Source organism: Tinamus guttatus, unplaced genomic scaffold (genome assembly GCF_059628265.1).
Source record: "Tinamus guttatus ecotype Peru unplaced genomic scaffold, ASM5962826v1 Tinamus_guttatus_pri_ptg000307l, whole genome shotgun sequence".
Lineage (NCBI taxonomy): Eukaryota > Metazoa > Chordata > Aves > Tinamiformes > Tinamidae > Tinamus > Tinamus guttatus.
The window spans coordinates 2,337,623-2,409,711 of NW_028288841.1; the positions used below are offsets into that span (position 1 = coordinate 2,337,623).

Genomic DNA, 72,089 nt, shown 5'->3' on the forward strand with positions numbered 1-72,089 from the left:
AATTACTGGAAGAGGAGGAAAATGTTGCTTTTTCTGATGACTAAAGCAAGAGGGAGGTCATGAAATACCTTTAAACAACACATTTTACATCTTAAATACAACGTATCTGTGATAAGATGGCTTGGAATCAATTAAAGTATACAGTAAGCAAGGTAAAAAACAGATTTGAGTCATGTCATCATTTACAGATGAACACTGCAAAAGCTCTTTGACTTAATTTGTTCTCATACAGAACCTTTGAATATTGGAAATAAATTAGACAAACAAATAAATGTCTTAACCACAAGGAACATTTGTTATGTGATTTTCCACTGCACTACAACTTAATACAAAACTATAAAAATAAGACACATTATTTACAAACTATATTTGTTTACAAAACTATTGGTTAATTCAAGTTTTAAATTACATGATAAATTAAACAGCTCTGTCACACTTTACAAACAGTTAAAAGGCAAACATATTCTGAATACAAAATAATATCCTCCTGCTTTGGCTATGCCAGTTCATAGTACTTCCCAGTGTCTGGATCAAAGTAACAGTTCAGACATGGATCATACAAAAGAGTCAAGACTTCCTCATCTTCTTCAGCATTGCAGTCCTCATCACCTATGTGAATTATGAAAAGTAAAAATAAATCACACTTTTATTCTCTTAGACAATAACACAGAACCCTTCTGTCAGGTGTGACAGAATTTTTCTTTCAAGTGTACAGTATTTCAACTTCTAAATTACTACCTTCAAAGATAACAGGAATTCACATTCTGAAGATTTGTATTTAGTTGAAGTGAAATTATGGCATTCAGTGTTTGCTTAAAAACTGGGTTTTACAGATTCCAATGGAACAATAGTTCTCTAGAAGCATTTTTACTTATAATGGATCAAAGTATTCCTAAGGTGTATTTTTCTCGATCAACTGCTTAATCGAAAATGTTTCAATATGAGCACAGACGATCTGTTCTTAGTATCTGTAAAATGAAACTGCATATTATTAAAATATTCTGCACGAAAAATCCTGAAGTTAAAGAGCACAATAATCTTTATTTGAAGACTTTCTTGCTTATCATGTTTACCTCATATCAATTGTATTCATGATTGTTTACTGTGTCATTTCTATAACATTTTCATTATTCTAAGTTGTATAGGCATTACAAGTAGTTTATTCGGTGTATTTCATTAATTGCCCCTAGGCAGATAGAAGAAACAGTATGACAAATAACCAACTTGCAGCGAAGTCAGTACTGCTGCCAGTATTGAAAGAAGACAAAACAAACAAACAAAATCAAACCAAAACGAAAAGTAGAGCATTATTCTCAGATGTTTTTAGCTGGAAATCAGGTTTGATTCACACACTAAGTATGGCACTTCCAAGCAGGTGGATATCATAGTGAAAATAGCTTTATGGCATCAGAATTTCATGATGGTTTGATTGTAGAGAAAAAAAATATACCAGAGTATTTCCACATATATGAAAATTAAGACCAGAATGTGAAAACAGATCTCTCAGTTCAAGTTTGATACTGCCCTCAGGTACACTGGAGGTAATACACAGTGAGTAGATTCCTATTTTACATGATGGAAGTTTTCCCATGGATTTCACTCAGTCAATTTATCCACTGAGGAACAGGATAAAATTCCATATATGAAAATTGGCAGGGTTTCATGACAGTAAAAGGAAATAATATCCTTCAACAACTAGTAAAAAAAAAAAAAATCAGTCTTATTGCAGGCAAATAGCAAATCCCCATATGACTATATAACAACTTCTTGATTTTTGGATATTCTGTTATTTTTGAACCATTGGTGAAATTTTGCAATTTACAAGTCTCTCATTAACTGTTTTTATGACAGAAGAATAGTTAGGAACTCTATCTGCCTCTGCTTTACTTGCTACTTTACTTGCATACAAAAGTGACAAAACCAAGTGGCTAGTACTTTTAATAAAACATTCCCATTACTTTCAAACATTGTTGTTTACCTGTTTCTTGACAGTCAATTTGTAAATTAACTGTTAGAGTAAATTTCACACAGTTTTAATGTCTGAAACGTGATATGCCATCTAAATATCCAGTGTAGGTAAATCTGTACAAAAGAGCTTTAAATATCAACTAGGAAAACATACTATTAGACAATAAAGTCTAAATCTAGTTTGTCTAAAACTACATAAAATGCAAGAATGTTTTCAGGATGTGGAAACCAACTGTTAGACTAAAATGCATGAATAAAGACAGATTCATTTTGCCAATGCTTTATACACTGAAGCTCCTTTTTAAGCATGCCTTTCATATGTAAGTTACATAACCTTTTGATAGGAAACAATTCATGATTGGACACTCTTTGCATCTTGCATTTCATCATGAATGTTTGTCCTGTCCTCAAGCCCTCGGTGCAAACTGAAGGTTTTGTGTGCGCCAGTGCTGCATAATAAGCAATGGCTTGTTATCCTAAAAGCAGCCGTTTCACAACTCTCCAAATCTGGTTACAGTCAGGATGCCACAACAATATATAGGTTATACTATCTAGAGACCACGAACCAGGCTGGTGCACGCTGAAGAAGTGTGCAACTTATTGAATACATACAAAGCGTGCACCTTAGTGTTCCAGAAGTGATTTGATTTTCATTTTCTCAGCAGTATTAACAAATGCAGTCAAAAACAAAGTATTTGTTAATGCAACCAACAGTAAAACAACAAATCCGATCTGCTGTGCTCCTGCTGTTTGGATTTCATCAGGCCTGGGAAGCTAACTAAGGTTAGCTGGGATGCTTGGAGTGGACAGCTCCCAGGAACGTTAAAGCAGTGCAGAAAGAAGGGGTAGAACTGAACGTCTTCCTCCACGCTCAGCAGATCACAGCAGATAAGCATGGAATTCTTGCCTCATTCCCTCACACACTCCTACATATTCATCTGAAACCATTCTGTTATTTCCATTGTATCCTTCTCTTTTCATTATTTTTTGTTCTATTGTCTGTGCTTCTCTTTAAAATCTTACTTTATGCTGTTTTATTTCCTAAGCTTAAATCTCCTTCCCTCAGCCTCAGCACTAGGAATAAGAAGTTCTTCAGACTCATTAGGGGTCTATCTGCTTCCCTGTATACCTCAAATTCTTGCTAAATCAGAACAGATTGCATCCAAGACTAGCTGGATTTATACCTTTATAGTAACAGCTCCCTGCATGTTATTTCATGTGAAAGTGAACTTCTCTTTCTAGCTAAACCTTCTTTTTAAAGCAAGGCTGCTTCTTGTAGCAAAATATTCCATAATGCCTTCCAAAGCACTTCCAGATGTTACCACAAATTTCCAATGGCAGTCTGGATATTTAGTTTTATGAGAATTTTTTTTTTAAAAGTATTTTGTCAAATTCCTGTGTTAAAACTCCACTTCTGCATTATTGACTTAATATTCTGCATTATAAGGCTAAATTAAAGCATAGCAGCTGTGTAAAGGAACATCTTTCTACTTTCAAATCGTATATTCTAGGCAACCTGGCCATAGGTAGGAATTATGTTTCCATGGCAGAAGTAACTCATAAACTTTCTAAGGAAATTTCTAGAGCTTTTTATGGGCCTGAAGCTGCTTAGTATTGCATGAAACAGTTATGAAAAAAATGTGCCCTTTGGCAGTTTAATTTGAATACCACTGTGAAAGCAAAATCAAAGCTTTTCTTCTTAAAATATCTGTAAAATATCTTATCTTCTTAAAATATCTTTCTGTAACTGCTAAGGCTGGAGCATCATTGATTTTAAATAAAAGTTATCCACAAATCTGTGATACGCATTATAGAGGGATGAGTATTTTTTTCTTCTACTGAGCTGAAAGGGACTGAAGGTAGTTAGTACCTCTGTGTATTGTCATATTAAAGGAAATACTGTCCCACTGAAATTAGAGGAGCTCCAGTTGTTATAGAGGAAGGATTCTGTTCTGCATGTCTTAAATTGAATATCAAAGAATGGAGTCACGTAGCAGCTTTTTTAAACTCTTAAATAACTGTGTTATCTGGGTTATGTTAACACTAACTGTTTGCACAATCTGAAGACCTGAAATAAATAGGCTCCCTTTTCACAGAAGTAGATTTTCACTGTATTCTAGGTTTTAATACCAGAAAATGGCTTGTGGTAAAGTTCATCTTAAGATATATGGGTCGTATTCTGACCCCGAAGAAGGTAAATTAATCTGCAGTGGATCAACTGTTGGCAGAAAGCAGACTGAAAAGAACATTGTGAGAATCCTCTTCGAGAAGACCCTTGAACATTGAACCACGATGCTCAAATCTATGTTGTAATGATGTGCTGCAAAGTTACCAGATGAATGTTGTTCCCAGATGTACTCCCAGGAAGAAAACTATTCAGCTTTGTAATTCTTAAGTCTGTCTTATGTAATATTATTCTGTAAGGGAGATAAAATCTCTAGAATTTTATTTTACGATTGTGCATTTGTCATTTACTGCAAAAACTTTCTTTTGTATGAAAGATGCCATGTAGAATGAATTTGAGCATTCAATCAGTTGATCAACTCTGGAATTTAAGAGTAAGTAATAACTCATTTCTTTCATCACACAAACATAAATCACCTCTGTGAAATGATTAAGAAAATAACATTCCATGGTTATTCTGAAGTGCCAGAGACATATCACAGAATAAGACTTTTTTAGCATCTCTTTAAAAAATAATACTGCAAAACATTTAGTTGCCATGTTCTCATTGTTTGGTAAGGTTTTTCTTTAATCCAAGAGATCTAGAAATATGAATATAGTTTAAGGTTGGACAGGCACAATCTCATCTAGTCTGTATATTACAGGGCACTGTATTTCCCCAAATCTCCATTTCAAGTGAGAAATTTGTGTTTGAATAGATTGTACCTGTTAAAATATGGAAGCAAAATATGCAACTTGTGTGCACAGTTCAAGGACATTATTTTTCACAGACTGTAAATAGTCAGAAAGGGAGGTTTGCAGTTTGAGTTTGCAGTTTGCTTGAGGATGCTGTAAATTGCACAGGTAAGCCACTTTACCAATCATACCTCACCTTCCCAGGGCTGCTAAGATTATGGTGATTTTTCCCTGCTATTTTAATAAGGAAAAGGTGTCTATCAGTTTGGACAAAAACCCACAAGCACTGCAGGATGTGGAGGGAAGGCTCTGTGACTCTCATTTTCTTCAACTTCTTGGCGTAATGAAGCTCAATCCCCTCAAGCAGCATGGCAATTTTGGGGAGTATTTGGAGATAAAACAAGCAAAGATCTTGAAGAGTTTCTTTACAAAGTTAACAAAATCACGACTATGATACATATACGTGAATCAGAATATAGTTTGATTCAAGAAAAGTGCAAGAATAAAAAGCCAAAATAAAAAGCTAACAGTAATTAGAGACTTTTTGTTCTCCACATGTGTTAGCGTTATATCATGTAAAATATTTCGTGATAAAGGAAAATGCATTTAAGAACTATTCACGAGATATAGACATTTCAGCACGACTAACTGGAGAAATCCAACAAACTTCCAAGTACACTTCTTGTTGGCTTTCTGAGGATAATCACCCAATTTTTAAATTTATGGAAATTCCAGCCTTACTGCAGCAGCCCTTAGATTTCATAATACTAACACTAAAACATTCTCAGAGATTTATCACAAATTTATATCCAACATGTCTTTGACTCAAGGATTACTGTCCAATTCACTTTGGCTCACTTAGAACATTTAACACAGCATATTATTTGATTCCTTAAAGCAAGGTCCTCTTCTGACAGCAAAATTCTATTTTGCTGTCATAAACAATTACAAATACACATCTGTGAAAAGATTCATAATTTGAGGGGCATAATCTATTTTAGAGAGTACATCACAGAGACATCTTCATCCCTTGGGCAGCCAAAATATGCTGCTCAGATTTATGAGATTTCACACTTTATGCCTTAGACTTGAAGAAAAAAGTAGGTATTTGCCTTATTTCCCAACACAGCATATGAGAAAAAAGGGCCGTCATTTGTTCTGTTCTGTTGCTTTGTTCTATTCTGTTGCCGCTGACTTTCTAGTTACACAGCTACATTTTTTACCACTCTCCAAGCAATTACCACAATAAACAAAAACTTAGAACATTTTTGGTGGTGACTCAACAGTCTAATCAGAAAATCACGAAATTTCATGAAAGGCTAAATCTGAAGTTCCCTTTGTAAGAGGAGTTCCACTTAAATAAATGAAATTGTTCGGAATAGGAATCATTTCATGGACACAGTCTTTCTTTCATAGGTTTGCCATCTTCACTACCACCAACTCCTTATTTTAAAAGAGGAAGATGCATTTTTAAATAAGTTAATCCATACTGAACCAGAAATCAGGAAACTGCCACTGTGTAAGTTATCCTTCTAGCAGGATGGAAAACTCTGTTAGCATGAACTGAGAAGAGTGAAAAAGAGAACCTTGCCATCAAAACGTGGAAGTGCAGAAAATATCTACAAGGCAGCACCAACACTGGAGAAACAGCGTTTAGAGACATCTCAATAGAGACGTCCGCACTTTCTACACAGGTCTCACCTTCATAGATTCCTACCTGGAATACTCTGTTTTGCTGAAGATTGCTCTTCTAGATGTTGGCTTGCAGGAACGATGGGGGGACTGAACACATTCAACCAGTCTCTGAAAAACAAAAATCAAAACAAGGTCACTTCCATTTCTGCCACTTTGGGCCATAGCTTGTGCCACAGCTGACACAAGGACATCGTGCATGCGGATTTGTGCTGGGGTCACAAAGACTAGCCAGAGCTGTGAAAGTAAATTCTGTATCCATCGATTCCTCTAGAAAGGATGAATTTTCCCAAAGCTTGGAAGATTAATTAACTTGGTTTCTTTACATTGCCAGACTGTATGAACAGCTTGAGATACAGCCTACTTCCAGCACAAAGCAGGTAACATACTTCTACTTCCTGAAAAGACTTATGATCTCATATAAGATTTTTTTCCTGACTGAGAAACCCAGCAAGGCTAAGTCATGTCCTATAACCAGTCTTTCCCACTTTGATTTTTTTTTGTGATGTTGGTGGATTTGTTATTGATTCCACATAATCTGCTGCTGGTATGTACACCGAATCTGGGGTGAATCAGGGGACACCCACCTATCTGTTTTCAGGCAAAATGGAAAAAACTAATTTTCTGCCTCAGGAAACAGAACTGCTGGTGTAGAAATTCAGCAAGTAGAAGAGCAGATTTAAAGGGAGAAATATTGAATTTTCCATCATTTCAATATATAAAAAACATACTTTTTTTTTTTTTTAAAGTACTGCCATAGTATTTTCACATATACGGCCAACATCAACTTTACTGCTCCTCTGCTAATGCCAGTGAGAACTGGAACAACTGATCTGCACAGCAATATGTTTGCTTAGATATTTCATTATTAGCTCTCCCTGTCACTTGGTGCATTTGCATGCCCTAAAGAAAGCCAAAGATTCATTTAGAGCAAAGCTCCGAAAGTTTTCAAGGATGACAGCCAGGTTATGTGCATTATGATACCAAGTGGCATGGCAAAATATATTTCTATTTCTGCTACTTGCATGTGGCTTGTGCCACCTCATGATCGGTCCACACGAAGTCAAACACTAGGGTCTCATAGCCCAGAACTGTTGTCCCTTACCCAATTCCCCACAATTGCAGAGGACCCCCGTGTCACACAGGTAACCTCTTGGAAAAACTCCAGGGCTATTTCAAGATACAGTGATGTAAGCCCAAGGGAAAGAGAGCGCTTGCTGGTAGATGGAAAAACCTTAATTAGAGCAACAAATGTAGTTAGAAAAAGTAAATAGCCTTTGGAGCACATATGCCATTCTACAAGTCTGACGCAAAAAAAGAGTTTAAAGATGTGTTTTTCATATAAAATATGTATCATTTCTAAAAGAAAAGCCAGTTGATATGTGGAGAGCAGAGAGATATTATTAAGATGGAAAGAAAGATAATGCGGTGATTGCCTCCTATAAAAAAGAAAGAGACAAGTCATTTGGAAAACCTGGAGGGAGGGGATAAGCATGTGTCATTAGGCCAATGTCTCCATTGAATTCATGATTCTATTTACTCTGGAAATTTATGAATTTTAGTTTCTAATCTTGTCTCTGGACGGTATTTCCTCCTGAAAGGTCAATTCTGAGAAATCAGGAATGGGATAATCTGTGAGTAGTACTCTGATTTTGTCCTTTTTATTTTATCTTTCCAGTGTAGTGTTAAGGAGTTTTCGGCTTCATCTTTACAATTATTTTAAGGCACCTGCCTCACAGGACGAATTGTATTTCATTCTAGCAGATGCATGTGTAAAATTCAGGAACTTTGATGGTTCTAATGAGGTAGAAGATTGTGTATTTATGACAGAGGCAGCAGAAATGGGTCTGTACTTTTAATTTTTTAAAGCAAACAGTGTCTAGATTCAGTTCATGCTCTTTTTCTCAATGTCCAAGGAAAATTAGTAGTTTTGCTCTTCAAAACCCTTCCACCAAAAAGAAACACTAGATACTCATTGTTGACTAAATATTACTTCAAAGTTGAAGTATTCTACACAATGCACACAATTCAAAATATGCAGGACTTCCACATGTTCGTAACAATGTCCAAATCAAGCTTTCCCCAAAATCTCATAAACAAACCTTGTATGTGTGGAAATCTTCTTGGCCAAATTGTATCTGAGAATAAATATTTGCAGTTGATTAATAAACCTTTGAAAAGTGACTTTACTGTGGTAATGCTGATAGATGGTTTACTCTAGCAGCCAAGACACTTTTGGCATAACGAAATTTGCAATCTGCTTTTTGGAAGCATCTAAGATGGTATGTCTGTGTGAGACGAGAATGAGTACATCAATTGAAAAAGTATCCTAAAAAACCTTTTAGACCTTGCACGAAAATACAGAACCCAGCATGGAAACAACTGGCTATTAACTTTAGGAGAAAAAAAAATCTGCAGTCTGTGTTCCAATTTAACGTTTTCTTATATTGACTGAAAAAGAGTGTTTTTGGAGTGAGCTTCTGAAAGAAGCTAGTTTATCTCCTCAAAACAGAAAAACTAATCAAGCATTTTGATTAATTAAAGACACTATTTATGCTACTGATGCCTCAAGCTGTAATCAATATAATCAACCTGCGAGAAGTTATCTAGAGCTTTCCTGATACCAATGCTGAATGCCAAGTATTCCCTTTGACATTGTGAGTTGCACTGTGTGAAGGTGCAGAACGGACAGCTTCCATACACATTTGAGGCAAGCTTTATCTTTAATGCTTTCAATGAAATTCTTAATTATTCTGCAAGCTATTGTCCACACCAAGATACAATAAAATATATGTGATACAATCTTGCCACATCACGGTCTTTTAAAAAAAATAGTTTCAGGAAATGCTGCATGTTGAAAGATCACAATAGCTGAACTGTGGTAGAAAGTAAAACCAGTGCTTCGGAGTCCTGCAAACAGGCAGTTTTTTAGTTTTATGGCAGCATGTTAAATTTTGCAGAAAATGGCATCCATAATAAAACAGTGATGCTTTATTAACTAGCACATGAACAGACAGAACCCCATCAAAACTATTACCACAAGGAATAATTAAAACCATCATTAGAAAGCTAAAGGATCAGAGGATTCTGATTTAAATATTATGTTTGATGCTCTTATTTTTTAATAGATATTTAAGTTTTTTAGGCTATCCTAACGGCTCAAATGCGAAAATACTAAATCACACTGTAAATAGATTTTTTTTTTTACGTCCTATAAACATAAGCAGACTTGCTAAACTTTACACACAAATGCAATTTCATTGCCTTAAATCTGATTACTTATGCACACCTATTTGCCTTTTGCTTTGTAAGGTAGTATGTATGTATACAAAATGTAGTCGTTTTAGCAGTGAAGAGAGGACTTCTGAAGCCTATTAACAATAATGAGTCTGTGTTACGTACAGAATGCAACCATGAGTCTTCAAATTAAAATCAAAATAAATTTTCAGGTCTTATCACTATGTCCCTCTGTAATAACTGTGAAGTCATCTTAGCCTTAAATTGTCCATTATTGCATCTGCAACACTTTAAACATTTTTTTTAAAAACATGTTGTACATGTAGAAACATTTAATATTAATTTATAAATCAGTAACTGTTCAGTAGTCCTCAGCACCAGGTCTGAAAATAGTATTTCTATAAAAGAAAACTGAGTATTCAGATGTCCTACCAAAAGAGTATACAGTATATTTATACATAGAAAAGGAGGACTTCCAAGTGCACATTTTAATAACAATCTTGAAAAGTAACATAAATATACATCTATGGATGACTTTGCATGAATTAAAGTTGTGTTTTAAAACAAAATATTAGAAGTGTTTAAGGTCAATCTGGCAATATAATAATGATTAAAAAAGCAAGGCACCAGTTACATTGTATTACTTTACTAGACTGTTATTGTAGTTTCAAAATATCATTAAATCAGCACAAACCAACACTTATCATTTCCTCCACATTTTTCACAGTGAACTGCATTCTGACTATGAGTAATCTGTTAATCTGTTCTTTGCCTCATAATCCGTCAAAGTGACAGATTCATTCCATCCCTAATACATAATATCTTCATTTACAGTACGCCTTACTGGAACTTTCTTTTTTTGCTAGCATTGAGATTTGGAAAATCACAAATACATTTACAGAATGCCTTTCTCCTTGCTCTGCACCTCAGCCTCCAGCCTTCTAATAGAGGCAAAGAGGGTTCTGCTGAAACGAAATAATTTAATTTTTAGTGAATTAATAACCAAAAATATTACAAATACAAGTGAAACTTCACAATGAAGTTGAGTCTGCTCCACTTACAATACTACATCTGTAAATGAACTGTCTTATATGAGTGCTGGATCCGGTTCAAAGACAATAAAGAAAATCTGAATTCTACTTATTAAACCAGATGTTTACATAATACAAGTTGCTGCATTAAAATTATGTACAGGACAGTCATGCTGACCAATACAAGCTGAAAGCCTGGCCTAAAAATGCTATACCATATGTATTTCACTTATTAGTGTTCAAATGACAGATTTTTGCAGATTATTAAAAAAAATACACAGTCACCTACATCAGTCTAAGAACAGGTATTCCTTAATTTGAATTGTTAACAGCTTAGTAACTAGCATACTGTGCTACCTGGCCAACATTTCTTAGTTAAATATGTGAAGCTTCTATCATAGTTACTGTTAGATAGCAGCTATATTGCAATTTACTTAAAGACTAAACCTCTACTTCATTACAATGTCAACTAGATCACAGGTCTGATGCTCACTGCCAATACAAATGACACTAGAAGAGAAGAACAGTGTTTTATCATTTAATTTAAGGAAAACATTAGCCCTATATTCTTTTTTAGCTTTGATTCATCTGTTCATTAGAATACTAGCTATATAAACTGAGAATAATGAGTTTGCAAAGGTTGTGTACTGTGTATTAACATTCCTGCATATTAATCTATTCTTAATCAAGTAAATTCTAATAAAGCACAGCAGATATTCATTGATCAGTGAATCAATTGAACTGAATTCCCACATTTAATAAAGTGTTCATTAAGTAAGCTTTGCTGCACTTTTATATATATAACGATTATATAAACCACTCATTTTAAGAATTATATTTTAATGCTTCACCAATTCAGAAAACACCTGAAGCTAGAACCTAATGAGTCTTGGCCCAATTAAAATAAATTCTTTTCTCTGTCAGTCCCCGACAGCATTTTACTGTTCTGGACATCCTGGATATAGATTGCATCCCATTTAACTTTTAATGGATGACAAGAAGCCAGAGGGCTTTTACAAATCAATGAAGACAACGGGACTCTACAGTACACTTACTTTAATATTATCCACCTGTTAAAGGTGTTGCTGCTGAATGTTCTTATACCCTTAAAATTGCCTTTATTTTTTCCTAAGAAAGGGTGTCTTTGTTTTTTAAATCTAGAAAACTCTGACCTTTCTCTATATTAATGTAGTGAACACTACAGCATGAAGCTGGAACTTAATCATGACCACAAAATAAGAACTAGGTCACTTCAGTTTAATTCTTCAAAAACATCAAGCATCAAGCTTTCTCAACAACAATAAAATAACAACAATGAACCAAAAACAACACTCTGTTTGATGGATCAGAACAATTATACAAATTATACTGGAATGGCATGGAAGGCATGGGCATCTGTGCCCTCAGAAACTCTGTTAGTTTGACTCTGTAAGAAAATATTGTCTGTATAGGTGGTGCCAAGAGGCCTGATTTGTCTTTGAGCTTATTAAATGTATAATGTAAGTGTAGTAAGAGACTGAAAGGAAGATGTGCAGTGATCAGAGAGAGTGTCTGAAGAAGTGAAAGAGATGGTTCCACCAGCAACACAAACAGGCATTGCTATTCGATTCTTTTTTTCCGGTTGTGGGGGGGGTGATGTTTCCTTTCTCTTGTTCTGCACACAAATCAAGCAAGGCATTTTTGCACCAGAAAGGCTGCAACACCTTATTCTGAGTGCAGAAGACAACACGGATGCCTGGAGCCATGGAGTTCCAGGTCTTGTTATCAAAGACAACTGCAGAATCCCACTCACCAACCAGAGATGTGCATTAAAACAAGAGGCTTTCAACACTCATTATTCTATAAATTGCCCTAGAGGTCACCTCCTCTTCACATTTCACCTGTTTTTGAACAGTAGAAGTGCCTATTGTGAAGTATGAAAATTATTCCACACACAATCCTTTTTTGAAGGGTCTGGATCTTATAAAGGAAAGAAACCCAAGATCCCAATCCCAGTACATTTCCTATGCAAACGACTAATCCATTCGCTAGTGTAGCTGTTGTGAAGTCAGAATGTGAGTTACTCCAAGGAAAAAAAGAAGCCTTACCATTAAACCTCCTGAACAACCTCCTGATCTCCCATTTGCTGCAAAGATGCCTTTGGACTGCAGACAGCCACTTCTTACCAAAATGTTAACACTACTCTCTTCATTTGTTGTTTGCCAGAGAAGGTAGAAACAACAGCAGAGAATAGTAGACTTGTGCTGGCCTGTTTTCCATCTCTGCACATACGCAAGCATTAACAATTCAGTTCTAAGGTTGGACCAACAGAAAATACCCTAATTTCTGAAGCTACGAAGAGACAAAATATATGTAACGGCATGTCCAAAGGTATTTGATTTCATATTCAAATCCTTACTGAATATGCTGCTGTTTCTTTCATGTTCTCAGATTCCCAATCAAAGGAATGCCATTTCTGTGTGGATTGTTTTATGTTCTCAAAAATCTTTCTGCAGCTAAGTTTTTACTATCACGATAAAAAGCCCAAACTTGTTCAATTAGTTATTTCCTGTGACATTTGCTTCTTTTGACAGGTTCCTTTACATGCATATTATAGTCTGAAAAATGTAGCCAAATCCCACTAATTCAGATTAACGATTAGCAGATCAGTTGCAAATTACTGTATTTTGTGGCTCAGTAACATAACTGAATATGTACAATGAAACAGCAACATACATTTTGTGATATGTTGTCTCTGCTCACTTATTTTGACAACTGTTGTGTAATTTTATAATACTTCATAATATAATATTGCCTGCTTTACAAAAATGATTGAGTTATATGACTTTGATCTTGTAACAAATCATGAAAGTAAATATGCTTATTTGTTTGCAGAACTCAATATTTTAATTTCCATTTTCAGTTTTGAGTTATTCTGGTATTTAAGCCTTTTCCTGGATATTCTGGAGACAAAGATGTTTTGTGCCTGAATTTCACAGCACTTACATTAGAGAAGTTCTGCTGTAGTGCAAATGTTATAACTATAATTCTTCTTTCACTGCACTGTTTTATAGGTTACTTTAATCTTACTGAGTCCCTCAACAGTGTAACACATGCATCAGCTACTGGCATGTTTAGTTTTCATTTGGGATGAATGAGGATGCTTAAACACTAGTCCCTAAACTGAACATAAGTCTAGGATCTATATTTGAGAGTATAGAGTGGTTTGGGTTCTTGTGCTACGACTACTGAAAATTTTATGCAGATTTCAGGTGTTGTGATAATGACAGTATTGAACATTTATGGCAAAGATATTGGCAAAAAATACCTGTTTCTGTACCAGAAACTTTGCTAAAAATAATCTATTTGCTTAATTAAATCAGTAAAGAAGAGTGTAGTTGAAATAAGAATGATGATATCCTGATCAGTTTAATGTAACACATGTATGACAAGACAGCATATGCTTTAGTAAGCCTGTACCAAGCCAGTGTGAAGTGAGGTCAGTGACTATTAATCATCTGTCAGCGACTGCAGCCGTTATCAGGCAATTACAGATACAAGGAAGTTTATATCACACCCCCAACTGAAAGATTTAAATTGTAATACAGTGGTGACACTTCTTCTAGATAAAATATAAATCTTGACAAAATGCTAGCTGCATCACTATTTCCACTTGGCTATTTCAATAATCATTTTGCAGTATCGTTGGTTTTCCTTAAAGGTAAGGATCTAGAATGCTGCTTAGTTTTAAGAGGTTTTCTTTTTTAGTCATAACAAAACCACTGATGGACTCTAACTTAAACTCAAAAAAGCCATTAAAGCAGCAACTGACTTGTGGGGGGACACAGCAGATAAATTTAGCTTATTTAACAAGTTGGCTGTTTGGTGGCCTTGAGGCTTCTTACTGAATCCTCTAACTTCAAGGCTATTCTAACACTCATGCTTCCTCATAAAGCTTCTTAGTGATAACCATCTGCATGAAGGCAGGTTTGAAGGCCATGGAGAAGGACAAGACACTGAGAAGGAGAGGTGGGAACTGGTAAATGACATCTGATGGCTTTTTCAGAGTCTTGCTGGATTTTGGGGGGCGACAACCTACATCATCAGCTCTTAAGGTGGGCTCAATCCTGACACACAGAGCTCAGCAGGGAAGGAAGGCTGTATCCTAACACACATGCACACTTCCCCATGCCAGCAAGGCAAGCGAGAGCTTCCCACAGCCCAGAAGAACAAAACCAGAGCTGGAGCTAACAAACGACTACACTCTCTTTTCCTTCTGGACAGGTAACCCTAACCATGTCCACAGCAGAGGCAGGGAGAGTCCTTCACATTATCATTTTCATTATATGAATTTCAAGCATCTTAGGAAAAGCTGTTGTTGGTGAGAAGGATTTCAGGTGGGCTATGAGCTTTCCTACCTCTCAGTTCTACTGGGGTTATAAAAAGTAGATGTGCCCTTGTGTCTTTTGTCTGCACAGAGGAGTGATGATTGGTATTTGAATAGGAGCTATTTGAGAAAGGTTTAGCTCCCAAATTCTTGTCTTTCTACAACACTTGCTTGTGATTTTTTTTTCTTGCTTTCTTAAAAGATCAGACACCACATTTAGGAGCTGGTAAGATACGAAAACTTCCAGGTACTAAGAGGGACAACATCAGTTTAATAAATATTTTCACTTGCGAATGGAACATAACTTGATCACTCATGCTTTGCTCTGAGACCACTAACAGACTTTCCCACATACTGAGGCTTTTGTTTTATATGCTGATCCATAATCCAAAAGAGGTAGAAACTATCACTATCATCAAATATCTGTGCCCACAATTTTCTCAGAGAATATATATTCTTTTCACATGTGTAAAATCAATTACCTGGTTAACATCTAACTGAAAACTAGTCTGTGTGTGTTTTGTATAAAATAACTGAGGGAAAATACAATTCTTGTGATGGGATATGCCATGAAGTGTTGAAATATCTATGTCCTACCTTAGCACAGTTTCTGGGGAACAGCAGTTTGAACTTCAGAGAAGCAAATCTTATTTGGTAGGCTGGGGAGAGCCTGGAGTGATGCCAAGTGAGAATCTGGTGAGGCAATGCTTTATAGATTTCAATTTAAAAAAAGTTTTCAAAAATGGAAAAATGAGGTTTTATCAGAAAAAAATTAAGAAAACCATCTGTAGAAGTTCAGAAAAAAAAATATGTCTGCCTTAAGAGGCATTATTTAGGGAGCAGCTCCACATTTTAAAGCACAGAATGACTAGAATTGCTCTAGAAACCTTCTTTACTTCCACATTTACTTTAAAGAAACTTCCAAACCTTCTATGACACATAATATAGTATGTCAGAGGATAATCCTGCTCATGTGCTATTAAATAGATGCAAGGTACCTAGCAGTTTCCAACACATGCACTGGAGGGAGTAATACCACAGAATAAAAATAGAATTATTTGCATGGAAATGAGCAGTTCTGAAACTCAGCTGAAACAGCAAGCCTGTCTGTGGGAACTGCAGAGCTAAGGCTTGAAAACCCTGCACATTTTGCTCACCTGGCTCTACAGCCTCTCCAGGCAGCCCATCCTTCATTAACTGGTTCTGTGCCTTGCAAAGCAGCGTGTTGTAGGGACCATTTGTACGGCACTAGCAATATTCTGTGGCAGACTTATGACCATTACCCGTGGAACTAAGGCAAAATGAGTCTTGCTAGGACTTTTTATTGACTGCATTTCCATTATCTTCGCAGGTGCTTTCTTTTCTGGCTTGTTCTTTTATCTTAGGATGGACAGAAGTTACATTTTCTGGACAACAGTTCTCACATTGCTCTTCCCATTTCCCAGAAAGTATCAGTACTGCTTTTCCTTTTCTAAATTAGTTAAGACTTGCCAAATTCTCTATCACTTTCCACAACAAATTATCTGTTGTTTCAGTAATTATATGATCTAATTGCCTGAGTGTCATAGTATTTACATCCATTGATCTATAGTAGGAGGTACTGATTTTTCAAATATATTCCTCTGTTTTCCTCTACATAGATCTAGACATTTTCCAGTTGTCCATGTATTAATAGTTAAAATTGGCTTTAAAGAACAGCTCAGGAACTAAGTTACACCATTACCATTAACTCGACCTCTGTCTCACCCAGATAATACCCTCTGTGAAAAACAATATCCAGTTTTCTTTTTTAAATGAAATGTAATGATGTGAATTGCAGTATTCGAGTCACATCTTCTCCAGTTTAATATCATGATGCAAACTGACCTCATAATTTTGTCACCTGCTCTATTTACAGCCCAATAATGCTCTTCTGGCAGTTCACAAGGGCTACTGAATTTATGAGGTACTTGCAAGCCAGGTATTTTACGAATACTTTGATTGCCTGCATTTCTCGAAAACGATTTCCGTAGAGGTTTAAGTCTACTATGTGTACGGGATTAAAACAGCATAGGAACTAAGTAGTAATTTATAATATTTTGTTTTAAATTTTATTGTATAGAAGTACAAGTTTTTACTGTTGATCATATTAACTTGATATGCTGAAATGTTCTATTTTTACAGATAATAGTGTTTATTCTGTTTTTCAGTACATAAAATGTACTGAGTACCAAATTGCTTTAGTGCATGCACAAAAATAATGTAATAAAACCTGACTCAACCAAACTATGGGAAAAAAAAAGCCAACAAAGTAGCTCATACTAAAATACTGACAATTCTAACATTCTCAGAATAACAAAATCAACTATGGAACAGAGTCCCCACCAAAATGTGTCAAGCAAAAGATATATTTGACTTTAGTCAAATATTTCTGTCCACTTCATGCACTGTAACAGTTCATGAGACTAGAGATAGTTCCTTTGATAACTTGCACCCAGGCACAGAGGATGTACCTAGACCAACAAGAGCACTTTGATATAGATGTGAGATGGAATCCAGGACTGCACTTTAACTCCAGTAATCTACTGTCTGTGCTAAGAAACACAAGGCTGAATGTTGCAATAACTGATGCATCTGGGTGAATTTCCACAGCAAGTTTCCTAGTGTTCACTTCGTAAAATCTAAGAAGATAATAAAAGTATAGAAAGCAACACTGAAACAAGTGACTGAGAACATGTCTGCAAGGAAAAACGAGTATTATGCCATATAATCAACCAGCAGTACACTATCATAAAACACTTCAGATCGTTGATATCCTGAAAAAAATAAAGCAAAGTCTCTAAATAACTCAGTCCTAAATACCTCAAATATCTAAAATGTCCTCTCTTCCTAACCCTCCCAACACACATATATTGTCCGAAGACAAGTAAAATCATGTTAATTAGGCCTACTGAAAGTGAAACAAAATGTTTTTTGTTTTTAATAAGTACACCTCCTACTCAGACTGTATAAAAATGGCAAAGTGATGTTGTGGTTTCGCAGGTACACATCAATTCTGAAACAGAACAATTAATTTTGATTGCCTCAACTTCTCCCCATCTACCTTCTCCACCAGCCCCCAAATCTCTAACTTATTTCACATTAAAGCCACAGGGATTTTGTTACTGATGCCAAGTAAAACAGACCCAGATTAAAAAAAAAAAGACAGTCAAAATATGTTGCAGACAGGACACCTTTCAAATATCTCTCAGTGTTATAATATAATACTCACTCCTGCCTGTGCTCTCTATTGAAAAATCCTGCCTAACTAGGTAACATTAATTTAATTTGTAGAGAATGGATCCCCTGACACCTAGAGTCACCTACAGAATTTTAGCTCCAAGCCATAAAAGCAAAGAGAGAGACAGAGAAGGAAAGAAAGAGATGAGAGCGTGTGCATGTGTGGCAGATGAGAAAGGCTTGCTGAGTGGCACACTGAAGTGGGTGTGGGATCAAGGCCTGTGTCAGCTACTTTAAATACACCACAGTACATTCAAAACATGCAGAATTCTGCCCTGCATTCTGTGACAATGCAGACATACTGCAACCTGTAGACAATGCATAAAAAGAGCAATAGTAAAGCTCGTTGAGAGGAAGCTGCAATTGAAAAGAGATTTGAGATCAAATCAAAGAATGTCACATTTAATATTCAGAACATTTTAACTGAACTCTTATTGCCTGGGCTATAAATGGAATCTTACCGTGGGTTGGAATGAGAAAGTGGGCTCATTTCTTTCTGATAGTGATGCTCTTGACTGACAGGCTATGAGAAACAAAAAATAATAGTGAGAAAATAACTCTGCAAACATGCTTTCAGAACATTTAAAAGTATGTAATAGATCCTTTTCAGCATACACATTTGCAGCTCCTGATACTAGAATTTTATGGTCTGTCTTCCTGTGAAATTTAAAAGGGATATTCAGATCCCAATATCATCCAACGGAAGATTTTCCTCTAGGCAGAAGTACACAGCACATGTCTGGTATAGAAGTGTGGGGATAGAGTCGGGGAAAAGGAAGTGCGGCAAAGTCCTGTCTGGTAACAGGAATCCCGGAGGGTATGGATAGAGCACACACGGTGCAGGGAGACTTTGTAGGACGGGTGCAGAATCACCTCACTTATGGCTTGCCAGCCCTGACCTGGAGCTGATAGAGCTGCCAGGTTCCCTTTTGCACAAGCACCGTTACCCCAAATAAAGCCAGCCAAAATACGGATGCTTCTCTATGACCCTGCTAACTTGAAATTTGGATTAAGCTGTTAATGGATAACTGAGAGTGTACTATATGAATATTCATACAAAATAAATTTTTCATTAAGATTCTTCAAATCCTGCCTACCCATATAAGATTATGCCCCAATGGTTTTAAATTACATTATTTGACTTACTAAAAACAGTTATTTGCAAGAAACTGATACTTACATGCTACTATAAATATTCAAAAATTCTAAAATTCAGAAATATATGTAGTCTCAGTATATATTCACAGCTTTCAGAGAATAACTCCTACACATTATCACAAACATCAAAACCAGTTCTAAACATATCACTCAAGCAAACAGAGGAACAAATGAACATAGAAGCACATCCAAAACATTATATGTGCATAATTTAGTACATGAAATGCTAAAAATAAATATTAAGAATCATGAAAGGGATTAGGACATATACAGAAATCAATATAAAATATGAGTATATTCACATGCTTTCAGGAAGTGGGGATGGATGTGGCAAAATGTCTGCTAGGATGAATGACATCCTAATTACTGGCAGACATGAGTCACTGCCTAGGTAGTGGATGGTGCAATTCCCAAGTGATGGCTGGTCGAAGACAGCGGACAAGAGAGGAAGCGAGTTAGTCAGTCTATGAACCAGAATATCTGTCTCAATAATTTTTAGTCTCATTTCATAGCAAAGAGTAGTCTGCCTCAGTTTTGCAATTTGACTTGATGTGAATAGATCCCTCCAGGGGTTGTCAAATTGAGCTCTGAGTTGGAATAATTCTGGGTTTAAATATCACTCTTCCTGTCTGTCAGACTTCAAATCTGCCAGACCACTTTTGTGTCATGTGGCTCTTTTTTGTGAATCATCACAACGGAGGCCAAAAGACCTTCCACAAATTAGTATGAACCTGGAAGCACCCTTTCAAGTACTTCTCAGATCAAAGGCCCATTTGATTGAATTTATATTTAGGAAGAAGATGCTTGGGAACAAGTAATCTCACTTCTCTGCAAGTGCTTCTTACTTGAACGACCAATGAGACAATTTTTGAGCCTGATGATGGTGCATTACACCACTGTGAGCTTCCAGGATTCCTCAATGAACAATCCAGGAGTCTTCATTCTCCCCTCTCAGAATCAGGGAGTATATGGAAGAAAATGTCCTGAATTACTCTTATATATGACCTTACTTCAAAATGTTTGTATTATATGCATGTCATATAACACAAACTGAAACAAAATACATCACTGAAGTTGTCTGGAACTAGCTCATCAAGAAACTCAATGGGCCAAATCTCCAACCAGGGCAGGAAGCGGCTCTCTAGGACAGGGACGAGAGCAGAAATATTTCGTAACCTGCACAACATCCCTTGGGTAACGTGTGGGGTGTTCAAATTCACGAGATCCTCCACAGTACATAAAATTGTGTCTTTCATACTACCACTAGCTGTTGAAAAGCGAATGTGGGACATCATGTAGATCTTAGCATCTAAAAAATCGTTCAGGTAAGACACAGATAAATACTTTCTTTTTAAATATGTAGTTCTATATGTGCATATTAGTGAATAGGAACCTCGCCCTGTCTTGCACACAAATTTTATAAAGCTCTACAATTCACCTTCAAAGTAAAATACTTAAATAATCTTCTTCAAAAAATATTTTTATAGTTAATAGTTATGCTGGGTAATGAATAGTACTGAAAGCTATTTTATTCATTTTTGGCTTTCATCATTTACCGCAGCTGCTAAGCAACTTACATTTCAATAATTTATCCTCAGAGTTATGTATTAGTTCCTGGTAAACTATCATTGGCTATAAAATAGTTTTTAGTGTATCACTTTTATAGCTGCTTAAGGACATCTGTTCATCTGTTTAAAAGGCAACTTAGCAACAAGATCCCCATGCCTTTCATTCAGAAGGATTTCTGAACTTCATTAGAGTCAGGAATAGGCAAGAATCTTCAAGGAATCTACAAATCAGACTAACAGTGACAAGTGATGGAAAATTTAAACTCACTAAAAATGTGTTTTTTATATAAAATATTACTTTGATAAGTAAGTTTGTTATTTAATACAACTATATCCTGCACTGACTTACAAAATATCATACATATCCTAAACAGGAAAGACACTAAAAAATCTGCCTTCTGGTGGTGCTGTTGCCACAGATTCCACCGAGGGATAGAAAGGTTATATAAAATGAACAAATGTTTAGAATAAATATATTTCTTACTTATCTTTGAAGGACATAATAGAAAGGAATAGATATTATTGATTTAAATAATCAAGAAGTTATTACCTGGAATTACAAATAAACATGAAAAGTTAATCATGCCAGGAATTTCAAGTTGTCCTTAATTTTTTAAACTACAATGTGAGGATTATTTCTTTTCATGCACTGTACAGCTAAAATCCTTTGCTAAATACAACTGAAAGATGGTACAGATGCATAAAACATTTCCGTGGTTTGCAAGAGGGACTGCAGTAGGGATTCATCATTTGCAAATTTGCTGAACTGAGCTGGAATGGTAGTGATTGTCACTACTGAGTATCAGTGGACATAAAGTTCCTTTTATTATGCATATAAATATCTAGATATCATTTATATAAGGAATAAGTATACATAAGGAATAATTCTGAATAAAAACTGTAAATTGAAGAAATTACAGCTTTACTCGTTTTAGATCTTAGAGCATGACTGGATGTGCATGGCAGAAGACTGAAATTCAGGAAGAGCAACTTCTGAAAATGCTTTGGCCACTCCATGTATGTTGAATTCTGAGCTTTAAAGTTTGTAGATTAGCAATGTGTATAGCAACACCTTTATTGCACAGGTGAGACTACTAAAAGCTGAGAATGGCAACTACTAAATGTGGGAATTCAGACAGAATAGCTATATGGAATAATTTGAAAGATTTACAGATTTGAAAGCCAGAGGGAAAATTAGATCAACTAGAATGACCGTATGTATATGACAGGCCATTAAAATTTAGATCACCGATAAAAACATCGAACTTCAGGTCTAGAAGTGATAGAATGATGGAGCCCTGCTGGGTATACTCCACTCACGGATAATTCCCTGCAGACTGCTTTTGGTATTTGTCAGTTAGCCAGTTCTAAATTCATTTAAAGTGCACTTTATTGATATTGTACGCTGCACATTTTTCAAACAGAAAGTCAAAGGGTAAATAAATACTTACAACGATCTCTGCGTATTACATCTAAGCAGTTACCTTTATCAAAGTTGCAATTTTATCAATGAAATAGAATCTGTTAAACAAGACATATTTTATATAAAATGACTTTGGCTATTATTAAATGTTACCATCCTCTGAATATCTGTTAACTGAATCCCATCAGTTTTACCACTGTTTTAAAAATTATGTCAGGCTAACTGGCCTACACTGACTCTGTCCTTTCAACTTGTGTTTGAATACTGGCACAGTATCTCTTAGATATTTCTGAAATGTTGTAAGCATATCCAAAAATGCAAGCATTTAATAACAGGACATCAGAAATGTCCTCTACCTACTCTTGGAGACTCTTCTGGGTCACATAAGTGAAGACTTAATTAAATAATCACCGTTCCTGATAAATCTGTTGATAACCTGCTTAGAGACTAAAGGACCTGGAAATGAATCATCACTCTCCAGGGATTATTCTGTTTTTCCCCAAATATTTGAGCAGAATTACAAGAAACAGTGGTAAACTCAGCCCCAGACTTCAAAATCTACTACCTGCATTAGCAAGAGCTGGTGCTGTGGAAAACACATGTGAAAAATAGATACTGTATTGGTACAGAAAATCTCTTTTGAGTTCAGGCAGAGGAATTGGAAGCTCAACTGCAGCACTCTCTGCTGTAGAGAGGGTCTAAATAGTTAGTCCTTATCTGAGAAAGATTGCATTTGCTTTTTAAACTACTCCTTCCAACCTTCCCAAACCAAGGCTCTTGCCACTAAAACCACAATGTCCACCTTGCAAAATGCACAGCAGAAACTCGCACAGGGCTGTACAGATAAAACGTGCCAACATTTCAGTCCAGAGCAATTTGAAAAACTTGTCTCTCTCCAAGTCAAACATGGCTCTTACATAAAAATTGTTTTATGTAGGGAATTATTGCCCCCAAAGAGTATTATGAATAAGTATACCTGTATTAAATTCAAGTAACTTATTATATCTAAACACTTTAAACTGGAAATTTTAGCCTGATATGTAAAGAAGCTGATCAAAGCAGTGGGATCAAAGAACTGTCTTTGCAATCACATTGTGCTTCACTGAATTTTGCAGTCAGTGCAATTAGTACAATGTATTTTATTTTAAAAGTTCATTTTGTTTTAGTCACATAATTTGTACTAACCCAATCTGACATGTCTAAATACTCTTATCAATTTCCTGATAATTAAGGTGCTCAAAAGCTAATGAAACTGCTATTATCCTTATTTAATTCAGTCTAATTTGTCCAGTCTTAGAGATTTACTCCATATGCAAGTCTATCAAGTGAGTGCTAAGAAAATTCTTTGGCAATATGATGAAATCAATTAAATGAACAACACTAACATATCTTAGGTAGCTAAAATAAACTAGTATTTCTCTTATATTCCTCAAACTATTACTCTGTAAACCAAGTTCTTATTAGAATAATTACTCATCTATCAATAAATCTCTGCTAACTCCAAACTTCCATTTATTAGTATATCACAAAGCTCTAATTTTGCACTGATCATTGATTACAGAAGATTGCTACCACAGGCCTCTATTTTGAGCTCTATAAATTCCTGGAAAAAATTCTGCAGCCAACATTTTGAACCTACAGTAATTTATATTGGGGCAACACAGCAGTGCGTTACTCTTCTAAGGCTGGACCTGCCTCTTGACAGTTGTGTGGTGTTCTCTGCTTAGGCCACATTCATTGTTTATTATTGTTTGAGCTGTAATAAAATAAGAACTATGGAGCTTAGAGAAATGGACTATGAGGTTATTGAGTTTTACAGCAATGCTTGCACTACCTTTATATAGTTGCCAAAATGTTATTCTGTGATTTCATACATTCAATACTCTTCAGTGGAGTGCTAACAAATACGCCTCTGCTTCTAATAACAGCACTCTGTCACACAGGAGAGCTGTGTGCGGCTGTGCTACACCTCATACCAGGACAAATATTGATACAAGGAGCAGGACATAGAAGGTCACACACTAAGTGCTCAGATCCACCGCAGTGTCACTCTGCTGTGCTCCCCGTTCAGTCCTGGGAGCCATTAGCTGCACAGAAATGGAACCGTATCAATGCAGCAAGCAATTATTTTCCATTACTCGTACTGTAAGGCAGCTCCTGACCGGTGTATCTGGCTTTCATTCATTTTGAAGCTATTTTTAAGTACTGCAATACAAACATATAGGTTTTGCAACTGATATGACTACTTGGGGTTCTACACTAGAATATATAAAATAGGTTTTCTTGTTTTCCATGGGGGCAATGTGGAAGCTGCTGGTAGTGAGTTTGGTTGTGCATTTTATTGTGAGTTCTAAACATGTGAGGGTTGCCTTAAATTTCAAAGCTATTCTCAGAAATTTTACCCAAGACTACTTTACCCTACCAAGAGTTGGTAGCAACTACGTGATCATTCAAAGCATTTTGGAAAAAAAATACTGTAGGTTTAGACTTACTGGAGGGAAAGAAGAATGCCAGGTTGCTGTATCATCGCTGCTTGTGCTTATGCTAATGTTGCAGTCATCTATCTGGGACGCGCTTAAGCCGTGCGAGATCTCAGTATCCCCAAATTCTTCATGTTGTTGTCTTGTCATGCTAGCCAACATCTGCAGTTCAGATGTACTTAGTCTACTCGACTGGTAGTTTTTCCAATCATACTCCTATGAAAAAGGATGGAGAAGTTAACAATGCAGACAGGATCATGGAATAGAATATATGAATAAAGCAGAATATATGAATAAAGATCCCTTGGGGAATCCTCTGGGGAATCTTCAAGAAGCTTTGTTACTAAAAGAGAAACAAAATATCTACTAGAAAAGATTAGTTAACAGACTTCTGTTTAGCAAGAAGATCAAGGACATATATACATATATATAATCTCACAGGAAGGCAGCAAAACACAAACTGTCATGGACTGCAGAGCCGTTTGCATCCTGGGTGTTCAGTGAATTTGCCATTCTATTGAAAATAAAAAGAGAAGAAAACAAGCCTCCAAGGGTATGAAAATCTAGCAGCTAAAATGGCTTAAATATCAAATGCAAACCTTGAAATAAACACAAAATTACCACAGTTTCATAAACACCAGCAACATAAAATTCACTAATTTGTCAAACACATCACAAAACTTCTCTGGAAAGCTACATATGGCAGCCTGAAATTTTAAAAGATATTTCAGAAATTACATTTCAATTTGCATCTAGAGCATTTAGAATTTCACATACAAAGTACTCGCTTTCACTAGAAGGGTTACACAACATCAGCGCTCAACCAACAACTTACTTTGCAGGCATAAATAGGGCATTTTTCTGTTTTAGGCAGTTCCATATATCTTAATGAAATTGTATTTTCTGGGAATGGGAAATGCATTATTTTCCCTCCGCTCCCCTTCCTTCCTAGCTTTCTCTGTTCTTCAGATCAGAGCAAAGCCAGGTAACGAATGATTACAAGGGTAGTACATTACTTATTTCCCCTCCAGAAGAGAAACTGGAGATATGCCATGCATTCATTCACAGTGCTGTATTGCAAATATAGGATATGCAATACATTGCAGAATGGAACAGAATTTTACACTCAGAACAGATGGAGAAATGCTGTTTAGCAATACAAGCAACAGCACCATGCAGCAAACAGGATCTTGCCTACAACTCAAGCTCTAGAATAGTTAACTATTTACAAAAATATTTTTAGAATGAAAACATATATAAAAAAGTATATTTTTGTTTCTTCCCAGTTGCCATAAAAGAAACCAAAATTTATTATCTGTATAGTATGTAAGACAGTACTTGCTATTTTAAACCTAGGTAAAAAAAATAAATACCAGCCAATAAAGATTGCTGACAAAAACTAAATTTTGGGGAGTGACCAATATATCATTTATTTTTGACATGTTATGCATCTCATTCTAACTCCTATGGTAATAGATATTTCATCAAAAATCAGCTACAGAAAATAACCAATCAAAAAGAAAATTAGTATTGAAATAACAAAGTAAACCATCTTTGATGGGAAGCGTGCCTGCAAATTGACAATCAGCAGGTAAACGGTTCTTGTAAAATGAGATTTATGACTGAAGGGCTCTCCTATCAGTACACCTCTATGTGCAAATAGGCAAATGTTTGTGAAAATGACAATTCTAAAGCCCACTGCAAACATTTCCAAAGTTTTACTATGTATCTCAAACTTTTAGTCAAATATCTTTTCAAAAGCAGTTTACAGATTTTCCTACAGGTTCACCTCGAGCACGGGGAGAATGATTTCTTTTTAAGCACTAATGAATGTAGTGTGCCCTTTGCACTGGCATCGGAGCCTGCCGCTCAGTGCGAGGTGTGAGCACACACACACACACACACACACGGCTCCGGCTCTCTTGCTACGTGCCTGGCTCCTCTGCATGCCTGGAACTGCTTTCTGGAGCCCAGCACGGAAATTTATGGTGAATTTGAATTCCATTCCCGTTTTCAGAGTACTGAAAGGTTTTGAAATACTACAGTCAGGAGGTGGTATCTCTGAAATCTATGTAAAACTAGATATAGCTACCTTCATGAAGGGTGACTACCTTGGTTTCATAGTTCTGCAAAGAATTTAAAATAAATTTCTGCTATATTTCAGTGAAAAAAATAAACTGTACTAGCAAAGAAAAGCATCATCATATAAAACATGATACAATCATTTCTACACAAAACATTAATCCTAGTCCATTTTTCACCATCTGCTAATATTATTAGCAGAGGTGCCACCCTTTTTTACTTCTAACTTTTGAGGTCCAAGCTTTACTCCTGAATGCTGTGATGGTTACTAACATCTTTTATTTCTAAAATAGCACACATTTTCTCTAAACTTGTACTGAGCTTGTTTGTTCAATCATTATTAGTTCACTTTTTATCAAGCCTGCTGTGTTACATCTGGGAAGTTGGCTGTTTCTTTGCATCTGTGTTCCATCGGATCTATTACTGTTTTAACCTTTATTGATCTTACTGGAGCTGTTGCTTTCCTTTGGATTTTCCTATATCGGATCCCTCTGCATTTTATTTGTTTCATCAGTAAAAGAGAAGCTTCTTTCTTATTCATATACAACCTGATTGGCATGAAGAAATTCAAAGGACAGCATGAACTATTGCCATGCAGAATAAAAGCATTAAGAATTGAAAGAATATTTTTCTCATTATCTTGAGGCAAAACATTTCCTAGTCCCGCTTGTATTTTTTTACCTCTATGAAGAAAGATGCATAGATGTTGGAATTTTTACAAAACAACTCAGAACATTCTTTTGTTTCTTTCCTTAGCTTATTTCAAACTGTCATTCTGTTTTCCTCTCTCACAACCCTCCCATTCTTCAACAGAAATAACCATGTTCAGAAAGGAGAAAAGGAGTCACGACAGCTGCTGTCCTTAACGGTCTCTGCAATAAAGTTTTGTAATAAAGGAGAAATAGGATTAAATATTCTGTAGCTTCAGATGACTACCAAAAAAAAATTTTATATTGTTTTATTGATTTTCAAAGACAGAATTTGATAATTGAATTTGAGATTAAGTTCACTCTGTAATTTAGAAGAAACATTTGAAATAAAAAGCAATTCTCCAAAATATGTAAATTTGTCTAAAATGAATATTTCCTTTAGTAATTAAAAGTTTATCTTGTCTTTCAGCACATCCTCGCCTTATGATAAAAAGAGTTTTTCTATTAAAGCCTTAAGACTTTTGGTAGATTGACAAAACCTGTTGTTTAAAGAATTTTTTCACACATAATGACATTTGCATTCTTCGAGGTTCAAATGATTCATTCAGAATTGTTTGAATGTAGTTATGCATGCAGAAAAGTTTAATTACCAGCTATCTACGTGGTTGCAGTATTACCCAGAGGGTTGTACTTCTTTCTTAATTAAAAATATTTGAACTTAATAATAGGGAACTCTATTAAAACATGAATAAAACATTGCAAGCAACCAGGGTCCTTAAAGTGTATTAAGCAGTTAGGAAATCGATTGCAGTAAGAGCTGGTTAAGCTTTTTTTTTTTTTCAACCAGTCCTTTGTATGAGCAGATTAGAAGACATTACTTCTCTGTAAATGCTCACTCAAATATCCTTTCATTCAAAACTATCCTCTCATACATAATTCTCAAAACCATGAAGAGTGTTTCAAAATGGAAATAAAATAATTACATGCTTAACAGGAAGCAAAATGACTCCAAGTGTTGTCTCACTGTAGTTAACAATATTGCATGGCAGAACTTTTTTCTTAAAACTTATGGCAACCTAGAATATTGACTTCTTCTTGCAAAACCATGCACATATATCTACTGTATTCAGTAAATACCCCAAAAAAGCAAATATTCCTTGTTTTAGATATAATGTGGTCACAAAAAGAGCCATATTCAAAGGTGATCACATTCACTTTAAAATGATTGGAAATACTTTTTAATACGAAGTATGTATCCAATTTTATTGGGTAAGAGCTAGTCAGGCATGCTTTCTAGTGATGTATTTAACACAGAAGCAACACCTTTTGCTCGAGAAGTTGTCAAGCTGTCCTGCTGGTAGGAGGCTGGCAGAGCTGGCTGGCGGGTGGCACTGGATGCCTGCTCTGTCCTTGCACTTTCCTCTATCTCACTACGACCAACCACTGCTTGACAGATGCTGGCTCTTAAACAGCATTAGTTGAAGTCTGAAGAACATTCTGTGAAGTTTCAGGAACAAATTTGGCTTGTTCCTCTCAGCTGTGATGAAATCTAATCCACTCATTTACAGAGTTAGTAGAGAGGTCAGATGTTAAAGATACAGATATGCAGCAATTTCAAGTATAAAAGGATTCCTTAGCTGAAACACGGGACATAGCCACACTTAGGTGCTATTTACACACTACACTTGATAATTACGATCTAATTTCCGATTCTAAGCACAACATTTAACATAAGCAAAGAAACGAAATTAGCTATTAAGAAATCTCTAAGAAGATAATTAGTATCAGACTAATTGTTCTTAAAATTACTGTATAAAGAAAGCACAGGAAAAAAAAAAAGGGGGGGAATAAACTAACTCGTGAATGTAACAGCTCCTAGAGTAGCCTGGCAATTCAGGCAATGTTAGAGCCTAAACTGCTAACCTTCAATCACATAATTTACTATTTTTCAGGACTGCATCAGACAGACTATGGAGTACACAGATCAATGATTTTTCCATGGTCCCTTTTTAATACCGTTACCGAAAAACTGTCAATTTTCCTCTGTAGCCTTTCAGCCCAAAACTATTTATGCATAACTTATGCATTTCTAAAATGTGAGTTGCTCAATAACACCTATTTTTATCTATGAATTTCTGATTTCTGTTCTATCTAAAGTACTACTTGATGTGCAGTGTGGTAAATACTGTTATATAAACCTGCAACGTATCTGGAAGAAGAATGTATTATTGCTCACCTCTTGTAAATGGGTTAATACAGCTCCCCTATTTATACAACCTGATCGTTCAATTTCAAAGCAAAATCACTTACACAAGCCTCTGTTGTCACACATGAATTTTCTTTTGAGATCTTCATGGACTTTTTATTCACTGATGATTTTAAATGACCATCCACTCCTTCAGATATTTCAGGTTTTTCAAATGCACTTGGAATTACTCTAAAAAATTCTGTTTTACTTCCAGTTGGAGAAAGGCAAGGGGTAGGCATTAAGCTTCTTTCAGAGGCAGCAGAATCTGTTTTTCTCATAGCAGAACACTGTGATTTTGACAATATGGTTTCCTTGAGGTTGTGTTTCCTGTGTTGCATTTTCTTCCCATATTCATTTCTCCAGGATATTCTCTTTAATGGGTTCTCTTCAAAAACTCCAGGATCACATGTTCCTTGCCTGCTGTGGCTGCTCTCAAGGTGTTCAGTCCCCTGGATTAATTCACTGTTGTCACCCTAAATTTAAGAAACAAGGCAACAGTGATTTCCTCTCATCACCACACAATATTGTTTTTATTTAAAGGACTTGACCTTCAGTGTTTCAAAATGGCTCTCTAATTTATACAGCATTTTTTTCTAAATGTGCAAAGATTTTGAGAATCATCTGCTCTTCTTGGCAACAAATCCATAAACATTTTTCTGCAAACTAAGTAGGGAAGACAAGTGAGGGACAGAAGAAGAAATTGCACATTTCAAAAGGTCCAGATTCTTGTCCCAGCTCAGAACGTTGGAAAACTCTCTAATCTGGGGTTACATGAGAATCATCATTTAGATAAGATTTGTAACAACTGCACAACAAAAGTAAAGAAAAACCCCATGACACTGATATCTTTCTATTAAAATACTACTACTCCATACATTCCCATAGCATCTTTACCTCAAACACAAAGAAAACTTCTGTTGAGATAATTTTACACACTTCTGGATGTTATGGAACAGCATTTCAATATTTGGGGAGTTATTTTATTACTTTCATATTTTTGTTATGCCGCTAACAATGTCTCTGCAAAACATTCCATGAATCAATTTTCTTATGCTGACTTATGCTTCATCTCAACACTGAACAGCAAGCCTGAACACATGGGGAGAAAAATAAAAGGGAAGCAAAGCTGCTGTTTGCCTCTGTGTCACTATTCACATGAAAGGAAGGATGAGAAGCCTCATCCTCGTCTACTCGTAATTGCTCCTCTGTTGTGTGGTACCAAACCAGACACGATATATTGAAGGCTTCACAAAGACATGGAAATATCAACACGCCTCTCATAGGCAAAGTACAATCCTACTGCAAATGAAAATGCAGCAAGTTTGTTGTTTATCATTGGCTTCAGTGAAGCCACTAGACTATTGAAAATGAAATGCACAAAAACAAACAACACAATAAAAAAACCCAAAACAAAACAAAAAAGCCCAGTTTAACAATTGAGCCTTTTCTGAATTTTTCATTTGCCACTGTTTAGAATATTTTGGAGACCTATCTTTACAATGGACATTAATTCAAGAAAAGAAACAAACAAACCAAAAAAAAAAAAAAAACAAAACCACAAGCATATTCTAACTGAGAAAAGGACAGTGCTGGAAAGCTTTCCTAGTTCTTATATTAAAGAAATTTTTTCCTTACCCTGGCATTAAGAATAACCTCCCTGACTTTTCATGAGCAGAGCTGACAAAAATCACTTGAAATCTGAAGAGTTCTAAATCTTCAGAACCACATCACACACAGCACTGCTCATGATTTATTAGCCTGACTACAACTAAGTTAACACAGAAATTCTGAAACCATGTTTGAAATGATGAAGCCCTAGAGATTTAAGCACTTCCCTCCTTTCCCTGCAAATAAGGAAAAAAGAAAACACACCCAGAAGAAAAGGGACTTTCTATTTGATATTGTTAGCATCAGTACTATGGTTTCTCAGAACAGAGCAGTATTCCTGTTAAATTTAATCTGTCTTGTTATCACATAATTCAGTTGTACTTCATTCCTCAGCTCTGAGAAACAGATTAGAATAAGGAGCATTTTTAAAATTAAATATGAGAAGCACCAGAATGTTAATACAGTTTGAAATTCTTGACAGTTACTTTAATGACTCCATGCAATGAATTCATTGATTTGATAATTTACTATATTTTTACATCAGCAGATATTTTTTGTTTATAAAAAACCCTTTCTTAATTTCATTGTTGAAAGATTTCCACATTGCAAAAGAAAAATTCTGTGATGATACGCAGCTCAGACGAGATGTGAAGCAGAAATATTGACCATCAAATAATATTAAACAGTTGAACTTTCTTAATTCACTTTTGACAATGCTAGTGGGCAACACAGTCCCTGCTTACAGTTTTAAAAGGCAAACTAAAGCCTTTATTTACTGTCATCTTGCTTGACTGTTCATATATCGGTCATACTCCTCGCTCTCTCCAGTCTAGGATGCAGGCTCCTCTAAAATCTTTTCTGTTGCAAAGGTGCATTATAATCACTCACCCTTGTGGCACAGGGGCTGATAGAGTAGTAGGTTTCTTTTGCCCACTTGTTAGAGAGAATATCTGCTTTCTCACCCCTCTATCCAGTTAGACACAGCAACTTGACAAAGACAAATCTGCCCGCAGGTATATGGGGAAAAGATGATTTATTCTCTCTGTCTGTCTTGAAGACAGAACCTCCTCCTTGGAGTTTTAGGATGAAGATACTTTATCAAGAATTACATGTACAAACGGCCTACCTCCTCACTGCTGTCAGTTCCTTGAAAGCTATCTTCAATTTGGGTTTCACTTTGTGCCTGGTTACTGTCTTGCTTCAAATCTGAAGGGAAAACACAACCTTCTGGTGACATATTGGGAGACCTTCCATGACGAGCTGACCGAGGTCTTGATGAAAATATGAAAATCTCTTTGTGAGCCACTTGGTCATCACCTGTTTCATTGCTTTGAGGTTCAGTAGTGGCATTTTGCAGTGAAGTTAAACTGTGGCAGGCTGAATCTTGAGTAGATACAAACTGCCCACTCTTACCCGAATGAAAAGTCTCACTGACCATTTCAGGAAACACCCATTCATCTGAAATTAGCAGAAAGTAATAAAATTATTGCTATGCAATAAAATGTTTATATATCTAGAAAAACATAATTTCATTCCATTTGGCTACTGACTTTTATGCAGTCTCTCTTTTTTTTTTTGGTCTGGTATTTCTATTAAAAAATATAAATCATGGCAAGTAAATAGAAATTTCATAATACTGCTATGTACTTTTAAAATTCATTTTTATTGCTGAAATTCTGTACTTTCTTATACATCCAGAATCTATGGTTTAAATTGCAATTTCAAGCCACAGGTCTGCTGAAAAATGCATGAAGATATCTGTTTCACCAGGTTTCCCTGCATACAAGCTGTACTAATCTGCCACTTTTAAAACAAACAATAAACTAGAGAAATGGATTTAAAGATTGAGTGCACTACATAAACATGAAAAGACCATTTTCATACTCTCACTGTTAAGTTATATTTTACTAGTTGGAATGATGGTATAGGAAAAAATGACAGTTTGATGGATCAAAGCAAATCTCAAATAGCATCTGAGAAAAGGAGAATTGCTCAAGTATGCAATACTCCCTTATCTTCATTAAAGCTACTGTGCTGTGGATTATTCACTAGACTTTGAAAATTCTGTCTCCATAAAACAAAGTAATGATCAACTGTATTAAAAAAATCCTTCAATATAGAACTGCAAAAATGTAATAATGAAGTAGCAATGCAATAATTAAATGCCACAGAAGACAATAAGTTTACAATGGCATTCAACTCTTTCTTCTCAGTTTTATGTATAGAAACAATTATCACTTCAGGTGGATTCAGTGGCTGTAGTTGGAAAAAAAAAATCTAAAGTCAATTCATCTAACCACAATGTCACCTCCTCTTTTTCCCATTCTAGAATGGCTTCTAATTCCCTTGTTGCTATTTGCAGAGGTTGTTACAAATAACATTTTGTAATGAATCCTGAAGCAAAACTGTGTTAAACCATGCAGCTTTTTTGATCTTAAGTCAATTCTGAATGAAGCATCAAAATATAATACAATGGTGTCTTAAATAACAGCTGTTTTTTTTTTTTTTTCAAGTGGTAAGAGAAAAAGAGATGATTAGAAGTCTAAACACTCCTGACTCCAACTCCTGGTTCTGCCACAGGCATCTAAAACTTCTATCTTCACCTTCCGCACCAGGGTAAGGGAAATAATAGCACCTTTAACCAAACCAAAAGCACTTTAGAAGCACAAAGAAGTACTTCAAAAGATTTACTGTCTGTACAGTACTTAACCTTAATTTTTTGCTTTTTTAGTCTAATCTTCTCTGTAAAGAACAAGATTAGTTTCCAGAGATGCTGAAGAAATATACTTGATATAGCAGTAAGTTAAAGGCAAACATAATTAGCTTGTGTATTACAGCACTTATTCCTAAGGTAATATTGCAGGGGAAGATAGAAAAGTCTGTAAGACATTTTACACTGGCTACAGAGTTCAGCAACTTCTGTAACCTGTAGTCAGGGTAGCACTTTGTTAATAAGCTACAAGTGAAAGAGATGGGATGTTTTGGACCAAACCAAATCCTATTATCTCTCAGCCACAAACTACACCGGAATTTTTCTTTTACCTCAGCATTTCCATGTCGATTATAATGAGCAATTTGGAGTATCTTCTTAGCAAAATATGGAAATTACTGTGTAATCACAACATTGCAGCAAACAAGATAAATGCAAGAATGATCCCCTAAACATCTAATTAGTTCTTCTAGACAAATTTATGCTAGAGCTTCTAATTGCACCTAACATTTTAATGAAGGCTTCAACATATCATAATTAAGATTGGCATACGATAAACAATGCTCACTCATTTTATTTCTTCCCTTCCTAAAAACAATTTACCTGTGCGCTAAGGTACTGCACACCTGTTACAGAAGAGACGATGAGCGTTCTGTAACTAAAGACTATTATTATGAATAGCAGCAACCCTCCTTTAAGGTAACAAGGAAAATCACCTATGAACTCTTCACCCAAAGAAATTTAAAGTAGTATTTATTCTGTCAAACTGCATTCTCTGCTTTGCATATCAGAAAAAGTATGGATTGATTTTCTTCAGGTTGCCTTTTCATTTCTGAGGTACAATTTCAGCTTCTCTTCTTGAAGACAGTAGCAAAATTCACAGTGACTACACCAAGATCAACATTTTATCTAAACATCCCAAAGATTAAACCAAATGGCAATAACTCATAATGTGAAGGCAAACTCTTTTGGACAATCTTGAGCATATTTGAGCCATCTGTCTACTTCATAGCTATACATTTTTGTAGAAAACAACACAACATTTTCGGAGACTAAGGCTATTTCTGCCACGTCACACTTTTTATACAAAGTCATAACCAGGGGATTGGGCACTGCATAACAAAATATATACACAGCTTTTTGCTTGGTAAGAAAGGGAAAAAAAAAGATAAACTGATTTGCCTTTCTATGAATTAAAAAACAAAGAAAATTAATTGTGGAACTTTAATGTCCTCCCTGCTTCCCCAAAAACTAACTTTACATGAGTACAGTAATTGAAGTCCTAAACTCTTACCTGAGACAAGTTAAAGCTCTAGTACTTCCAATGTTTGGAATCTTCAGTGTTAAATTTAAAAGGGATTTAAAGAATAAATTATTTTTAGTTCCTTCCCTTTTCCTTTAATCATGAGAGCATGGGATTTTTCTTTTTTATTCATTCACTGCTCTGGTACTCTGCTTAATCCTGCAAATCTTTATCAATGCTCAAAAGCAATTCTGCTGCAGGGTGTTTGATTTCCATAATCCCTGCAGCACAGACATTCATATTTTATGTGAATTGCTTCAGAAGCCTTTGAAATTTATTACAGATAGACTCCTACCCCACACAGAACTGAAATGTGAAATAACAGAAAATTAGCACCATACAATTGGTTATCTCCCATGTGGTTTTGGCAGCATTATTTAGACATAATCTTCCAGGACTGTTCTTGTCTATTGGTGCTTGTGGCAGAGAAAGCTGAGGCTCTGCTGCTCCACTATCAGAGGTTTTCTGGGTCTGATTTGAAGGGTCTGAAATATAACGCAGAATCTGTGAACATTCATACAATGCACTGTTCTCACTGGAGGCATGAAACAGCAGCGTGTGGAGCAATCTTCTAGGTGTTTGTATCAAACACTCCAAAGATTAAAAAAAACTTTGTCAGGCATCAGGATCATGACAATCACAAGAAAACAGAGGTTAACACTGTCTATTGAGGAAGGGCAAACTATAGAAATTGTAAGAACAGACAGAAACCGAAGAACAGAAGAAAATGGTTTAAATAGATAACATTTTCAAGGGTCAAATCAATCACCAATGACGATTCAGTGAGAAAAAACAGTGGAAGGAGAAAAAGGGTAAAATAACAGGAATACAATAATATCACATCAAGATATTCAAAAACAAAATTAAAATGAAATAACACAATTCTCAGATGAGCTGCACGATGAAGTGAAAAGTCTCCAAAATGACAAAGAACAACTAGGGATCTTTGTGCACTACACTAAAATAGTTGCATACGCAGCAATATCATGGAGGGAAGGGGAAGTATGTGTACACCCTATGGCTACTGGCTCAAACACTTACAACACAGAAAACCTGCAGAGAAAACCAGCATTTGTTCAATTCATTCAGAAAAATAAGCGATTATTAATACAAATATCTTCAGCAATTATCAAGTTAAGTAAAACAAAGAAAAACACAGAACTGAATCTTACTTTCTAAAGTCAGAAGTTATGCAAAAATTTTGGCAGCTTATTTACTTTAGATTCTTACCATTTTGATGTACACCTTCAGTTTGATGAGCATTTCTTTTGCCTCCTTGATCTAGAGATTCATTGCACGGGGAGAATGATAGTTCTTGCCTCTCAGCGTCCTGTAGAACTTCATTTCCCTTTTCTAAACTTCGAAGTTGGCAGGATTTATTAGTTTGTCTGCCCATAGACTTTGTTACCTTGAAAGACATTATTTTCTTAGTTAAAAATCTAAGTTTTCAAAATACTCAAAGCTAAATACAAATTCAATATTGCATTTATTTTCCAAATAAACATGCTCAAATTTACCCGTCTCCCAACAGAAAACTTAATGGCAGATAGCTTTGTGTATCCAAATTTCAAAGACTTTTTTTTTGTTTTTTTTTTTGACTGAGTAAAAGGAGAGCAGAATTGTTCACTTGTTCCTTCCGACACATCCCTTCTTCAGTGTTTAAAACTGGGACTCATATTCCTCAGCCTTCTCTTCTGCAGGTTGAACGAACACAGCTTATTCAGCTTCTCTTTACATGCCACGTGCTCCAGCCTCCATGTATTTTAGGTGGCTTCAACTAGATCTTCTCTGTTTTTGTCAATCTCTCTTGTATTGGGGGTCTCACGAAGCTTCATATCAGTTTTGAGACCAACTCCTCCCTCGCACAAGGGCTACTAATTTTGTGATGGTTTAAGTCTTACCTCTCCGGATACTCTAGTACTGATTCTTCTGGTTGAAGATGGGGGAGGTCCAAGGATCTTTGATCCAAACGCAATGTGTGACACATCCTGAGTTTTCCTGCTCCGTATATTGCCTTGTTTTTTATTAATCAGAGGACCTGAGAAAAATAAAGAACAGATATTTACAAACTTGTTTTATGCGATTACTTTAGCTTGACCATAGTTTTAGAAATGTATCACAATACTTAAAATACTTTCTCAAAGAAAGAAGCCCATTTCTGTCATAAGCTTCTTTCTCTCATCTTCCTGCTGTGACATTTGGCTGCTGCTAACAGCTGCCACTTCACAAGATTAGGCGACCCATCTTGGTTTAACATCAATTTCTTTAATTTGCTGACTACCTTGGGACATTGTTAGTTCCAATTATAAAAGCTGATTTGCATGAAAATCACTCTTTATAAACATATTAATTGACTGCAATTAATTACCTACATCAACACATACCAGTAATCTGGCATAATGAAATATTAGATGTAATTAAAGGCAGATGACAGTAAAAATAATTTGGGGTTTTGATTATCAAATAAAAAAAAACGGAGGATAAAAACAACATCTTCCAAATAAAATGTACTTAAACACACCATAGGTTTTATATTCAAGAAGGCCTGACTTCTGAACTTGAAATGTATGTCCAGAAGAACTTACGCTAGGTCCAAGCACTAAAAATAAACTAAACATTAAGCTGAAGACATTTCATTTTCATTGATATCAGCGATGTTACAACTACTACACTGTCTCCCCTGGTATTTCAAAGGCAAATATGTGTCTAAATGTGTTTAAGCACTTCCATTCATCTGTTTCTTCAGTTCAATCTCTATTTATTCTCAGCCTCCAAAACATGAGTACATAAATACACCCATATATTTTATCAATCTAAACAGCTATAAAGTGATCAAGTAGAATAGGTCAATCTTCTGTTGGCCAATAATGGCCAAACCCAAATCATTCAGAAATAGCAAAAGAACTTTTCAGTAGGGATTTATGAAATAATGTTGGCAAATCTTCAAAACGCAAGATTCCTTTTTACCTTTTTTTCTTACTTTATCTATAATTACCATGGATATTACTGCTGCCCCTATAAATATCAAAACGATTTTGGATTTGTACTAATATCTTTTCTTCAACAGTTTATTTTGGCAGTACATTCGTTATTTTAACATATTTGTGTATCAAGGTATTTTCTTTTTATCCGTTTTTAATTATTCACTATATCATCATATTAAAGGATGTCTTTATTTTTTGTGCCATGAGAGGGGAAAAATTGCTCAACCTTTTTTTTTTTTTTTTTTCATATCACTAATTATTTTAAAAACTCCCCTAAGCTAATTTCTTCTAAGCTTTTCAGTATATCTTCATGTGAGTTTTTCTTTCATGCTGCACCTCTCTGAATCCCTTTTTAGTCTGCAAAATGTTTTGAGATGGGTTAATTGATAACGTATAAAGTATTTCAGATGAAAACAACCTAGTTAAATGTTTGATACCTTTTCCATTTCATACAAGCTTGAATTTCCCACTACTTTGTATTTTAGATATTTTAAGCTATAGATATATATTAATCTGACAATTCCACTGAGCTGCAGTCATGATAATTACTTTTGAGCCATTTGGCACTTTAAAGATTAAGTGAAGTTTGCATTTTTCCCCCATATACAGTTCTATATTAAAGTCAAGCCTTTTAGATGGTATCATGCTACCTGTTTACATAGTACAGTAGTTCCAAATTTGTAACTTTTCAGCACGCTGGCAAAGGAAATAAAAATACGAAACTGAAACTTCATCTTAAGCCAAGTATGACATTTCTGGCACATTACCTGCTCTGTGCTATTGCCTATGAAGAAGTTGGGGATGGCTTATTTGCATGTTTAAACCTTTTTGAAGTCCCACTCCTGACAAATTTAAGATCTCTGTGTCAGCATTTTGCTTCTCACATTATTCACTTTATTTTCAGAACAGTCCTAACTATACTAAAGAATACAGAACCTAGTACAAAACTTTAGAGTCTCCTGATCTTAGCCTTCAGCTACAATGAAAATCTACAGTTAAATCCTACTGTTTACTTCTGGTCTCTTAGTTTTTATACAAGTCAATAGTTTGTGTCTTCGTACATGACAGCCTAACTTCTTTAGTAAATCTCTACACAACCTTGTCAAAGTTTAAATTATGTCTTATTATCTTCTGGTTTACTGAGACATTCAAATAATTCTGTGATATCAGTAAGACAAGATTTTCCTCTTCACAGCATAAGCTGTGTATTCTGCTTGGTCATATTGGTATAACAATTTTGTTATTAAAACCAAAAACATTCATAAATATTCTTACAAATGTAAGAGCTAAACAGCGACATTTGAACGTGCATTTAGAAGCCAAATCCTCAAAGATACTGTTATTATAAATCCCATGCTTGAATCAGAATTATTCAGGCTGCAGACAGACCTTAAACTACAGAACAGATGTGTTTATGCAAGCATAATATTAGGGTTGTGCAAAGGTTGTTTTATGTCTCTGGAACCCTTAACATACACTTTGTATAAAAATCTGTTATTTGCAGTATCTGTTAAATGTACATAACACATTCACAATATTTTAATGCAACAGAATACCTGTTTCTTGCACTGTTATGGGTTGGCTCCGACACTTTATCTCTGACTTCTGAATTTCAGTCAAGTTCAGCAATTGTGTAACTTGCGGCACATCTGTGTTTAACTGGCAGTTTCGAGGAATACCATCTGTGGGCTTGTCAGGTGCAGGTGGAACAACACTCACACCTAGAATCAAACACATGGGCTTCATTTTTTTGAAAGCTGACACATACAAGAATTAATTATTTGTTGTTAGCTTTTCTATACTGCAGTCCATACGATTATATATAAAAAAAAACTGATTAGAAAAGTTTGCTATAATTATCCATTTAAAACCATGTTAATTTTAGAATGACACTGTTGATTTTTTTTAGGCCCAAAACATACGTATTAAAAGAGGCCATAACAGTAAATAAACTGTGAATTGGCGAGTAAGAAAGATAAGTTAAAATCATAAAACACACTTTGTTCATTTTTATTAAAATTCAGCTTTAGCTCCAATACTGATACATTGATTTTTCAAACACACTCATAATCTGAAAATGACACTGCCATCGGTGGGACTAAAGTAGCAAATACGGAAATCCCATCGACACAAATAATGAATTTGCCAAGCTTTAGTTCCACACTTTTGGATGCTATTATACTTCTTTTGGAAACTGAGAAGGTGTCAGCCTCTCTCCTCCTGAGACAGCATGCACCACTAGAATGTGATCCAATTATCTCTGCTTTCCCTGTGAAAATCAATACGTAAAGCAAGGTTTCTAGCATCAGAACCATTTGGGAAGTTCCGAGGTGACTTCTTCCCAATTTATATACTGTTACAATAAGGGGATGCATATTCTGCTCTGAATAATAATAGGAAAAAATAACCTTAAAACCAAACATGAATAATGATTGCAGCATTGAGAACTTAACAGGAAATGCCCCATATCATATTTGAACAGTGAATATATTTTTGTTAGCTAGTTTATTAACATAAATACTCTTATTTTCACTATGCCTGTAGAGCATTTAACATAATGAGACAACGCTTAGTGATAGAACAAGGGTGTACTTAACTTCTGGATTATTATGGAACACAAACTACATACATCAGTTTTGTATGTCTTAATAATACAGGGCAGAGGTGAATTCTTCTTGCCTATTCCATCTCAAATACCTCATACACAAAATATTTCCCAGAGTGATTACTACTCTCCACTTGCGATCATTTATAAGAATAAAAAAAATGGTATATACAAGCTATTATGTATGAATAGCAGCCATGATATGCGCTGAAACCATAGTCCCCACTCATCTGTGAGAAAATGAGTCTCAACAAGCTGTGATTGCTAACTGAAAATTAATTAATAAAAATAATAAAAAATACTGTTTATCTGTAATTGGCAATGCACTGTAGGGCTGTTTTAATGCCTCCAAAACAGGAGCTGAAATCTAATTGTAAGACTTGCCTAGAGAAGGAAATTCATACAGAAAACCCTAATGCCCACCAGGTGTGTAATAATCACAAAACTAATAAGCCAACAATTAAAAGTACAATGCTTTTCCATACACACAATTTATTAGAACTCTCTACTCATTACATTAACCACATTTCGCTTGGAATTTCGGAAATCATTAGACCATTTACGTACATTTCAAAACTATGTGTAACAAATGAGGGAAAACAGGGCACTGATAGAATTAAAATCAGTGAGACCTTTAACTGCAGTTTTGCTGACGATTTACCAGACCCTCTCTTTAAAATTTTAAATTAATATTTTCTTGTAAGTTCATCAACAAAAAAAAAAGGGGTAATAACCACAATGATGACCTAATTTCCCTTACTGGCTTAGGTTTTTCACATAGAAGAAACATTCAATTACCATTCAAAATCTTTCTATATACAAAATACAACCATCCTTGACTGCCTGATTATCTTGTATTTAACTACAAATACTCAGAATGACATAGTTTTTAGTTTTTGTTTAAGCAAGCCACAATTTTCATAGCTGATATTGAAAACTACTGCTAGTTAAGAGTAGCTAATGCTACTCTCTCCTTCAAAACTGGAACCCTTCTTTATGGAGTGTCCTGCAAAAGTCACAAAATGAAAATCTGAATGAAAGTTGAAGCTCTGTATAAAATAAATAAAAAAAAAAGTTCTGTGCTTTTTCAATTCCTTCTCTGTTAACAAAACATCAGAAAGGAATGAAGTTCCCCGCTTTGGAAAATAACAGTTCAGGACTATGATGGTAGCTTGGAGATTAATATCTTTTGATCAATACCCTGTTCTATTACAAATTTAAATCTTTCATTTTGCAGTTCACTACCAATATTACTTTCCCAATGAACAAGGTATTCTCTTTAATGTATATTAAGGAGAAATGGACCAAGGACCACAGAAAGGTATCTATGCCAGTTTTGTAGGTCTGAGCCCTTGCTCAGTCTTGGGCTCAGTTTTGTCTCGGGCTATTTAAAGAAATCCTTCATTAGCTGCTAAGCTCCAAGTCAGAGAAAATCAGGGAAAGATTCCTTCTTTTCAAACATCATCTTTCTTTGCAGCCAACAGGAGCCTTCTGTCAGCATTTAAAAAAAGAAACCTTTAAAACAAGCTCTATTCTTGACAAATTTTGCCAGAATTTCTTCAATAAAAAACTTTTAATGAAGTCAATGCTCAAAAAGGGGACATATATATTTAATTGATTACCTAAGTCCAGGACTAGTAGATTTAATATGCTATATTGTCATCTTAATTTTTATTAAATCATATAATCTTTCAAATTGCAAAACCAGTGATGAAGCTCTTGATTTTCAAATATGAACCGTCATACTAAGGCTACAGAGTAATTACAACACATCACCTTCCTCAGCTGTATCTTGAGGCTTGGTTTTTAAAGTGAAGATCTTTCTTAGCTTACAGTTTGCTGAAATAATAATTCCATCCAAAGACTGGAAGACAGCTCCTCTGAATATTTCACTGGTGAATGCTACCAAGTCAATGCACATATTGCACCACTAGAAAAGAGAAATAAATAAATAATAATTCCAACCACTAATCATTGCAGAAGAGTATTAATACATAACTCCCTATAAAAGAAGCTTGTGTGCAGCATTAGACTCTCACAGGCTACGATTTATAATGCACAACATTTTTGCTATTAAAAAATATTGCTGTATTTGCACTTACAACAATTATTTATACAAACAAATCAATAGTCGTGCAGATGATCTAGGAACTGCCAGCCCAAGTGAGCTTTGTTACCCAGCACATCTGCTAGATACTCCACAGCTAATTCTAAGTAAGCAGCTTGAAAGAAAATATATCCACTGAAAGTTTTCTGAGAAAAAAAAGTTTTATTCTTCATTATTATTTGATTACGATATTCAATCATTATTAAAAGTTACTGCAGCTTAAGTGCTTCAAAGACTAAATGGTGAGATTCTTGGTAACTCTTCTTTTGCTTTGGCATTTCATGAAAACGACTCCTCCAGCGACCATGTCCCTTCCATGTTCCAAACTATAGTGCAGATTTCTAGCATGGACAAGATCACAGGACACCACAACATTTTAGAACTACATTTTAAAACTACCCATTCCTGCTGAGACATTCCAAAAGCCCATTAAAACTGACTACAATTCCTACTTAAATATGTGTTTTAATTCGCTTTAATTAATTGTTTTATTTGTGTCAGGAAACACAAGAGGAAGACATAGCATCACTGTACTATGCTTTTCTGCACTATTCCATTAATTCTAAATTCTCTCATTTTCATTTTTTTGCCACTCAATATTCCCATATTGCCATTTTATTATAAATGAACAACTGCATTTTGCATGTGGACCATTAACACAATTCAGTATGCTCCTAGAAAAAAAGAAAGTTTCATATAAGACAAACAGTTCCACAACCAGCACTAACAAAACATGATTTCTTGTGGCTTTATGTTTGCAGATGGATTCTCTGATGTTTAAAAACACGCATGCTCACGGTTGAGGTGTTCCTAAATTTCATTCCTCATAGATTCCTAGATCTAATAAGGAATGAGCTCATGCTAACACGCCTTCTGTATCAGGGAAATAAAGGGAGATTGACGTGGGAAGCAAGGTAGCCCTTTCCATGAACACCGCAGAGCTGAAACACATTTTCCTATGACTACCCATGTGCAAAACTTAGCTCTAATTGACCAATGGACTGGAATTTTTTTAAGGGAGAAGAACAGTCAGACATAATGATTACATATGCCTTATTTTCTTATGAAGCCAAAGTAAAGGTACAGTTTTCTAAATGCCAAAAAGTAAATATTTGTTAAGAAAATACTTAGGTGCATAAACCATGACCTGTGTATTCATTACTATTCCAACCTTCCTAGTCTCAATTTTTGGAAGGAAAGAATTATTATGAAGACACTGTGCAGTGGAATGGAAAACATGGTTTTTAATTACTGATGATATTTCTAAGTCTACTGCCGAGGCTGAAAAAGAGTGTAATTTGGAAAACATAATACAGGGGAAGCTAGCATATGAAAATGTAAACTCTGTTCCACTGATGAAGCACACAGTAAATTACTTCCTTATTCACAACCAATCTTACTGATAATAATGCTCAGCATATGTATAAAATAATTTAAACTATCATAGCCCTGTAAAAGAGCTCTCTAATCAGTAAAGTAACATATTTCCTAAGTAAAAGTTACAATAAAAAGAGAGATCACTATTTAAAAGAAAACAGATGGCTATATCTTCCAATATGCTAAAAAAGGCAGACATATTCTTTAAAGAATAGGCCAGAGGTTATGGTTATTAAAATATTTCGTCATTAGGACAGATCAACACATTTAGACAGATCTCTCATGAATGATTTATTATCTAAATTAAAATACATAACTGAAGTTCATACGCTGATTGAATTTAATTTAGTGTATACTAATACGTACTTTAAACCTGAAACATTTGTGCTAGCCTGACACCAAGACCAGCTAACTGAAATTATCCTGAAGACAAAATAATTTTATTTCAGTGGATTTTAAATGAATGGTAACTTCAGGGGCATGGCCTGATGCATTTTAGTAAGAAAAAAAAAAAGTTCTTCTCAAAGTAGAAACTCCTGAAATCTAAAATTATCTCAACTGCCTTCACTTAAATTATCTTAAAATAAGTACTTACGACTTGAGAGGTTTGTATAAAATATTCTCTCTCATGGCTAATCTTAAGGAAAGGAAATGAATTCTCAATATTGGAAGAAGGGTGGGAAAGTGCTAAGTGGGTGTGATAGAGGGGATTCGCACATATTTCTTGAATTAACAGGAACGGAATTTTGAAACAAACACATTTACTTGTTCAAGTCTGTAAATTTGTATAAAATCCTTTTGATAAAAAAAAAAGGCTCAATCAGAAGTTAAGGAATATTCCCAAGGTACCTACTATTTTGCGTTTGATCATAAAAAGAGGAATTTTTGCATGCAGAGGCGTTACAGACAACTCCTTGTGGACTGTTGATAAATACAATCTTCTTTTAATATTTCCTAAATCAGTTATCCTGTAAAAGAAAAGCAAGAAAGAAGAAATGGATCTTTGTCAATTCACTAACCCAGTATCTTTGGGCAATCATAAAAAAATACTATTTATATGTAGAACATTTATGGCTGTGATAGCAAATATGGAATTTGCGAATTACTCCTTTTACGAGATGAGTAATGAGATTTCTTTCTCAAATTTAAACTTGGTGCTATATTGCTGCATACATAAAATCACTTTACATGCTAATTTTATTTCAACAGTCTACACTCTTCACTTGATTTCCATAGCCTTTCAGACTATGAAAGAATGCAATTTGTATGAACTGAGAACACACTAACCTTTAATAACCATTCTTGTTTCTGCCCCTTAAGCTTGCATTTCCTTGGGACACACTGTCACCTGCTAACTAGAAAAACATTATCTGCTTTTTTTTTTTTTTTTTTTTCCTCCTAAAAATGTATCTGTCACTTTACATAGACTCTTTGTCGCCTTGAAGACAGACACAAAACACGGCCTGTCTGTTTCACTTCCTGAGCACATATCTTCCAGCATGAATTATAATATGCAAGTTTATTGCTGACTACTCAGGTCATCTTTCAGGGACACCAAGGACACCGAATTTGAATGCCTCTAAAGGATTCAGAGCACAATCACACACATAAGGTTTGCTTTAAAACGATAAAGAGGCTAATTTTTACATTTGTTCCCTTCATGTCTGGGGGCCTCCCACCAGTCTCACTTTGTTTTACTCTAGAATAGACATTATTTTTAAAACTGCATTTTTTATGGGGGAAATCATGATTAATTTACCTATAATTTTTGAACAACCTTAGTTCTAACAGATGGGTTTGTCTCTGTAATTAAAACCCCCTCTGAGAAGATGACAGATAATTACTATAAACAATTTTTTGACACATTTATTTTAAAAAAATAATTATTTATATCTCCATAAGATTTGAATATCGGCTTTTGCTTTAGAATTGTGTGTCCCCTAAACTTTTTTAAAAGGAAAATACTTTCTTATTACTAAAGACTACCTGTAGCAACAGAACAAGTGTAAAGTCATCAGTCCAAATTGGCTGATAAAAATCCTGAAATGTTAACTCTGAAGCTTCATCTGAAGCTAGCCCCACTGGCAAAACACAGGTAAGCCTTCCTGTCCCCTGGTAGCTGGGAAGAGCTTCAAGGGAAGCAGTTTGTTTCTTTTTTTCCCCTCACAACCTCCTCACTTGGCCTGTTGATATTCAGAGACACTGAGAATTGGAGGCAACATAGAATTTCAAAGTGGATGCTTCAAACTCCTCCTGTAGCTCCCATGTATAGCTAAGAAATTGAGCTGAGGAAGCAGGTAGCAACAGTAACTTGAGTGCTGAGACACAAACTGTGTAATCCTCAGTAGAGAATGTTGCTTTAAATGATGCTATGACAAAGCAGAGGGGAGTTAAACATAAGCCATGCATACCTCCAAACAAATAGCATTAAAACCTTAATTTTACTTCATAATATTAGCTCAAGAAATACGTTTAAACCTCATAATTTGCTTTTATTTGAATAGTTTTCTCTCTCTGCTGGCAATAAAAAGGCCATTAGGGTATGTGCAGCTCAGTTACATTCTGAAGTGCAACAGAAAACAGCCATTTAGATAAAAAGGTGCACTTGTACACCAAACTCTGAAATGTAAGTCTAAAAAATCTTTTCTTTTTTCATAGTAGCATGTATACTATATAGAAGAAGCAAACCTTAAAAGAATAGTTACAGTCACATCTAAAGGAGTTTAAAATTCATTTCAAGAGATAAGATAGTATTTAATCTACAGCAGAAAATAGGTGAAATATTCAAATAAGCAGCAGCAAATTTGGAGAAGGACGATGCCCTTAAACTTTTGTAAAATAATTTATTTGCTATGAAAAGAAAAAAATATTCAGGAGCTCATGTAATTTTCAGACTTTTCAACTACACTATTGCTTGGAAAATAAAAACCAAACACAGGTGTGACAAAGCTTTTATCTGAAGTAACTCAGAGATAAAGAGATAGAACTTTTTCACTAAAATGACTGAGCACTTGTTGTGAAACTCAACTTTATGCCATCAAAAAGCACGACCTATAAAGACAAGAAACATCTGTACTACCATCCTTGATTTTCAAAGATGTATTAAAAACATCTATATAACCCTTAACTTATTTTTATTATGTCTCTTCTCCAGTATTCATATCTAAGGGTCAGACATGTGACAGAAAAGTAATGAGACCATGTTGAGAAAAATGAGGTAGTCAACAAGAAAATCAACCTCATTTATAATAATACTCCTGTGATCAGCAGGTGCATAACTCTCCCAGATATGGTCATTAACTGCATTCATTTCGCGCTTAACATCTACATTTGCAAACCATTTGAAAGTAAAATTACTTTTCAATTCAATTTTCAGGTTTATTTTGCATCTTCAACTTTGATTGACTATTCTCCTCACAATAGTAACTATGGTGAGATTGTGAATAAATGGTAGCAACTACCAAGAGTGTAGATAAACCCATCTCCTCAGATTACCTATTCACTTTGCTTCTGTATATAATTTATAAACATTTGTTAATGTTCAATTCAAGGCTTAAAATGATCTTAGAAAAAAATGATGTTGGACTGTTGAAAGGACGCTTCATTTATCAGGCTCACTTGTTGTTAAAATAAAGGATTTTCTTCTTCTTATAAACGACTCAATCTGGAAGTTTACCAAACATGAAGGCAGGTATTTCATTAATGTTGCTATGCAAAGAGCAATTCCCATACAATGTATTATTCATGTAAATCTCCACATTTACTGCTCAAAATCCAGGTAGAATCCTCTGGTAATATTAGTATGTTAGCATATAAGCACTTCGCAATCACAGGACCATTTTCTCTATAAAAGCTTCGTAAATATTAAATAGTATTAAAACCATCCCCAATTTGTACCTAGAAAAATAAAGGAATAGCAATAGATGATTTGCCATGGTCACAGATTCTTAAATTTCCTCATTCAGGAAAAATCTGTATTTCAATCTTTTTTTTTTTGGCACACTTTTAAGTTACTCTCCTAAGAGGAACTGTGCTATTAAATTTAACGTCTGACCACCTGAAATCCAGAGCTCTGTGTTCTGATCCTAGTTATGTCAATAATCAAAACTCTACAAAATACAAGATTGAGAGAGCTGATGAACCCTTCAAGGACAGAGTATTAGTTGTAAAGAACTAGCTTTACTTTCATATATTGGATATTTTTTTGTTAACCTCATTTTTTTCTGCAGAGAATTAAGAACAAAATTCCCCAAAGTCCCCTTAACTGTAGCCACAAAAAGGTAGTAATATAGGTGGCAGGTACATAGAGAATCGGAAAACTTTGTCGCTAGAATAAAACAAACAACACCAAAAAATACCCCGACCTTTTGAAATATGAGCAACAATGAAGAACTGCCCATTCTTTAGTTCAACCTACCTGATACTGATATATTTGCAAACAATTCTCCAACTAAAAGAATGATCTGATATTTTGACTGATCAGAAATAACTTGTAGCAAGAGTTTCATTACTCTCAGAACTTCACATACTTAAAAATCATTCTGGAAGTGTTCATTAATATCTTTAGTATGTGTTCTGGAAACATCTAGCAATATTTTACCATCCTTTGTTTCTAAAATCAGGTCATATATGTGGCTTTTTCCCATCAAGTTTTGAGCAAATCCTTTCTTACAGCATGGTGAACAGTTCTTCCAAAGCATGAAAAAAATGTGACAAATCATTTAGGAAACTGTAATTCTGGAAATTTTTTTTTAACCTATTTAGTATAGACAAAATACTTTAATAAGTATTAATGTGTGGAAATTTTAGTGCATACATCCTTTCCAGAATTGAAACAAATTATGCTTATAATGCAATTATTTATGCCTCTAACTCATTTTGCAAGTTCTTTCCCTAGCTTATTGGCTGTTATCCTTTCCACTTCATCTTCTTTTCCAAGAATTTATCTGTTAAGAAGATATGATTTGTCCTTTCAAGGTTAGAAAGGCAAACAAAGGTCAGGTATACACCTGCTATATATAAAATAGTTCTCTTACATACATATATACTTCTCCCACTTAAACCATTTGTTCCAATTACTGAGGTCTATGAACTGCTGTTAAAACTGTCCTTTGAAAAGACAAAACTAACACGGGATCTCGCAATTTTCCCATTTTTGTCATCCTAACCAACAAACGCTACCAACCAATCAAACGTGATTCAGTCATTTCTGCAGATGACTTAAATTGATCCACTAAGAGAAGGTATGTAATTAATACTTCTAGGAATCTAGGACAGCAATTTATTTGGTTATATCATCAGGCTATCCAACACTGTAACATTTACTCTGTTCATTTAATAGGGTATCATACATTTAAAATGGACGCATTACCTAGCAAGTTAAAACTTAGCAAAGCATTATCAATTCTAAGAGATCTGAGAAATATTTAACTTTATCTCTGATTAAAATTATTATCAGCAGGGTATTTTTCAAACTTTGGAAGAAACTTTGCAAAACAAAGAGCTAATGCTCCTGCTTTTGGATCGAGGTGAATTTATTTTTAAAGCTTTCTTTAATAAGCAGAATGTAAATCTCGATATTGCAAGCTCTAGAAGAAAAGCTCAGACTCCTCCCAGGAGACATTCTCTATGTATTCTACCAAGGAGAGAGTGTCATGTAAATCTCTAGAGAGGAAGATTCAATAAAGTTTTAAGTTTTTTTTCCTTACACAAGGCCAAATAGCACATAGTACAAACTGAAAGAGAGTTTCTGACTCTTTTCAGACCACTGTATTTTTTTTGAGGCTACAGTTGAATTTTAAACATTTATTTCCTCATCTCAGCAAGCCTGCTGTAAAACATAGAGTAACACGACTAACTAATTTCACGTGATACCTAGCATCTGAAACAAGCACATCACAAAAAGTATGACAAACGACCAGCTAAACAATATTTTAACAAGAATGAATGTTCATGTTTTTGATAAATTGCCAATTGCAGAAATGGAGCACCTGCACATGCCCATACTCTGGAAGAGAAACCAAGAATGCCAACACAAGCCAGATGGTGTTTTCTTTTATCAACAAATATTTTCCAAACACTGACTTTTTCTTTTTCAGAAAGGTAGCAAGATCCATAAAACTGACGATTTAACAATTGACTACTAAACTTACAACAGATGGCTATATCCTGCATTACTAACAGTTTTACTACTATTTGCTCAAAAAAGCTGCACATATTACATGCACTGCACTTTAGTTCTAATTTTATTATGCTTCGGTGAATATTTTCATCAACAACCTCTCATGTGCTTGTTGGGCAGATCAATAATTAATGTGGTGATAGTTAATATTATCTGATCACGCCACTTAAAGTATTAGGATACATATCCACCTAAATGGATAAAAACAAACAAACAAACAAAAACAAACCAAAAAACAAGATGGCTAATTTAAATGTTTGTTGGCATTTTCAGTATTTATGGCAGAAATCTTGCATGACTCGTTGTCAGCAGCAAGTTGGAAGCTTTAGCTCAGCTAATACCAGCATCATGGACTTGAAAAAAGATTGTAGTTTTAGTTTGCTGATTGGATCAATCATTGAACACACTGCAAAAGACAGAATGAGCCTCAAACTAAATTCATAATATTTCCATTTATATACAGAATAGGATAGGAAAAAGTGTTCCATAAATCATTATGTGCAGCTATTATAAAAATTGCCAGAGTGTCTTTTTTTTTTTTTTTTTTTTAAATAAACATCTGCAGCTATGGTGGCTTAGAATGATCTTAACGTTCACTTGAAGGCACTGAAAGATTCAGCTAGTAAAATATTATGCAAGAAACCATCCTGGAACATGAAACTCCAGGAAGTGTCAGTACAATCGATATTCTGTTCATCGTCAAGGAAGAAGTTCTTTAAATAAATGAATGAATGAATGAATGAATACCAGTTGCTTACTACTAATATGTCTAAGCAATGTGAATCAAGAACAACTTGCCTTCAATATTTACTAGGTCATTAGAAGCCTGAAAGGACAGACTATACATCTATTTTGCAAGTCCTGAAGAAAATTATAGCTATATCAGTTAGAGTTGATTTCTAATACAAAATTTGTTACTGGAAACAAGTGATGGAAAAGAAAAAGAAGAGAAGATAAAGTGTGGAGAACTTCTTGGTAACAGCTATAGCTGGATGGCAATAAGTATTCAAAATAACCAAAGCTAATACCATACTGCAGACAATTGGAAGATAAATTCCACGCTCAACTAATGAAAAGTGTCTGGTTTTACTGTATCTTTCTTTACAGCATGTAGAGAGTTACATCAAATATACACCCCAATATGTTCTAGCTTTTTACCTTTAGCCTTTCTTTTAAAGTATTTAAAACATATTTCTTTATTCCCCCAAACCAAAGGACCCCAAAATCTTTATTTATGCATTTCTCATTAATTTTCAGGACATCCTCATGAGCCAATACTTCCAAATACTTGTTTGTTAAATTCATATCCCTTTTCTTCTAGATTTCTTAACATCTTCATTCATGATTTTTAGAATTTGTTTTGTCTTCAGAGGGATGCCAGTATCCGAAAACATTCAAGAAATAATGATCTCATTAGCTTAATTACCTCATATTGACTTGATAAGTCACTATGCTTTAATGCAAAATCTGCCACTATAATTAATGGCTGTAATTAGGCATCCGCTTTACATTAAATATGCAAGGAAATTTTATGCATCTTACAGTAACTCGGTGGAGAAGTCTTGTCCCAACGGCACAAAAATCTGAAGTGTCAGAAACTGCTGGATCAGTCCAACTGAAAACAGATAAAAAGAAATTAAACGTGTGCTTTGTGTGTGTACATGAACACTTCATCAGGAACATTGACGATGCACAGCTATAATGCTGCAACACTATATCCCAAGGTTCACAAAACACACAAACACAGAAAAAAACTTTAAAGAAAACCAAATCAAACTGTAACAACAATGTTGTTATAAAAGTCCTATCTCGGGTCAAGGTGGGAATCTCATTAACATAAATGGAACCTATTCCTTTGCTTGGAATTCCTCAGTGTGCTTCAAGAGCACGTAACAGCACGTAAAAATCTTGTTGATAGAAACGCTATCCAGATCATATCAACAGTGCTCAATGGAGGCTTCTGATACTGAGACCAACATGAATGTAGCTTAACTGAGGGAACAACATGGAAAATCTTTTAGCTTCCCATTAAGAAAAAATGGTGCAAGACTGTCTGAATTGAATTTTTTTTTTCTCCCCCTCTTAGCGATTGGTTCAGGGAGGGTATGAGCTGCTCTTTAGTGACTAAACAGGACTTAAGCAACATTATTTCCTCTTCTGAAAGATGCCAATTCAGATGGTCCTTCTTTTGTGGGTAGAATGACACTAACTACATTTTGAATTGTATTTGTATACTTTCTGACTTTCATTTTGGAAGAGTGTTCAAAAACTGCAGTACAGCTGGCAGATTGTTTTATCTGTGATAACTAAAATATTTGAGGCATATACACCTGAAGAGAGAAGGAGACAAAGAGACAGTGAATTATAATGGATAGAAGTATGACTATAGTACTGCACCACCAGCTAGAGTTAATTTAAAACCAATCTAGTCCTAGCAGTGATAATCCACAGCACTAATTCTCAATTCTCATTTTAGATTGCAATAGTTTATTTTAATATTGACAATAAAAAAAAATAAAGTTGGATTTCCCAGAAAGATTCATTAGTCTAATATATACAATACTGAAGAGAATACTAAATTTCTTTTACAAAAATCAAATAAATCTTTAAGACTTCAGTGCATGACCAAACTTTTCAATCTCTCATTTATTATTTTTGTGTATGCTTGCAAATTGAAACTAATTTGTAATTATAAGACCCTGTAAAGTCTTGCATTATATAAGAAGATTCCTGTTGCAGTCAATTAAAATCACCATCTCTCTTTTTTCTCTGCCAAAAGCAAGCAGTTAAATCTTAACCAGTCTGGTTCATTACTACAAGCCTCAAGCAAGTACAACCTGTGCAGTAGAATTTAAGGAGTAAGTTATGATTGTAGTTGTATGCCCTGCAGATGGTTCGGACATCATCTCCTCAAAAATGTATTTTAAAGGAGAGTCAATAGTAATAGGAACCACCTCCGCAAGAGTATAATGAAAGGCTTTCCATCTCCAGACTTGTCTGTAACAAATGTATGTACTGGAGTTTGTTTACAAGAGCTTATGATCACAGTAATACAATTATTTTAATTCTTAAAATAAGTAAAAATGAACTCATGATATCCTGCTAATATTTTGGACTCAAAGGATCATTGATTGATTGACTTTAATGAGTGTTGAACGAGTTGAAATTTATCTGCTCTAGGTCAGCCTGTAGCAGGCTCAGGTACGGCAGTGAACTGAACACTGCAAAATTAGGAGAATAGATACAAACCAGGCAAGGATCTTCACTAAAGCACTTACTTTAATATGGCATTTATTTACCTTTACCTATTTGTACCCACAAAAAAGTTAACAAACAAGCAAAAAGTGTATTTTGCTACCTGTGAATTAACCCCAGAATAAGGAAGCATTAGGCTGGTTTTACATTCATCAGAATATCACAGACATATTTCTGACACTTACGAGTTTGTCTAGCTTCCTTTGGTAGCTGCATTTTGTTAATTTGACTGCTTCCTTCAAGTACAAAAACAAAACCTTTTACCTCCTTATCGTACTCCTATAAAGGAACAACAAACATAAACATCCTGACAGAATTCCTCTCCTTACAAACAGTCATACCATTAACATCCAAAGCTACTATTTTTTTTAAACACAGCAATCAAATTTGGCATATGGTACCCTGCATTGAACATGTGATAGCAGTTCAGAGGTGATAGTAATACTATCATCTGTAAAAACTTGTCCTTTACTCATATGTTTTATGAGCAAACAATGATGATAAACTTAAGTCATGATCCAACGGGCCTAACACAATTCATTGCTTACTAGGACAGTAAAATTTAAGCTTTGATTCTCTCTAAATAATTAAGTTATAAAATTATCGTGCAACCACCCTAGTTTGCAAGAAGGTAAAAAGTACTAATTTAAGTGGTCATTTAGCCTGTCATTATGACAGAACTGCAAATGACAACTCCAGAGTCAGGTCAGAAACCTCATACTCTGAATTTTAGACGTTTTCTACAAGACTTACTTTCCATATAGCTGATGGATTGCCAGAAATCTTCCACTTTGCACCAGGATTCTTGCCTTGAGCACTGAATATTTCAAAATACGCACCACCCTGGAATAAAATAGTTTAAGGCTGCAACACCCAGCCAGGTTTTCAGCACAGCATCACCACTGAGCAAGCTGAGAACATTAGAACAATCCCTCCCCACATCAGAGACAGTACTACTGATCAGCAGCGTATAAGGCTGAGAATGGCTAGGTTATAATATTTAAAAAAAAAAAAAAAGAAGAAGAAGAAAAGACTGGTGCTGTCCAGAGGTACCAACTGAGCAACCCTGTGCCGCACAGGGAGAATAAGCCAAAGCTGCTGTTCAGAATATATGTTAAAAGTCAGCACTGCTTCGATACCTGGGCTGGGAGAGGGTGTAGGGTGCCTTCCCTGGCCCATAAAGAAAGAAATAGGCAGAAATACCTCATTGGTATCACCGCGTCAGGGTCCACTTCATGCCTGACAGCATCAACTGTTTCACATAAAAATACTGAATAATTAAGCATTCCAAAACTTTTCTGCACTGGGACTATTTTCCCCCCAGTATATCCCACTTTGAGTTCGCTCAAAGGTAAAATCAAAGAGGTTTAACAAAAAGCCATTTATGTTTTACCTGATATTGATTTTTGAACATTTTTTCAGCTTTCGCACGGAAAAAATAATTTCAGCTTCTCACTCTGTAACGACACTCATAAACTTAGCTGCAAATAAACAAAAACAAAGGAACTTTATATAGGACTTGACAGGGAAAACAATCCTGCAGTGAACCTCTGCCCCCCTCCTTTTTTTAAAGACATAAATACTATTATTACACTTTATTACACACTATTACACTTAATGAGAATAGAATGTATGCCCACTGTATCAGAGGGCTACCACAAAGGAATTAAGTTCAAAAAATGAATAAATATTGATGTTTTCTCAGAAAAACTACAGAGTTGCCCTTATGCACCAAGTACTCAGGGCTGCCTTTTCCTTACAAATAAAATCTGTAATTTTGTGATCAGCCCTTATTTTTAACAATAAGGACTTCCTCATGGTTTACAATTGCTTGAAATTCATCTGTTTTTTGTTCTTATTTATTGCTATCACATGTCCACTGGAAAACACTAGAACTTTATTAAAGAGCAGCCTAACATTCATTATATAAAAATAGAAACACCTGGAAGAGCTGCAACAGAAACCACTTCATCTAGAGAGATCTGGCAGAGACTTCTTAGACAAATTATCTTCTTGCAAATTCAGCAATGTCCTTTGAGGATGATTAGTCTAAGACTGAAACCAAACACTTAAGTTATTCTGAGGATTGCTGAAGTCAAGATGAATTAAGGCATGCCTGTGGTTAGAGAATCCGAAGAGTAATGGGGATTGATACTGCAACTTCCCCACTTCTCTCTTTGATCACGCTGAGTGTTGTTGTTTTGCCTGAATTCAGCATAAATCGAAGGGACCATGAAAGGTGGCTGCCAATCTCCAAAGATACGTACAATCCAGATGCAGGAGACAACATGCACCTTCCCTGGAGGAACTGAGAGCGCTTGTCAACTTACCGAGAACATCCTTTCACAAGACTATGCCTCCAACTTACTTGATAAACCATGATTATGATTGCATTTCAAGTATAGAATACTTAAAAAGAAGGAAGCTGTTCTTATTTTTGTTGTTGTTTTAGCAGTCTGAAGCTGTTTTCACAGAGAATAAAAACAATGTATCTACCAGCAGAACTTAAGCATAGCCTCTCTTGAAGAACAACCTAGCTGATCTCTCAGTAAAAAAAAGTAAAAATACATATTTAGAAACTATGCAATAGTAACAAGAAACTGTGGGGTAATGAACACTTATTGAAAGATTAGGTATCTCACACCAATGCTAGAATCTTTTATTTTCAAATCATCAGTTTGTTAAGAAAAAAAACTCTCCACCTACAATGCCATCTTCTCTTAGCTATTACTTTCCCCTCAAAGTAGAATATTTCACACAGGGATATAGTTTATTTCAAGGATACCTTGTGTGCACATATATCCAAAATTCTAATAGTTGCGCATTGTAAGTTATAAGGATATTTCACATACACTGAATACAGTGTATAGCAGAACTTTAGGCTTCTTTATTTAACACTGAGCTTTCAGGAAGGGAGGGATGAACAGGCTCATACGATCCTGAGAGTCTCAGCACAGTCTGCTCAGGCAAGCAGCTCCCTTGACTTAAAAGGGGCTGTTTACACAACCAAAACCCACTACGTAAGTGTATTTTCCTGACCAACTTTCCAGTAGTTGTTCAAGATATCCTATTCCAGAGACAGAAGTGTGAAGCAAAATAAAAATGAATCTGCACCAACTATTAATTTGTGTTGAAAAATGACACAAACACACTATTTTTGGCAGGAAACATTGGCTTAGACCCAAGACTGTTAATACATATAACTCACCATCACGGGCCCAAAGCCAGTGCTGATTTATGGCAGGCTGGGACACACCAGAGAAAGCAGTTCATCACCGATGAAGGGTTTTAGTATCTTCTAGACAAATGAATTCCACATATTGAATATTTAAAGCTGGGCTTGTAACACTGCTATATATTTTCTCAAAACACAAGTTAACATAATAAACGGGCAGAAGGACCATTAATAAACTCTACCGGGACGGCCGGCGTCGCTACGCCACAAGCCGCAACTCGCCCAAGTGGGGAGAAGACAGGCGACTAAAAGCGGGCGTTTGGCCCCGAGGAGGAGGCAGCCCCTCTGCACCTGCAGGGGAGCTCGGCGAACAGCGCTGTGGCGGGCGGGACGCCGCCCTCGGGCGCCTCTCCCCGCCGCTCTCCCCGCCCGCTCCCCGCACCGGGGCGGCCCGGCCGCCGCGGACCCACCGCGGGGCTGCCCTCCGCCTGTCCCTGTCCCCGTCCCCGTCCCCGTCCCCGTCCCTGTCCCCGTCCCCGCCGCGGCCGCGCTCCGCCCAGGAAGCCGCCGCCGGAGCCCCCCCTGGCGGGAGCGGCCGAGGACGAGGCCTCACCTGCGCGGGGGGCGGCCGTGGCGGGAGAAGGCGGTTAAGATGGCGCCGTGCCGCACGCTGAGCGGTTGGTAATGGCGGGTGGTCGTTGCCCGCGAGTAGCTTCATTCCTGTCGCCTGCTTCGCTGTCGGCGGCTGCCGGCCCGTTGTGGTGAGGCAAAGCCTGGTCCGACCTCCCCGGGTCGGCTGGAGGAATCGTTTGCTGTTTAGGTCTTGCACATGGAAAGTGTTTTCCTGAGAAAGCCGCGGGTCAGGCTGCATCACACTCCCTGGTTTTGAAGGGACTTGGATGGATTTTGAAGATCTAGTGCTTTTTTCTAAGAAAAGAAAATGAATAAGATGGCCCCCTTAGCTGAACATTGCTGTTGCAAATAAGTGAGCATCTCCTGATGGCTACAAAAGCTTGTGAGGTTTAGGAAGAAGGTTAGGTAACAAACGCTGCAAGTTTCAGAATGAGATTTTTAGAGAGTTTTTTTTTTTTTAATGACTGCTCTTTTGATCACTGCATTATGCTCACAAATCCCAGCAGTCTTTTCACACACACATACAAATAACAATACCTTTTCTTCATCCTTGAAACACATCTTAATGCTTCTATGAAGGACTGGGGCTCTGTAGCCCATGGCAGCATGGTGAGACGGCTTGGAAGTGTTGTGCCATCCCGGGGTCTCGCAGCATCCCAGCCTCCCTGCACGTCTTTCCTTTGCTTCTTGAAGGTACTGTTGAATTTTTCTAGGGAAGGAAATAAATAGATTGTAAGATTTATTTAGCTTTCTCATTGTACTGCAGAATTTCTGAGGAAGTCGCGTTCCACGTAGTTCTATCATACACTGGATTACACTGATTACAGCTCATGGGTGCTGAAGATAAGGAAAACAATAACACTAAAACTGAGCTACAGGTTATTAAATAAGAACTGCTAATAGAAAAGGACAAAAGGGAGATGATGATAGCAAGGGAAAGGTTAAAAAAGCTTTTGGGGCTTCTGTAGGCAACAGGAAACTACATGGTTTATGTAGTCTAACCCAAAGTGATCTTGAAATTCATTTCACATAACTCTGTATCTAAGAAGCCTGAATCTGTTGTGACAGGAATTATGCTAAGGCCTGAGGAGCCAAGAAATTCCAGTTAGAAACTAAGATTTGGGCTGAAAAGCCTGAGGTTGTAAAGGTATGTGAAGCAGCCAGCTGTGAGTATTACATGTGGAAGCAGCTACCTGCCTGCTTAGGGCAAAATTGGGCTGTACAAGTCCCTCTTGGCAGCTGTTACAGAAAACAGTAAGTTTTAAGAAGTACTCTAAGGGAAAAATATTTACCTAGTTTCTTACAGTTTGTATAGAAAAAGCAGATAACATTTGTTTTAGCGAGAAGAACTTGAAAATGCCAAGTAAAGTAAAATAAGCAAGGAACCTTGTATAATTGCATTTGACTCCCTCTACGGCTTGGGCCTGTTGCGCTTCCAGGGTCTGATTTTATCAACATTTGTTGTTACGCTGAATTCTTTCAGGCTGTATCTTTAGACTGGTTGTTGTTAATACCTGAGCTGGGTTATATATGTTTTGCTTTGTGTAAAGGCTTCAAACTGCTGTGCAGTGTGCATTACCTGAAGCCCTGGAAAGGTGTTCAGCAAGTGCTTGGCTATTGATTGAGAGAAAACCGTGAGAATTCATATGCACTTACCTTCCAGCACAGCCCTACTGTACTCTGAACCTGTACAGTTTACAATGTATTTTCAGTGGAAAAAAAGCTTACTGTATTTTGCAATAGGAAATTAGAACATGTGGACCTGCCTTCCTTCACATGTACAATCTAAGCACAAGGTGTGGTTTGGTCTCCTGTCTTTTAAATTAAAATACAGCCACATTAGCAGTGTCATGCTGGGAACTGAATTGATTTAATTTAGAAGAGTATTCAATGTGCGCTAGATATTTGATGTGTGATATTAAAAGCAGCCATTTTTAAAGGACCCCCACTGATATAGCATGGCTTCATATCCATAAGAGTATTACTGTAATTTCCCTCATCCTTTCCTGACTCTGCCTTATTGCATACCATCACTCACATGTGGAGCAGCCTGCCAGTTAATATATGCCAGGTGGCCTCCTTTCCCCACTGTGAAAAGCTCCATTTCAACTCTAATGACCATTTGCCAGTCTGTTTTATATTCTGTTGTTCTGAATTACTTTGGCTTACGTCTTTTTGGACTGTCACTTCATCTAGTTTGGAAATCCCCTGTCTCTGTATCTCATATTGTATTCCATAAAATACTGTGCATCTTTTGGGAGCGATATAAATAATAAATACTAATTAAACTAAGTAAGAAGACATGCTGTCTCTTATGATGTTTTCTGTAGCTCGTCTTGCCGTTCCGGATTTACGGGAAGGGAAGACGTGGTTTACCAGTGCTGCCTGCGTAGCCTTCTCCTGGTAACAGCTGCCATGGAGCTGAGGCACATTTGCCCCGGTGCCAGGCAAGTCTTCGTTTCCCTTGAGCTTTCCTCCTCAACTGTGACCTTCTGATGAACGTGTTTGCCAAGATTACTTCATGCAGGTTAATTTGTGTGGTCACGATTGTATCCACCACTCTTTGTGGACCTCCGAAAGCTTCCACGCAGAGTGCTTTCTCCTTCAACCCTGTGCACTTTATTTTACCTCATATTTATTTGTATATTGGTCTTCTAATGCAAATATTGTTCAAATAAAATACGCAATCATTAGTTACTTTAGCAATCTCTGAACTTTTATGGCAGAAACATTTCTCAGAGGTATGTGCATATGTATATAAAAGTTTTATATATGTATATACACACACACATAAAATCTCTCCACCAGCTTAAGGCTTTCCTTTCAAAATGGTGGAATAACACCTTTCGATCTTGAAAATGCAGGATTTGGAGAAGATAGTTTGCTTGAGTAAGTATGCTAAAATTGAAAATCGGTTCACAACCTATTTTCCTAAGCCCCAACCACTACTCAGGAGAGATTCTGTAGCTTCCCCACTTCAGGATGTGGAATAGCTATGAAAAGATCCTACTAGGGCCAGTTTTCATGGAGTGTGTTCCCAAGATTAGATTTTCATCGTTTCCCTTTTACTATGCTGTCTTTTTGGTGAAGCCCAGAACGAGATTCTAAACAGAACTACAGTCGTGGGGAGAGTTGAGGGCTGGGAGCTGCTGCAGTTGAGGTGGGATATCTGTGCACCTCAGTGACAGCGCTAGGATAAAGGCAAAGACACTGGTATCCAGCTGTCACCAAGTAATTCTGTTCCTGAAGGGTTTGTGTGAAGGGTTTGTGCTCTACAGCGCTCAGAAGGCACTGAGTGTTCAGTCAGTAATACTTCACTGGACTATTAAATACTTGGGTCTTTCAGGTTTTATAGGAATCCAGGCATGTGATCAGCTGGACAAATTTCTGTTTAGAGAAAACATTTAAATCCTTAAAAGCATGATTTTTTTTTAATGAGAATGCTTAACTAGTTAGCCAGTATTCTTGGATGTAGAAAGATACCCAGCACAGAGCTGAAAAGAATACTAATTTGTTTCTCTTTTATGTTTTGTTTGGCTTAATATGGGTTTTAATACAGATAAAATAAATGTGAGAACATTTGAAAATGGACAATAAACTTTCTTTTTAACTGAAAGAACACCTATCAGCTTTATAGCTCTATGCAGTATTTGTGCTAATGACCTCCATTCCTTCATGCTGCTTTGATTCAGAGAGTTTTGAAACTGATTCAAAAAACAACCTCTGGACGAGCAATGAGAACTTTGAAAAGCATAGCCACTTTTCTGTGTCCAGTAAAGCCATTAAATGATAAACTATTGATTTTTATAATGCAATTAATTTGCCAATGATTTCTTAAGAAAACATTTTACATTATTTTTTATGTTAGGCACTCAGCACATTATCTATTGTAAATTGTATGATAGTGTTCTGAGTCTGGAATGAAACATCTCCACAGTAGCCTCACTATTGCAAAAGATTTCACCTCTGAAATGAACTGATGACCTGAATATATTTGATGATGATGTGTGTTTTTACAGTAAATTTTTAACCATTGAAATTTGCTATTGCTGGGTCAATTTTAAGACAGATGGCTTATCATGGCTAAAGAATTCCTGGTGACTTGTATAAATGATAATATTTGTAGTCTCTCAAGAAGCCGCAAGTTCCAGGGTAAAAATGGGCAGATCCTGGGAGTCAGAGAGGATTTTTTTCAATTTTTTAGTTGCACAAATTGACCAATTGAGGAGAATGCTGTAGAATATTTCTTTTGAAGTAGTATCTGGTATTAGAAGGCAACGTATTAGCTGTGGTAGGTCAAAATGGTCTATTCTACCTGACGCTTCCTATGTTCTATTGTGCTGAGGCAGGATAAACAAATGCTAATTATTGGTTATTTTGCACTGTAGTGCAAAGGTAGTAAAAAGAGTCAATATACGGTTTCATGTAGCTCATCCTAAATATCAGCTTTTTGTGTAGTGTCTTGATTCTGTTTTTCATTTATTTAATGTTCAAACTGATATGGCTTAAAGTTTCCCACAGCATCGCAGTATCTCTTAATTTAATCTTTTTTAAAATGAATGTTGGATTTAGTAGAAATACAAGTACTTTCACATAAAAATCCCTCCACATTTGGAGTACAGATAAATGTACAAACTCAGGCACAAATTTTGAGAACGGATGGGCATCTGCAGTTTTCCACTGCCCTTCTTCATGGCTTAGTGACTGGATGCTCTGCAGCATTCTCCTTGTTGGCTGTGTGAGATTGTTCAGGGGACAAAAGACTTAACACAGGTTACCGGTTAACTTACAGATGTGTGTCCTAACTTTCTCTTATGAGATCCTTAAAAGAGCAACACCTCTTTTATCTTCCCATCTCTGGTAATACTTAACATTCCCGATCTCTTCCATTTACCCTGGATGCTCAGCTATATTCTGTTTTCCTAAAACTCACCTTCTCCCACTGCAAAACTCCCAGATGTGCCAAATCCTCTTATGTGCTTTTTCTGCTTGGCAGGCGGACAAGAGTATGTGCTGCGGTCTGTCCAAAGCAGGAGATGTGCTGAGTGGACATCCAGTAAGTGCTCATCAACCTGGCTACTGCCAAGAACATGGACAGTGTCTTAATTCTTCCCACCTTTCTCTAGTGGCAGCATCAGTAACATCTGTTGTCCACCCTGCATTATGAAATGTATAGGAACCGGATATCTTGAAGCTATTCTTTAGGAAATATGGCTTTAAAAAGTATCACAAGATTTCAGAGAAGGATTTTAAGTATTTGGTAGGGAATGCTTGACCTGAAGTCTTACACTGGTATGTAATACGTTATATTCTGGAAGTTAGCTGAATATGGCCTTTTGTTTGCATGTTTGAGCCACGATATTGATATTGTTGTGACGTGGTTATCCCAAACCCCAGAACATGTAGGATTAAATGTTCAATTCTTCTTTTGGATATGGTCAGCTCTATACTCTTTTGCAAGCAAAGGGGATGGGACAGAGCATGTCTGCGTGTTTTAGGTAATTTCTTACTATCTGTTCTAAATACGTTAAAAACATGTTTCTGTATTTTTTTAAGAGAAAGCTGACAAATCCTTTTGTAATGAGGAAAGCGTGAACAAACCAACCTGAAGTAAATGTTGACAAACCTTTTACAAATCTACAATCTTTCTTAAAAAGACTTATTTGTAGTCATCAGTGTGACATGAATACATTGCACGCTTGTAAAGCATGAATTCTATCTGTCTTGAAGTGCTTCCTGTTACAGCAGTAGGCAGCATAACATCAATTACTATAAGATTCACTTTAATGAACTAAGTGCTGTTGGTAACCTATGGGAGAACAACTATCCTCACAGAAAATAAGTGTGGGAAGGTGCATATATTGACTTCTTCCCTCTGACTGAACTTCTGTCTGGAGCTTGCTATAAAGCACCTCATTTTCTAACTGCTACAAACTGCGCTACATGTTGGTACAATATGGAGCTGAGGATAGTGAGGTTTTCACCCCTGAGTGGCTACAGAGGTAAATAATGTTTTTGAACTCTAAATAATGACAGAATTTGGTTTACCTCAGCAGTGGTAAACATTGGCACTGATGTCAAATTTGACATTAGCAGAAATTTGCATTAGCAGCCTTGAAGGTGAACTAGCTGGATAAAAAACATAGCACCTGGCATTTTTGTGAACAAAAATGGTCTTTCAGACCAACTTACCTTTTTGGCTGCTGCTCAGCATTGATTTGATGGAATACATTTGGGATAAATCCACAGAGACAGTTTTGATAAGATAACTGATAACTCATTTTCTATATAACAAAATGCAATTGCACTCCTCTAGATGGACTGTAGTAGTGTGTGTGATCTGGCATCTCTTTGGAAAATTAGAGATAATGCTGCTCAGAAAGATCAGCCCTGAGGACTACAGGACTTACAGGAACGTTTCAGTTGAAGGGGGAAGTTACAGCATAGTTTTTAAGGACCAGTCTAGGGACCAACTAGATTTTCTTTGAATATCATTCTCCCAAAAAGGAAATCTGTGATGGAAAATGGCAAAATTCTTAGTAGTAGCTTGTTAGAAAGGAAGAGCTGTATGAACTAGGAGTTTGGAGTAAGCTAAGTGGGATGAAATTCACTGGTACATGGTGCAAGGTCGTTCATTTGCAGACTAATAAGGTGCAAGCTCATGTATCGGAAATGACTGAGGAAGAAAAGAAGTACTGAAGCTAAAGAGCAATGTTGGCAAGAGAACAAATGAGTATAAAGCAATCATGAATATGATTCAATTTGGAAGCTAGAAGGACGTTTTTAATTGTCAGTGAAATTTTGGAACCACTTTCCAGTGGGGACATAGGGGCAAAAAGATTTTTAACTGCTTCTAAGATGAAACTGAGGAAAAGGATTATTACGAAATAGTGGCCTGAACCAGCAGCAGACTGAGCGCTAAGGGGTCCTGTCATCTTTTTTTTGCATAAAGCTATATATCAGTTCAATTTTCTTGCATATTTATCTCTCTTTGTTGGACTTAAAAGGCCTGAGCTTGGATAACTAAAAATCTGGGGAAATACTAAAGTTGCATATAAATCTTTTTGTTAAAGATTTTAAAGATGCTTGCTTTGAACACTTTTTACCTAAAGGAACCAACTCCCGCTTATCCTTCAGAAACTGTCTATAGCTTCCGCTGCCAATTCTTCATATAATTTAAGTGAATCTAACTGAACTGAATTTTCTTCGCAAATATCTTACCACATCCTGTGATGAGTTTTTGGGACCTCTGTTTACTGAGGTGGAGTTGAGATATTTGGGAATAATTGATTAATCCACATACAGTTTTGTTGTCATATTCTGTCTCCACTGCAGATTGAGAGTGAAGGAACAAAAAGTACTTTGCATCTGTTGAGGCCAGCCTGCCAATGTGCAAATACAGCAGTGGGGAGAAAAGGGCAAGCCAGTACAAGTGGCTCCTTTGCTCCTAGATCCTTTTAAAATACTCAGTTTATGTTTCATCCCCCCAAAGAGCCAGATCCTCATTTGCGGCTCCATGTGGAGGTGGCCTAAAGACTGCCTTTCATGCCACAACTTTCCTGTAGCCGTCGAACTCCTGCTGCAATTCCCAGACAAAACAAACCAGTGTAATTTGCCTGCCAGTGGCTACAGAGGCTGCTCTGAGGGCTCAAGTCTACAGGGGTTACAAGGTGCTCTGGAAATGCCCCCTTTCCTGGGATTATGTAAAATCTACAAGCAAGGCTGCCTGCCAGTGCCTCTCTAACAGGCTTTAGGGCTGCTTGAAGCCATTAGAATAGTGGATAGCAGCTGGCAGGCAAAGCAGGGCTCCCTGCTCCTCTGACTCCCTGGCCATGCGAAGGGTTTTTGTGGATATAGCTCTACATGATTAAGAGGAGCATGAGGTCTCTACCTCTCCTTTGGCTTTTGTGCAAGATGCTGTTAATTGTGCCTGCCTTTTCCTCTGAGGATGAGTAGGAGCATTCTGTGGGAATACTCTGAGCATCAGTCAACAAAGTCAATTGCTTTTCAGACCAGTTTTGAATGGATATGCTGGGCTGTTGGCACTGAGCTGGAACACGAGAGAGCTCTGTATACAGCTACAAAAGCAAAAGGCATTTTGCATTGGCTTTTTCTGCTTCTCCTGCTGTGATCTCTATTTACTGGCACTACAGCCACGACAGATGTGAGGCGTTTCTATTCCTTTACTTGCAGGCTGTGGCTGTGGTGTCCATTACATCTAGCACTCAGCAGCAATTGCTCACTTTCTCTTAAATCCCATGTAAATATGTTGCACTGCTACTGGATTTTTTTTGGGAAAGTCTATTCATGGTCCGTGGCTTTACTTCTCTTGGGTTACTGGCAGTTAAGCTATTCACAAAGACATATGCTATTTTGTATGGCTGTGCCAGTCAGGATCTTGTTGTTTCAGGCCAATAAGACACATTCTGTGGGCCCTTAAGCCCATCCTTAAGCCCAGCTCCAATCCGGGCCTGGCTTTTGGAGCTGTTTGATGCCCATCATTCAGTCTTATTGTCAGAGCAAAGCACTTGCTGTACCAATGCTACATTAGCTTGCGGTTGTCATTTCTCCTGGAGTCTTGCTGTCTTGTGTCCTTAACAATACTTTGAGGATTAGGAGAGTTATATAAAGCTAAATGCATCGTTAGAAAATCTTAGAGGGGATGGTGGGAGGAAATGAATTAAAGATGCAGAGGTTGAATATTCTCCCAGAACAAATATTTGAATAGCTGGGATGAAGTTCTGTAAAATCAAAGAAAGAGAAGTTGTATTACTGATTTCAAGGTGTCAGCTTCCAAAGAAAGGCTCTACTCAGTGTGAGGAAAAATTGAAAAGCTGAAAGTCTTAATTGGCAGGTGGAATTCACCAAGGATCTTATTTTTGACACTTTGTCTAAAACAGTAGCAGCCCCTAATGTAGGTAAGATTCTTTTCTGTATAAATTTATTTTATTTTTAACTGATAATCCTTCACAATAGCTAATTAAATATTCCTGGCACAGAACAATAATTAAAATAATGGATAATTGGAGGCAACGTCTGATGTTGTTACAATAGCATATGGCAAATGCATGTAGCTGATTCAGATGCCTGAGTTTGGAGTTCGTAGCAGCCGTACTCAAATTCCTAGCTGGCAGGTGCCCACATCACAGTAATCCTTATTGTACATGACACTAAAGAAAATGTGCTTGGGCAGCCACAGAAAGAAGCTAAGGGTCTAAGGCAGCAAGATTGAACCGCTCCCCACATTTTACCCTTGGAATTGTTAGATGTAGGTGAAGTCTGAAAAGCTTGAGAGAGAGTGTGATGCCAATGCTGTGCCGTTGTTACGGTTTGGTTCCTATGCAATGTATCGAAAAGGCGTTTCACCCTTCTCTGAAAACACTCAATCTTGTTTGCTAAATCTTGTTCTTTGTCTTACAACGGGCTTTGTTTTAACTTTTTTCCCCCCATCTTTCTTAGCTTAAATATTTCTAGTATCTTCCTAGATTTTGTGCCTTGTTTTTCAGTGTTTTCTGCAGATCTTTAGCCCTCGTGTTCCTTTGTTCTCAAAGAGATTATGGCCCAATTCTCTTCGTGCTATATAGCTGTTAGTTTTTGAGTCTGTTATGACCATTTCTATATTATAATTATTTTGTCATCTGTCTTCAAAAAATTGTAACAGCCTGAGTATTAGTTCAGTTTAAAATATCTGCCTCTGCATGTGTAACTGGAAGATGCAGTTAGAAGTTTTTACTTTTTTTAATCCATATTCCACTTTTATGAGATTGTCGACATCACTTGTTTTCCAGATACATGCTGATGATTTGCAGATGCTTCTGTTTTCATGGCTGCTACGTCTGACTGGATATCTGTTCATGAATTATACATTTTATGTAGTGGTGATGTATTAATTTCACACTAGAATCTCTAAAAGATATTATATTTACAGATAAACCATAATTTCTCACACTTCCAGAAATGAACATTAATTCTTTTCACCTCAGAAGGAACCTGAAATGACTTGTTGCTTTTCATAGGAGAAATATAAATCTGACACCTATTTGGAAGATGAAGTTCATTAACATGCCAGTAAAGTTTTACAGTTTTTTCATGATTTTATGTTAGTATATAACTCTAAAACTTGAGTAATTTTCCATTGAAGTATGGGGTATATTTACTTAAAGAAACACTGTCCCTGAGTCCTCTATTGCTTTACACCGCCCTTCCAGATTGTGTTGTTCCAGATGGAAACATATATATGACTATAAAATATTCAGGTATTTTTTCATTTTTTCTCAGGTAGAGAATGAACTATAATTCATCTTTAAGTGTGATGGGAAGAGTATAGTCATATTAACAACATCAGCGTTCAACTCCATCATATTTTGGCTTCATCTATTCTTGAACAATAAACTGTGAGGTAACAAAACCTATATGTATGTTAAATAACAAACCATGATAACATGTAACATGTTGCTGACACTTGCATCATTCCTTATAAACCGCAAGTAATGTAATCTGGGTGTATGAATGAGTTAAATGGCATTGCCGGTGTGCTGAGTCTCCAAATTCTGGAGATTTTGATGCTCGTGTTTAGGCATCTCTGCTCCGCACTCTATTATGTAGCATTGACTTGCAGCTGTGTAGCTAGTATGGCTGAATAAATATTACCAAGATTAATTTAAATTATTTTGGTAAGTATAAGCTTTCAGTTTGATTTATATTAATTCTTGGGAAATAAAATTCTTGGCATGTGCTCTCTGAACAGCTCCCAGAAGGCTGTGAATCCCTATGCTAATTGCAAATCTTAAAATATAATTAATTTCAGTACAAATTGAAAATACTCAAATATTAACTGTGGACATGTTTGCCTACTCTTTATCACTTGGTAGTTTCTAGTTAGGGATCAGAACAGCAACAATACTTTGTCATTTAAGTGATCAGTGACCCACTATGAATATTCAGTACAGGATTCCTGAAGTGAAAACCCTGCAATAATCCAGATTAAACATTGCTTGAACTGATCTGAATCAAATATGTTTGTTGTAGTAAAGATTGGTTTGTCAAAGAGAAGAGATCATACTCACAACAAAAAATATTTGTAATGATCTCACTATCAAACAAATAAATGAATCTCTGCTCTTGCTAGCTGTCATACTGTACTTTCTCATTTGCAGAAGGTATCCTTCATATCTTTGTTATGGTGGAAACGTGTGCACTTTTGAATGGTTGACCAAACCCATTAGACCTTTATACTTTGCTCTGGCTAATTTAACCAGCAAATTTCATTATCAAATACACATTGCAGTAATACCTCTTTGAAATTCTTACCTCCTTGTCTCTTGCTGACACATTTATAAGTACATAAAGAGCTTTCAGTAAGGCTGAATCTTTTTGGGGAAATGGAAGTTATTTAATGTGACCTTTATAGAAGCCTAGAGACAGAGATTTATGTATTAATCTGTTCATTGCTTCTGTGGCTTCAAAAATAATTAATCTGTCAGATGAATGTTTTCTAATGATCTAATCAAATGCTCCTTTTTTTCTTTGCTGAGGCTTATCTGTTGCTAATATAAACACAGATAATATTTTGGAACTTTAAAAGGAAACCTTCTTTCTTATCGCATACTTCTTATGAAATGCTTACTAGACATTCACACTTGCCTTTTGGTTTAAAAAACCCAAACTTCTCAATCCTTTCTTTCAACAAGCTTTACCCTAAAGGGCTGCTCTTGCTCTTACTTACAAGTATGCTGCAAAAAACTGGCTTTTGGTCCTCTTAATTTTGGCATAAGAGTATGTGTTTTTCCATACCAGTTCATACAGATTTCTGGAAGCACTAGTTGTAATTTTATAGTTAGAGTCCACACTTCGTGTTTAAATGAAGAATTCAGCTTCTTCCTTAAATAAAGCATACAGAAAATCTTTGTATGTGATAATTTATCTAAAACCCCATTAAAATAAATCCATTACCTATTTTAGGAATTAACTTGAAATGAAAATGGATTTTGCAGTTTTAGGCTTTTTGCTATATAAAAGAGAATAGCACTTGAAACTTCTCCAGCAGCATAAGCACAAACTTTTTGAAGTCTTACTTCTTGGATACATGGTAATTTACTGTGTTTTTCCTTGTGCTTACTGAAGTGGAAGGTGGCTGAGGATGTCGTTCTGTGCTATAAAGAAGCTTCAGTCTTTCCTTGTGGCTGCTGACTGTTATTGTTCTTGGTGGCTTTAAAGGAAGAGGTGGCCCTAAGCTGCTCTTTTGAAGAAGGAAGGGTCAATTGTGATAATTGTAAGGTCAGCTAAAAAAGACTTGATTGTCCCTTAGAATCAAAAAGAAAGAAAATCCAGATAAAAGTAGTTGCCATTTGTAGGCCCCTGATACAGAGGTGCTGGAAAAGTGACCTACAGTTTCTCATGGGATAAAGCTAAAAAGGAACTCAACAGTCTATGAATCGAGTAGGTATTGAAACAGGACAGAAGAGAAACTTCTCATCGCAAAGTGATGGTCCTTATGACACAGAGATACAGCACTTCCCTGGAGGTCTCCTTTACAATGGTAAAATGTACCCTATTCTATGTCAGGAAAGATGGTGACTGAGTGGAAACCTACAGGTAACTAGATTAAGAAAAGGAATTTTAAATGGAAATGAAATTTAAGGATTTTCATCTGGAGGGGGTTAAGAGTGTGATATTTTTGAATCATTCCATGTATATACGTTTAAGCATGTGGAAATAAAAAATATGTAAAATAATTATGAAACAAAAAAGTAGAAATTTTGTTTTTCCATCAACAAAATCTCTACCTGTATCCATCTCTATTAGACTTGATATTAGAAAGAATCTGTGGAGTTTTAATGCTCACTGGCTTTGAGTACTCTAATATTAATTTGTGCAACATAAATGGTAGAGTTCTCATTTAATTTATATTAATATTTTTACTAAGGTAAAATGTATGTATTAAAATGATCCATGAGTCTACATTGGGGTGTGTAGGTTTTATATTGGATTATGTTAAGAAGAGATATAGATTTAATTTCATTGGAGTCAGGTCATGGCACCAGTGGTCATAAAGCTGCTTAAGAAAACTAATTCCTGGATCATACATAGGGAAAGTACCGAATAAGGTACTTTATGAGGAAAATATTATCTAGGAAATCTCACCAAAGGTCCAAGATATTTACAGAAGGTAAAATTCTGTGAAAATACAGCCTTCCTGTTGGAGGAGAGAGAATTCCTCACATTTTAGAGGAATTTTTTGCTGATTTACATGGACATGAATCCAGCTGCCCCCGTACACTAATGTTATTACATGTGGTGCGCATTAAGTTGTCTGTAGACCTTTCATTCTTGCATATTTTAAAAAGCATCATTCCTTTTTGGTGGCTATTGCCTCAAAACATGTTGACTTTGCTGGGTTATAGCTGTTTTATGTAGCTAAAAATCTTATTCCAGAGATCTTTTATCCAAGGGGCTCAGCTTACCAGCCTATTTGCCCTTCCTAAGTATTTAAGAAGATTTTCTTCCTTTTGGGGAAGGCGAAGGAGTCTGCAATAGCATCCAGCTCTGCTGCCTGTGTATCACAATAAGGTAAATCTGCCCGTCTACAGGGCCTCAGTTCTTTTTGGTCACTACATTCTTGTGACTCTTGTTTGCTGTTTAACCAAATAGATGAACTTTGTGCAACTACTAAAGTGAAGAATTCCAATGTTCTGTAGCCAGTCCAAGCTGGCTTCCACTGCCAGCAATGGGATATTTGTTACTGAAAGGAATCTAGATGGAATTTGTATAAACTACTTCATTCTCTACTCTGGAACTGAGCCGTTATGGAAAGACTTTTTGGAAATCCTAATTTTCTCTATTAATTTGCTCTTGTGCCAAATACATATTTTTGTCAGACTTAATCCAAAGAAATATGAGGATATGGAGAAAAATACTTCAAAAACACTCTTTGCACGACTTGCATTTGCCATGACTACAATTTTGTAATAGGTTATATATTGGCATTTTTAATCAACATATGTTTACTTATATTTAAAAAAATATTAAAATGAATACCTGAAATAATCTAGACCTTTTGTCCATTAATATGTAGCTACTAAGCTTAGTGAAAACTCCGTGACAAAATGGAATCAAATTCTGCAGCAGGCAG

At 36.0% G+C, this 72,089-nt stretch overlaps 1 protein-coding gene across 1 annotated transcript; it reads right to left on the bottom strand.

The window, feature by feature from the left end:
* Nucleotides 1-435: 435 nt before the first annotated feature.
* Nucleotides 436-55,580, bottom strand: CFAP20DC (CFAP20 domain containing). Its single transcript, XM_088528255.1, has 16 exons — nt 55,544-55,580; nt 54,904-54,993; nt 54,336-54,429; nt 52,438-52,510; nt 45,568-45,682; nt 43,007-43,160; nt 40,182-40,346; nt 37,543-37,679; nt 36,872-37,049; nt 35,983-36,126; nt 32,755-33,086; nt 30,083-30,493; nt 25,053-25,256; nt 18,873-18,934; nt 6,545-6,630; nt 436-609 (listed from the first exon to the last, which is right to left on the bottom strand). Exons 1-16 carry the CDS (start codon nt 55,562-55,564, stop codon nt 497-499), a joined length of 2,379 nt encoding a protein of 792 aa, XP_088384381.1. The 5' UTR covers nt 55,565-55,580; the 3' UTR covers nt 436-496.
* Nucleotides 55,581-72,089: the final 16,509 nt, after the last annotated feature.

What these genes read in the sequence shown, in the direction of transcription:
- CFAP20DC (XM_088528255.1), bottom strand. Translation starts at nt 55,564, where the DNA reads ATGTTCAAAAATCAATATCAG. An exon ending in ATCCATCAGCTATATGGAAA is followed by an intron (nt 54,430 to 54,903) that starts GTAAGTCTTGTA and finishes GTTCCTTTATAG; the next exon opens with GAGTACGATAAGGAGGTAAA. An exon ending in TTATGATCAAACGCAAAATA is followed by an intron (nt 43,161 to 45,567) that starts GTAGGTACCTTG and finishes TCTCTTTTCTAG; the next exon opens with TGGTGCAATATGTGCATTGA.